This window comes from Nothoprocta perdicaria, unplaced genomic scaffold (genome assembly GCF_003342845.1).
Source record: "Nothoprocta perdicaria isolate Ctin4 unplaced genomic scaffold, notPer1 scaffold_318, whole genome shotgun sequence".
NCBI classification, from domain to species: domain Eukaryota; kingdom Metazoa; phylum Chordata; class Aves; order Tinamiformes; family Tinamidae; genus Nothoprocta; species Nothoprocta perdicaria.
The window spans coordinates 524893-589683 of NW_020455553.1; the positions used below are offsets into that span (position 1 = coordinate 524893).

General features: G+C 50.1%; 3 protein-coding genes and 1 long non-coding RNA gene across 5 annotated transcripts in view; 1 reads left to right on the plus strand and 3 right to left on the minus strand.

Annotated features, from left to right (window-relative positions):
- LOC112950405 overlaps positions 1–2616 on the minus strand; it is a 12026-nt gene extending 9410 nt beyond the window's left edge. Inside the window, exon 1 of the long non-coding RNA XR_003250002.1 lies at positions 2549–2616. This is a non-coding gene — a long non-coding RNA (uncharacterized LOC112950405). The remainder of the gene's footprint in view (positions 1–2548) is intronic.
- Positions 2617–22996: 20380 nt separating this feature from the next.
- On the minus strand, positions 22997–29158 carry GLUL (glutamate-ammonia ligase). Its single transcript, XM_026042923.1, has 7 exons — positions 29120–29158; positions 27821–28011; positions 26605–26766; positions 26033–26179; positions 25440–25567; positions 25096–25295; positions 22997–24456 (listed from the first exon to the last, which is right to left on the minus strand). The coding sequence occupies exons 2-7, from the start codon at positions 27984–27986 to the stop codon at positions 24138–24140; spliced, it is 1122 nt and encodes a 373-aa protein (XP_025898708.1). The 5' UTR covers positions 27987–28011; positions 29120–29158; the 3' UTR covers positions 22997–24137.
- A 7294-nt stretch (positions 29159–36452) lies between these two features.
- Positions 36453–51371, plus strand: RGSL1 (regulator of G protein signaling like 1). The gene is made up of 20 exons (XM_026042936.1): positions 36453–36465; positions 37295–37377; positions 37676–37750; positions 38051–38180; positions 39058–39162; positions 39449–39610; positions 39801–40804; positions 40979–41041; positions 42394–42625; positions 43311–43418; positions 43860–43968; positions 44160–44353; positions 44791–44908; positions 45418–45514; positions 46008–46137; positions 47253–47433; positions 48175–48313; positions 48931–49055; positions 49224–49336; positions 51268–51371. Exons 1-20 carry the CDS (start codon positions 36453–36455, stop codon positions 51369–51371), a joined length of 3285 nt encoding a protein of 1094 aa, XP_025898721.1.
- A 2468-nt stretch (positions 51372–53839) lies between these two features.
- On the minus strand, positions 53840–60690 carry RNASEL (ribonuclease L). 2 transcript variants are annotated; one of them, XM_026042947.1, is made up of 7 exons: positions 60637–60690; positions 58121–59703; positions 57620–57711; positions 57026–57216; positions 56807–56924; positions 55622–55740; positions 53840–54673 (listed from the first exon to the last, which is right to left on the minus strand). In XM_026042947.1, exons 2-7 carry the CDS (start codon positions 59568–59570, stop codon positions 54535–54537), a joined length of 2109 nt encoding a protein of 702 aa, XP_025898732.1. In that variant the 5' UTR covers positions 59571–59703; positions 60637–60690; the 3' UTR covers positions 53840–54534. The 2 variants fall into 2 exon arrangements, with proteins under 2 accessions (XP_025898732.1, XP_025898733.1); XM_026042948.1 differs by lacking the exon at positions 60637–60690 and having other exon boundaries at positions 58121–59835.
- Between the last annotated feature and the right edge of the window lie 4101 nt (positions 60691–64791).

The window sequence follows — 64791 nt, forward strand, 5'->3', positions numbered from 1 at the left end:
ATGAGGAGTGGGCAAAAACAGGCGCCTCGTTCCCTGCACAACCAAAGCAGAAGGCGAGAGCTGCACAAGGATCCCCCGACACCTCCCAGTGTGATACACACTTGTCATTACTGCTGGCAGCGTAATGCACTTCCTCCCTAATCCACATGAACAGGGTGGTACAGAGGGGTAACCAAAGCCTTTGGATTTTAATTTGCATTGCAGCAAATGCATTGCAGCATGTAGAAATGGAGAGAGGGCAAAAGTCAATCTGAGGCCCTCTTGCAAACACCGGGTTAGAGCAGGTGGCAAGGCCCAGCCAGCTTCAGACACGGAGCAGGGATGCACCTATAGGTGCCGAGCTTGGAAGGAGATGGAGGAGGGTCATGGAAAATATTTACTCCATGAGGTCAGTGCACCCTTTGCTTCTCTTTGTAGAGGACTTTGAACACGGGAGGGCAGATGTTTCCTGCATGGATAAAAGGCACAAGTGGAAGAGTTTGTGCAGAAATAAAAGCTGGTGGCTGTGCCTTTGCTGGTAGGGGAAACAGCCTGTTACGGAAAATAGGATGAGTGTCCGAAAAGAAGGTCTAGAAAAAAATAAGTGGAGTAGTCTGGAACAAAGCCATTGCCTGGGAGGTGTAAGCAAAGGACACATTTGGGGGCATACACTGCCCTAAGGTTAGCCTTGCTGACACCTAACAAGCTGCTTCTCCCCTCATCCTGGAGACACTGAAGTGCTKCTTTGCTTCATTGCCAAGAAGCCCGGAACCAGCTCTGACAGCAGTCTGGAAATTTTCCTTTCCAAGGGATAGAAGGAAGGAAAAAAACGGTTAAAAAGAAAACCTTTCAAAATTATAAAAATAATGCTGAACCGTGGCATGATCGCTGCAGCTGTCAAAAGAGTAACGGGCTAATGAGACATCAAAAAGTGCATGGGAAGAAGCGGCAGTCTCTCAGTGATGCAAAGCCTACAAACCTGCCACGCAGCAGCCTGGACAGCCAGAGGCTGCTTCATGTTTCTGATAAAAGCAGCAGTGCTCTACGTCTCCCGTGCTCCTTCTCCTCAGGTCCAGCTGCTCTCATGCAGGGCTCATCACAATCTTTTAGGTTCAAGCCCTAATTTGAACATTATCAAACCTCACTTCTCCTGTGCAGGAATGGTTCTTGGTGAGGTGAGATTTCAGATCAAAGCAGCTGCTCCCTGCACAAGTGTGCGTGTATATGTACCATACAGATAAAGAAGGGAGAACAGAAAAATTTGCAAACAGTGGGCAAAGAAATTTGGAAGGGGCCCCTATATCAAAGAGTCGAAAAAGATTCACAGTTGACAAAAATTACTAGGTCCTGCAGAGCTAGGAGAAAGACAGTCATCACAGACGGGTGGGATGGCAAGGTACCACTGGATGCTTGGACCACCCGAGCCCAGTGACTCCAGTCTTTCAGGCACTCGCTTCAGGGAAAACTGTCTCTTGTAGGGTCACCGGCAAATGCAGAGCAAGGTTTTTCACAAGGAGCACCTCTGGAATGATGCCTCTCAGCATGCCTCGTCCTAATAACCRAACCAAATTGGTTGCCTTGAAGCTAAGGTCAGACCTTCTCTGCTCTTCCTGGAAGCAACTGTTTGTTACAGTTTCCAGCTGAGTCAGCATCTCAGGGGACGGTTTCTCCCTTTATTTCAAGCCTTGCTGTTGCTGGCTTGGACGCGATGCTTTTTTTGCTACAGCCGCAGCACAACAGGCTGTGAGGCCATCACCCCTTCTAAGTCCAAGCGGGTGGACAGGCCCCAGTCCCAGGCAGATTTCCCAGCAATGAGACTGCTTTCAGCAGCACCATCAGTGGTGACTCAAGATGTGCGACTCCTGCCTGCCTGAGTCACTGTCAAACCCCAGCCCTGTCTGGATGTTACAAGACACTTGGCTGCTGGAGATGAGSTCTGTACAGGGTGGTGTTGCGCTGCTGGTGAAACAACCTCCACACATTACACCCAGGAGCTGCTGGTGGTTCAGGAGTGAGTAGTGACTGATGATGGTTACTCTACAGCTGATCAAGCCCTTTGGGACTCAGTCCACTGGCCGGTCAAACTGACTGCCACTGTCCTGGTTCAGCCCAAATTGGGAGCCCGCCCAAACTCCGACATGTCCTTCTCTGGCTACTGGAGAAAGGAATCAGCAGGAGGCCTTTATGAAAGAGCTCAGATGTGAAGACCACGCCAACACTGCAAAGAGTTCAAGAGGAGATGTGCTATGCCATTTTAATCCCCCCACACATTCCTTTTTGCTAGCTTTCCTCCCTTCCTTTCCTTTTGACTCACCACATTGCCAACTCATTGGTCTGTCAAGCCAGCTCTGGCCTCCTCCTCACTGTATTTGAGCTTTCTGCTCTTCCCTGCTTTGTACTTCTCTTGGGTGGGTGACCATAGAGAGCAGCTAGAGAAAAACCCATCACAGCCCCTCAGATCTCATTCTCTCCAGTTTAAAATATGTGAGCACGCTGATGCAGTTGGTCCAACTACAGGTGGGGACCTCTCCTCCTCCCGTTTGCAAGCTTTGCTCTTGTGCCATCTTACCTTATCCAAAGTGCCATAATTCAAATGTTTCCACTGAGGTCATAGGCCTTTCCAGAAGGCCTGCCACTGCCAGGGATGTGATCCAATGCTGCTGCTCATGCAGGAGATATTAAGCAGCACTATTCCTAGCAACCATGCAGCTCTGCAGCGTGAAGCCTTCCAGGGAAGAGAGCAGGCAGCAGTCCTAGGTCTCTCTCCTAGAGGTCTGGATGGTCTAGGCCAGAGCCAGGATCTGCTCTGCCTGCAGAGGCCATTTCAATATCTCTGCTGTGGCTCTGAAATACTCTTTATTTGACCTCTGTGCTATGCAAAGTACCTGAGGGCCCTGAAACCGGAGCCTCACATCCAACAACACTGCAGCCTCAGCCCAGCCATGTCCCTTGCTCTTGGYCCAGGGTTTCCAGGCCCAGATAAGTAGGGCAAATAGCGGAGCTAAAGACGGCTCTGCACTACTGGGCAGCAAAGGCACAACAGGTCTAGGTCACATCCACACCAGTGAAGGAGTAAGGCCAGGGGATGTTCAGGYTGGATATTAGGAAAAACTTCTACATGGAAAGAGTAGTTGAGCATTGGAACAGGCTGCCCAGGGCATGGTGACGAGTCAGTGCTCAAGAAACATGGAGATGGCAGTGCTCAAGAAACATGCAGATGAGGCACTTAGGGAGGTGGTTTAACAGACCTGGTAGTGGTGGGTTTATGGTTGGGCTTGATGATCTTTTCCAGCCATAAGAAGTCTATGATTTGATGCCCTCTGTGCACCTCCGGACTGGATGCCCTTTGGCTGCTTTGCCCAGGAGCTGGGATGCGGCCCTGGCATCTGCCGATGGCTCTGCCCTGCGGATGGTGAGGCTGGTTCACTAGGCCAGCCTTAAAGTTCCATCACCACAGGGCAGCACAGCGCATCCCTGGCTCTTTCACTAAGTGGCTGGTGTCCAAGTGAGGAAACCTGGGGAGTGCGGTGGGAGGAGGTGCAGGAAGGGAATAAAGAGTGGGACAGCTGAGCACCAAGACCCTTGTGACAACAATCCCACCATTTGCCAGGCTCAGCTTGTTGTTGTTGTTGTTCTCGGTGTGAACTCAGTCCCAGCAAACAGGCGGATCATGTTTCCCCGGAGCTTGCAGCTGCTGCCAGGACCAGGCCTGCCCTCCCTCCTCAGAGGCGACACGAGGCCGTGAGGTAATGGACAGGGAGGCCGTGTGTTTGTGCCCAGAGAACAGCCCCTGCCACCCCCTGCGCTGACGTCAGCCCCGCACGGCAGAGGCCATGACACTTGAGCCCCGGCTCAGCTGTTGACTCCAGGCTGTCCTCAGAGAAGCAGGACAGGGAATGCCACACATGGCGGACGAGGAGATGGTCCAGACTCCAGGGTGGAATTTCACGTACTCTGGTGACCTTGTGACTTCAATGTCGTCTAAAAATATAAATAAGAAGCCAAGAAGGAAACCCATCCTGCTCTCTGCAGAGGGCTGTGATGGCCGGCCAGGCCCTACCTCCCCTGACTGTGTCATACTTTACAAAAACAAAAGCAAGCTAAGCTCTAAAACAAAGATTGGATCCTCACATCCCTTCTGAGTATGATTAGGAACCACCTGGAGCTGGAGATCACCAAGTTGCTTCACAAAGCACCAGGACTGGGCTCAAGTTTCCAGAATGGGGCATGCGGCCTGGGGTCGGCCATGCCCTCTCCACCATCACAAGCCAGGGCCTGTGTCTGGCACATGGTGGCCCCTGGGGCGACAGCTTCTCCAGGCCTGCAGGCCTGGGCAGTTCTTCTGCCCAGGGCTGCACAGACCCGCAGTGACAGACCCCCAGCCCAGGGCTGCACAGACCCCCATCCACAGAGCCAGGACACAGCAGAAAGGCCAAGAAATTGCTCTCACACCTCACTATGTTGTTTTAAGCTCTTTCCTAAGCTGGTCAAGCTCTAAGTGTAGTAAAGGAGAGGTGCCGAGAAATCAAATTACCTTGCTCTCCTCAGCTGCTCTTCCCAAAAATCTGTACTGTGTCACCTTCTCTGTCCATTCTTATGCACCCATGTGTTCTACTGGACAGTGCTGTCCTCAGACCAAAGCAGCTCTCCACCCTCTCCGTCGTTCACTCCATCTTCATTTATAGAGACTCTCCACATCCAAGGCTTTGCTAAGYTAGACCCACCAGGCTCTTGGGATCAACTCGGGCAAGACAGGCTCTCTCAGCCCTCCGTCTGCTCCATCATCACCCCTCTCTGCAGGTACTCTCCTCCAAATCCTTCGGCTGCAGACAGGCCCCTRCATTAGGGCTGGCATTGGAGCTGCCTTTATGAAACCTGGAGGGACACTTTTCACACCAACCACAGCTAACATTTGTATTTTTGCTCCAAATCCCCATCCTAGCACCACAAACCCCAGCTTCCCAACACCTTGTGCATTCTCCCGGTCTTTGCATTAGAGCAAGCAGCCGCTTCCCCTGCACAAGAGCAAAGCTTTCCCATGCACAGCCACGGACAAGCCCGCACCCTCCCAGAAAGGCAGAAGAGGAGGTAAAAACCCAAGCATGACATATACTGGGCTGGGAGGTGGCTCCCCGTGAGTCACAGCAAATYGAACTGCTGCAACACCAGCATTTTCCCCACATTTCACAAGCGCTGGTCGGGGAGCTGGTGTTTTCCTGCAGTGCTGGGATGTGGAGGAGTCCCAGGCTGACGTACTCCCGGACAAGCAGCAGCTCCTGCAAGTGGCCCGCTGGGTTACAGGCCAGCAACAGCAGCGCGTTCACCAGCCCCCAGCTTGCAGAGCGGTGGCTCCTGGAAACAGGCACTGCTTTTGCACCCCCCCTCCCACTGCAAACGCGCTCTGTATGTGACAGCAGATCTGCCACGTGACAGCATCCAATGCTGTGCTGAACGGCTGCAGCGAGCAGACACCGCAGTCCCTCCTCCTCCTCCTCCCCCTCAGCTGCATACTTCCTTCTTCTGGGCTCCAGCAAGGGGCTGGCCCCATCTTTTTCTTTTCTTTCTTTCTTTTTTTTTTTTTTTCCCTTAACCCTGTTTAGCTTTTCCTGCCTCTTAATTTAAAGCAGAGGTAGTCCCTGCCTGAGTCACCAGGCATTTCCAGTGCTGTTGTGCAGCCCTGTGATGCAGAAAGTCCTGGAGTCCAGATTCTCTAAGCAAGATATTCACTCCCTCACGCAGGCACACTTTAGGGAAACAGGATGCGAGTCAGCAATCAACCCTTCCCCTAAGAAGTGCTTGCAAAAACCTAGGCCCCCAGGGCAGCAGTCTTAGGACCCTTCTGCATGTCAGAGGATGCTGCAACACGCTCAACAGATCAAGGAGGAGGGAGAGATGGAAGATTTTGGCATCATYATTTTGCCTCTGGGCACCTCCACAGGGTTGCAGGTCCAGGTCTGGAGAAGTCCTAGCAGGTGCAGTTTTCTACCCACCTCCTGCAGATAGCACTTTACWGGGAATCGTATTCTCCCTGACATCCTGCTGCAGGGGTATGGAAAGTCATGGAGAGCACAAATTTTTCACTTCTGGAGGGATAGAGGAGCCTGGGAAAAGCAGTCACTTGAATTTTTCCCAGCTGGCCTTTCCAGCATCCATTTATCATTCCAGCAACACCCCTGAGAAATGATTCTGGGAAAGATCGACCCAGCTGGGAATCACAGTTCATGCCTCTGTTTCAAGATCCATGTCCTCAGGCCAGAGTGCTCACGGGTGTGTGCAGCACCCATCTCCTTGCTAGTCTGCATTCATCTGCCCGTGCCCCATCCCTGCGGCCCCCCATCAGTCTCATCACTAGCAGAGTAGGGAAGAGCAGGATGGTGCCTGTGGAGGTGCCTGTCAGGATGGTGACCAGGCTCTGCCTTTATGTCGGTTTGCTGCAGTAAAGTCCTCAGGACAGGGATCATCCAAGTCATGTCAAGCAATAACCAGCTCCATGGTGTAGCACAACACTGTGTTTGCATTTGCTCTCTCTCCCCTTTTGGAGCAGCATCTCCTTCAGCTAATTTTTAATTGCTCCTCCAGGTGAATTGTGCTAGAAGAAGCCAAACCCACATGTCTTGGGTGTCAAAAGCACCCAGCAGAGTGCTGACACCAGCGCAAAAGGAGAGTCTGGGAGCGCAGCAAGGCTTAGTGGGACCCTCACCAGGTTGCCATTCCCGAATGGCAATGCCTGCCATTTCTCCATCTGCTTCCAAGAGCGGGGCTGACACTGCGCTCCAGAGATAAAGAGAGGCCAGCAGGACACTGTTTATTAACTCTCGGTCACAGAGAGGCCAGGGAAGGGATCTGGGCAGAGCAGAGACCTGGGGCCCGTGCAGCGGGGAGATAGCAGCAGCGTCATGGCCCCAGCGCAGCAGCATTGCCCCGGCCGTGCACCCACGGTAGATTTTGGTCTCTGGAAACCAGAGGGAAAGGGCATAGGGTAGAGAAGAGCATCGTCAGCCCCTTGGGCATGAGGGATACCAATGCCAGGACCTGGGGCTGAGCATCTTCCATATCTCTGAGAACTGTGCGTGCTTAAATTTTTCTCTTTTCATGCAAGATTTCTTTTGTTAGACGTGGGCTGGAGGCTGCCCAGGCTTTGCCACCAGGGCGTGAGTTCCCCTCTCAGCTATATTTACACAGACAGGAAGACGAACTGCAAGATCTAATCACACCAGGGCTCCCACACGTGTTGGGCTGGAGACACCTGGCACAGGTCCTTTTAAGTCAAGAGAAACAATTGCAAGCCGAATGTTAACCTCCACCCAAGGATTGTTTCTGCAATGTGAATTTTCTCCTAGTAAACAAAGAGCCAAGCACACTTTTACCACCTAATGACAAAACCTTCAGAGCAGACAAAAATAAAAGCTTTGAAAATAAGTGGTAGGCTTTGCAAGGCATTACCAGGCCTAACTGGCTGGGCTTTGCCAGCCAAGAGTTGTAGACACATAGAAACAAGTGGAAAAGAGAGGGAAAGGTGCAAGAAGGAGAAGAAAGAGGTCTATGGAGCAATGCCATACACATATTGCAGTGAAAGAACCAGGGAGCCCCCAGTTCCCCTGCAAGCTCCACTCACAGCTGTGTGCTTTTATCCCCTTCCTCCAGCACATCTTCCTCCCCCTCTTCCTTTCATTACAAATATAATGGTAATTATATCCCCGTGAGCAGCCAGCCTCCTGTCAGCACCTCTTATCTCCGTGTACTAACCATGTTCTTAGCAAACAGCCTACAAATAAAGGCAGGGAGACATATAGGTAAAGTCAAGTCAAACTGGGTCCACCTTGGCACCATGTCCATGACAAGGGACACGGGGCCAATGTGGGTACAGAGGGCTGGGACCAGCCTCAGTGCTCAGCTGTATTTGGGAGCAAAAGGCGAGCGTGGGGAGTGGGGCAGGAAATTTCTTCTGCCAATGRGAAGCATGCACGGAGAGATTTCCAAGTGTGGTGGTATTGCTGTGTAGCTTGCATAAGTGCTATTGGAGATAGCTATGTCCCAAGAGGGGGCATTTCTGTGCAAAGAGGTGACATGTGAATTCTTCTGCTGGTGACATTGCCCAATAAAGGCACCTTTCATGGGCCCGTCTAACCCAAAGCTTGGGTCCAATCTCCATATTCATCCCRTGCAGCCACCAGCTCACGCCAGACTTCAAAAGGCCTGGCAATTCCACCTAGAGATTTTTACTATGAAGGGAACAGCCCCAGCATGTCCTTTGGGTAAAGACCAACTAGGGTCCCTATAGTGACAGGGTTTGAGCTGTGAAGGCCCCAACACCACTTTGAAGATCACCACCTTGGAGACTGGACCACTGCCACCAGAGTGACCTGTCCCATGCACATGAAGATCGTCTATCAAAGACTCAACCCTTGGCTGAGCTCCAGGAGCTCAAACCACCTCAAATCCCTCAAACCACCTCTGGTGGGGCACTCTCCAGCACTATGGCCACAGAGCAGCCCTGGGAAGGTTGCAATCAGCCTCATGCTGGATTCAACATGTTAAACACAATGAGGCAGAAGAAGTGCCCAGGGCAAGACCTTGCCATGACACTAAACTGTGCACCAGTTAGGTTTATGTGGATCCTTTCCCTTAAGATCCTGTGCGGAGTGTTGGCTATGTCTGACCAGTAGAGTCACCTGCCGCAGTTTTAATACCCGTCCTATAGAATCCAGCCTTACTGATGTTGCTCAGGGGAAGAAGATGGGGACCCAGGGGTGCTAAGAGAGGAAGCAGTGGGTTTGGGAGGGAAGGTATCCTCACCTTTGCCTGAGGGACGCTCCCTCGCTGCAGCACAGGAAGAGCCCGCTCAGCTATTGCAACACAACCAAATAGCTGGCAGGGCGGCCCAGACTGTGCCAGACCATGCGCGGTGAGATCCAAAGGATTTCCAGGGGAAAATTCCACCTCCTGCTCCCCACGCCGCCAGCCCTCTTCCTGGCTGTCGCCGGGCTGCCTCCAGCTTCCTCCGGGACTCCCGCTGCGGGTGCGAGTTAAAGAGTCACGTTCCCGCCCAGCGAACCCATTCCCCACCATTTAACATCTGGAGGGGAAGTGTCAGGAAGAGGCATGCTGGGCACTTCCCTCCTGCACATCTGGGAATTGAGCTCATTACTTTATTGTGCTAGGGCAGAGGAGAGTTTTGCTGGTATTATTATTCCAAAACGGGCCTGGAGTCTGTGCGAAACAAAAGCTTCTTCCCTGCCAAAGGCAGGGCTGGCTAGAAGCAACCACGGGAGACAAGGGCTGGGCTGTTTTCTGGGCTTTTAAATGCTACAGTTCGGGGTTTAAATTTAGCCCTAGCTTGAAATTTTGCAGACACGAGCTTTTATGGTTAGCTAGAAGCGTGGCCAGCATCAACACTGGCTTTTGCCATGCGGCACACTGAGCTGCACCCTTCCTTCCCTGGGAGCCTGAGCCCTCCAGCCCCAGTAGTGACATGTTTGAAGGTGACATCCAGTCACTCCTCAGTAAAGAAACCACCCCAAAAATGTTCTGGAGGGCACAGTAGGTGGACAAGTCTGTTGGTATGTGACCATCGAGCCCATATAGAGACAAAGGAAGGCACTTGCAAATTTTTATTTTCTCTCCAGGCAGATAACCAACTTGACCACAGAAATCTGTCCAGAAGCAACAGAGATGTCAGAAATTCGAGGCAGTGTCCTGTGTCACCTCCTGCTTTTTTTCTTTTGGGCCACAGAACAGCTTTATGGCTTTTGGTTTCTCAAACCCCAGGCCATAGGCCTTAGGGCAGCATTCCCTGCCTAGAAAGCAAGCCAAGACCCAAGCTTATGGTTTTTCACTGCTCTCCCTTTCCATTTTCCTCCCCTTATTCCACAGCACAGCAACAGGCTTCAAGGAAAGACTCTGCAGCTCTCTGCTCTATATTTAGACCCCTGTATCAGATAGACACTCTTTTTTTCCCCAAATACATAATTTACKGGCTCCAGCCACAAGCTGTTTCCACGGTGCTTGAACATACCACCTGGGAAGCTGGGCCTGATCCGCAGCCTGCCAAAATTCACTCACTCCCCTGCTGCCGAGCTCCGCGACCACCGCTCGAGTTGGTTATTGGAGTTAAAGCAGGCGTGTAAGGAAGCAGGAGGAATGCTGTTTATCCACTGGAGTTCTGCAAACAATTAATATGCCCTTGTCCTTTGGATGAACCTGGGCAGATAAGGATCCTATTCATATTCCAACGATTCCTACGAAATGCAAGTTGCACGCACGTGATCGATCTCATTCTTGTCTGCTTTATGCTTGCCAGGGGAAAAAATGCATGCAAGTTTGTGTCCCTTGGGAAAGAGAGATGCTCCAAAGGTTTTGAGGCCATTTTGCACAAATGAAAGGGTACAGAGAATTATACCCATATATRTTATTATTTGTTATACCAATACACCAATTATATCAATAAATGAGTATAATATATAAATAAAAAGGCAGGGAACAGGGGGGAATCTCCCCCTACAAAACATGACACCAGGTAATTTTATACACCTACAGCTGCTTTCCCTAAAACCTGTTCGAGCACAAATCCAGGATCCTTGTGCTGAGGGCTGCTGTATGTGACCACTATTTGGTTCATAAACACCAGCTCAGGATATGGCTGAAGACAGAACCTTACTTTCCAAAGATATAAAAGCTTAAATACTGAGACAGGTCTCTAAAATGAATGGCCAAGAAGCTGCAGATGGCTTTATACACGCAAACCAGAGTAACTGAGAATGCAAACAGCCCAATATCCAGTGCTGTGTCTTGCTAGCGCCTGGCAGAAGCTCCTCTCTCCACACACAGCTCCATAGGGTGAGCTGTATTTCACATCTCTGTGGATTGAGACTAAAGACCTGAGGAAGAGAGGTTCTAGCTCACTGTATTTAGGTGAACTCAGTTCATTCTAGAACAATCATATTTTCACTAGAAAATTAGCAACTTTTAACTCCTCCTATTTCTTCCTTCCTCCCTGCTATAGTAGCTATAGTGATGTCAGAAATGCCTGTCTCTTCAGATTAAAATACAATTTTAATTGTATTTCCAAGTTTCATCTGGTGTCTTTTCCCCATAAATTCTTCTCAAGCACAGGCTGTGCTTGGAGATGAACTTGATACTTGAATAACAAGAATAACCCCAAAAGGAGAATTAAGCTATAGGCATAGTGAAAACATCTCACCATCTCGGCTGTTAAAGTCCAAGCCACATCTTTGCTTTTGGTCTGCAAGAGGCCCTGTTACTTCTGCAAAGGTTTATTTGCAAAGCTCCTTTAGGTCACGCTCCATAGCTTCACAGTGCTAACCCCTTTGACTTCTACATGCTCCTCTGCATAGTGATATGAGTGTGTGTATATATATATTTTTGGGGGGGAGTTCAAACACTGCATTGATTTCCAGCCAGATCTTTACATGAGCAATCTTTCCTGCATGCCATATGATTTCACAAGTACCAGGACTTTCTGTAATAACTCATAGAGATCATGGACGGGCATCTTGCGTGAACGTTTGAACCAAACAAGAAAACAAGTCAGCTGAAAGACCCGGGCAGCGCACAGGTCTCCGAGCTGCCTCTGGTGGCCTCGGGCTCATCCCTGGGACATGAGGTAGGGGAGCAGGACAGCAGAGGGACATCCCGGGAAGTCACACYGCCTCCAATCGCGCCGCCGGCAGCGCGTTGCTAGGGCTGCCAGGTCCGAACCTTTGGAAATTAGGTAAAAGGTCTGAACACGAAGCTCTTTCCTCCCCCCACGCTGTGGTGCCCCTTGCTTAGCACAATCCCTCTTCCTGCTGAGCCTGGAGGAAAGCAGCCAGGATCAAGGATTAACTCTYGCAGTCCCAGGGGCTTTCCAAATACAGTAGGAGGAAAGAGTGGTCATGACGTGCAACGTGGAGACACGGCATTCCAAGGAATTGGGGACACACACACATACATGCCCATGTCTGAGGAGCACCCAGTGGTGAATGCAAAGTCAACCTCCAGGTACCTTGCTTCCTGCCTGCCCTGCTGCAATGAAACGGGGAAAAGCATGGTCCCAAACATGAGTAAACCTTCCCCAACCCTGAAAGAGCAGTTGGATTTTACATGGATTTCCTGCTGTTGGAAGAATGTGCTTGGAGAGTCTAGAAGCTGGGACTACCACGTCACATGGAATTTGGTGTTTCTATGTCCAGGAGCATCCTAGACCTAGAAGGACTCATCACATCTTCTTCCAGAGCACACCACACCATCCTGACACCCTCTCACCGTGCCCCGAGCATGAGGTTTGCCTTCAGGCAGCCGAGGAGGTGGCCCCATGCCGGGGGCGCGGGGCTGGCACGGGCTGGACCAAGGGCAGCCGCGGCGGAGCTCAGCGTGCTGGTGATGAGCACGGAGCTGGCTCGCGCGCTGCCCGCCCACGCGCTGACGCTCGCGCTGTTCCCGGGGCCGGCGTGCCCGCTTGCGCTGCGCCGCGTGCTCGCGGCCGCAGCCAGCCGGGCAGCGCCTCGCGGCTCAGCCCAGAGCTTTCCTGCAGCTCCGGGACCAAAGCGGCCCTTTTCCAAGCCCTGTGGCAGAGGCATCACCGGGGGAAAGAGCAGCTACCACCAAATTCAGATCGGGGAATTGCTTAGCCTAGGTGGCTAGGTGCCTAGGTGGCRAGTCAGGCTTCCCACTGGCATGGCTTCAGGAAACGGAGCAGAAAAGGGCAACCAAAGGATCTTTGTTGCTCCTCCTGCTGCTGTTTTATCCCAGCCCTGCCGTAGCATCTCCCAGGTGGAGTCACGTTTTCACGGCAGGGCTCCTGCAGATCCCACATGCTCCATCACCGCCACGGGGCCGAGGTTACCCTGGAGGGTGCTGAGCGCCAGGAAACACCAGCCCCTGCCAGGGCACCACCCCGGGAACAGCCACAGAGCCAGGAGAGCCCGAGGCAGGACCCGGCATCCATGTGCTCAACAGGGAGCCCGGTGCTATCGGCTCAGCCAGATGTTTTCATTACTCGTTCCTGGCACAGATGTCTGCCCTCATCTCTGCCTGTCTCCCCAGGGGCCAGGGTTGCCTCCCACCTCATATGCCCCTTTCCCAGAGCGGGGGAATTTAAAGCTGTGAAAACTCCCTAGACACTTTCTCTTCTCTCCTTTTGTTTACATGGGAAAGTTAAGGCGAGTAAGCTGTAAGKGCCAAGTACTTGAAGTTTGAAAGGAGAGGATTTATCTCCTAGTGAGATAGCTAGGAAAAGTCTCCAAGAGCTTCTAAAACAACTATTTCTTCAGATCTGAAACAAAACACCCAATCTTCAAGGTAAGCACAGAGGAGGAAGAGCAGTTAGTCGCAGTACCTAGTCTGAAGTTGGCTGTGTCTCTGYTTATGTGCTGTTTGTTCCTTTTGTGCCAGTGGGTCCTCTGTTTTTCTTACAGCTATCTGGGGTCTTTAAATTATATTACCTCTGTGGACAGTCTTACACCAGCACAGCAGGCACAGCAACGCTACTGCTGCCCCCAAAGCATAGTGTGACTGCCTGCAGAAGATCTCACTGAGAAATAAATCCGTATTTCAAACAGCAACTACATTTAGCTGCATCAAAATAAAGCCACTTTTATATTATCATTGCACTCTTTGTTTTCTCCTTTAACACCCTGCCTAGAAAAGAAATCCTGCCTGGAATAAATGCCCCTGGTCACTAAGCACCTGCAACTCCCTGTAGACATCAGCTAGAGGCATTAAAAAAGGAAAGTAACTGCCCATCGGTGGAGTACTTGGCTGTTCAGGTTTCATTTGGCTGCTGTCAGTGCTGCCTCAGAGCTTGGAAAGCACGAGCTGGGCTGGATGAAGAGCCTCCTCGACCAGAACCAGCTCCTGAGACCACCCTGCTCCCAGTTCTCTCCAAACAGTCCCTGGAAGGACCCAGTGGGATCACACAGCTTGTGGGTAGGTAGCAATAACCATCATTTCCAAGCTCAAATTCCAGATGCACCACCCTGCCTGRAGTGCCGTGCAGTGACAGCCAAGCACAGCTCCTGATGGCAGCAGCTGTGCTACGTGGTGGTGGGCTATTAAACAGCATCCCATTTGCCCCTCGGGTGAGCAAAACAATATTCCTCCTTGTCTTCGCAAGAGGAAAGAGATGGGAAGGATGCAAGGCGGTGTAAAAATTAATGAGGTGTCTCCCCCTCCTTGGATTCTCTCTTGCCACAGAGGGTTTAATGGCTGGAAAGCAATCTGAGAGCAGCAGATGTCAACAGCGCAGGAAAAGCGCACCCATGCAAATGAACTGCAAACCCAGCGTACCCAAGCAAACCTGGAGATGTGTAATGAAATAAACCTCACATAATTTCTAGTAAAGACAAACCAAGTCATGCAGAAAAGCCATCCAGGGGCATGATTTGTTCAGTGCATTTGTCTCATTTTCAGCTCATGGAAGGCAAGCTCGTGAAAGCACACAAGCTGCTCTTCCCCTTCACAGGCTGCGAAGGGGCAGTTGGTCCTGCCACCTACACCCTGGCTGCTACACAAGTCACTCTTTCCCCTTGCCATGCTGCTCAGTGCTGCATCAAGGGCACCTTGGACTTGTTCCCAAGGAACAGTCCCAGTGCACAAAGAAGAAAAACTAAAAAAAAGGGAAAAAAAAGAAAAAAAAAAACCACGGGGCTTTCTTATAGAGGAAAGAAGCATTATTTCCTCATTACCAGAATATAAGAAGTGACCTACATTAAAAAAAGAAAAAAAAAAGAAAGAAAGAAAAGCACTGTCATCTGAGCATGTTCCTTCTCTCCTGGCTCCTGATGCCCTCCAGCCTTCTCCAGTCCCCCATGGCCTCCTCATTGCTTTTCTTGGTTCCGTTTTCCACACTGAGCTGCCCTTTAGCAAACAGARAGAGCAAAGGTGAACATCAAGGAACATATCCGAGTCCAGGGCATAGAGCAACGTTGCTGCACGAGGTGCACAGCTGCTGGTCCATGGGCACGTTCTGGCTGCAGGGCATATTCTCAGGTGAGCCTCACCAGCTTGTGGTGGCTCCACGTTGCTTTCTGCCGAAGCAGTGCTTGCCATGGGCAGGACAACAGAGCTGAGACAAAAGGCAGACAGAGCTCCCTACCACCAAGAAGTGCTGGTGCCTCCAGGCTAAGCCAAGTGCTGCCGAAGGAGGCGACCCATGGCCTGCAGAACAGGAATAGCGACTGCCCGTGCTGGGGTGACGGGTGAGCAGTGACACGGGCACATCTGCTCCAGCTTTATCTGCTCCCGACATTCAAAACAAGCCGTTCCCAAACCCGGGGGAACGGCTGGCGCCTGCCTTGAGGTACCTGGCAAAGGCAGCACAGCTTCCCCCGGGACAAGTACATGGTGCTGCTAACACTTCCCAGAAGGGCTGGCYGTTTTGGCATCCTGGTCTTTCTGCATGCATAGGCAGCCTCCAACCGTCCTCTCCGCACAGCAGTCTCACGGCAGTTTTGTTTTGCGTGCTGCAGAAAGGGGCTACCCGACAGCAAGTGCTCAGAGACCTCTCCACGCAGAGACCTCTCCATGCTACGCTCTGCTCGTAGCTTGCACTGCTGTCTCACCTGCACCAAGAGCATTTCCTMCACAAACATTCCCCAGATCCTTGCCCTTGCCAAACCAGGAACCCGATTCAAAGCCRATACAAAGCAGCTTAGTACTGAGCTCAAACAGAATTACACCAATTTCTACCAGCCGCAGATCTGGCTAAGAACACTTGATCCCCTCCCAAAGCACAGCCAGCTGGGTGAAATACAGCTGCTGCTTAAATAGCATGCAGAAAAAAAATTAAAAGCCTGCCATTCTTTATGACAAAGAGAAAAGACAAGTACTGCTGTGTTTGCTTTAGATTTCATTTGAACAGTTTCCACCAACTGGATAGGAGGATGAGCAGGGAAAGTCTCTGGGCATCCAAGAGCTCTTTGTCTGAGGCTATTTCCAGCTCCCACCCAAGATGTCCCATGATCCCAGGGCATACACTGTTTGCATGGGTGCTTTGGAAGCAACCAAGCTCAGCCCCAGCTCTTGGGGAACCTGGTAACCTGCAAGGCTGTGCAGAGGCTACCTGGGATCACGACTTTTGGTGCATTGGACCTTTCTCTTGCCCCATCTGTTTGCCTCAAGATTTTGTTCTATTGAGCTCAGCTCATCAAGTACCAGCACTCAAGCTAGGTGATCTTCCACAGCATGAGCTCCCACTGTAAGGCCAGGCTATCCGTTTAAAGGATGCAACACAGACACCAGCTGCTGGCTTTTTTCTAGGAAGAAGCCATATAGACTCGTGGCTACCCATGTGCAGGCTCAAAGTCTCCAGCCAAACCCATCTCAAGTACTTTGGGGCCGTTGTGATAGCTTCCAGAAGTGACTCAGAGCACTTTAGCTCCTACAGCGCCAGGACCAGGATACCTGCATGCAGAGATCTGCACAGCAGCACAGGTTGCAGTCAACCTCTGCTGCTCTCCATCACACGTAGAAACCTTCTGCAGGACCCTGGCTATGGCCCTTCATCCCACAGCTTTTCTGAGCTACACTGTCCCTACGTGGGGAGGCCAGTATGAGTCAGGTTTATGAGGTAGAAGCTTTGAGAATTAGATACCATAGTTCCCATCTCTCTTCTTGCTCCACATTGGAGCACAGACCTGATGACCGAGATAAAACACTTCAGTTTGACCAGGACATTTCCATGTCAGCATCCCACAAACCTTTAGGATGTTATATGGGCACAAATCACTGTGCATGGACTATCCCAGGCTCCTGCCCTGGCGCATGGGATATAACCCCAGCTCTGAGAAAGTTTATTCATCTTAGAGAGACAAGACAAAACAAAAGTAGGGRAAAAAAAAGGTTCCATGCCAAAATAATCTCTTAATAAAATGCTTCCCCATATGTTTCCTCATATGTCTGCAGCAACAGTTACGGTGTCATTTGCTGATTTCTGGCACCACTATTTGCCAGAAGGCCAAGCCATGCTAYAGTGAGAGCGTTTTAAAGAATGGGTGAAGAACTCCGAGCACAAGGAGAGATGGAAAAATGGAGCTGTTTAATCACCCTGCATGTGTTATCTGCCTGCATGGAAAATTGTCTGAAAATATCTTGCGTTTGGGAGCAAGCACATAGCTTGCAGTGATCCAGCCAGCTGAAGCCTCGCAGCTTCAGGGACAAGCCAAGCCCAGCTGTCCCAAGGCAGCCTTCCTAAAGACGGATGGCATCCTCACAACATCATGCTGGGCACAGTTCTCCCCATGTCAAACTGGGCTTGCTCGGGGTCCCCTGTACAAGGAGAGGGTTGGACAGTCACRTTTTTGTGGGTGAAGCAAGTGTTGACCAGAACTCCTAGCATTTTAGGTTACTAGATATCTGCATGCCAACTTGCTCCCCAGAATCCTACAGGTTCTGCTGCTCAGGCAGGGAGGAGCATCCGATCCTCTCCCTTTCCCACTATTTTAGGYATTTTGGCCAAAGCCAAGCTCAGGACAGAAGCAGCTGGACAATTTGGACAGCTGCTCAACATCTCTGCAAGCCACCAGCATCAAACAGCTTTGCGATGAGAAGCAAGCAACATAACACTGGATTTAATTAATAATTCTCATTTTAACAGCATGCATGGCACTAGGGAAAGCTGCCAGGAATGATTCCAGAGTTTTGTGCCTCATTCATCCACAGGACCTAGAAACACAAATCAAGGAGTTAGTGCAGGCAATGTCATTAAAACCCGAATGGGGAGGGGCGAGAGGACCTCTGCTTGTGAACCTGTGCAGCCTATGAATCATAACAGGTCCAGAAGCTCCTTGGCCCTGAGTGCAAGGAGCTCAGGCTGCCAGGGACCAACCTTCTGCCAAGCAGACACTGCTGTCCCATGCCCCCTACACCGGCTGGTCCTTCAAAGGATGCCCCAGGCTGCTCCAGGTCCTCCAGYTCTTGGGTTCTGGTGTGACAAGGGGTGGTAGAGGTGGCACTTGGGCACCCTGGGAGGGCCCAAACCGCAGGACACGGAGAGGTCACCAAAGAGGGAAGGAGAGGAAGGTCCCCGAGGCATGGTGTGCATGCCCGGGCCAGCTCCCCGGGCACCCAGAGCTCGCAGAGAGGGCACAGCCTGTTGACTCTGCACAGACGAGCTGGTTCCACCTGGGGCAAGAGATTAAAATCCTCGGCGCAGCGCTCCAGTTCCTCCCAGCAAACCAGGCAGGGATTAAACCCAGCAAGAGAGGAATGCGGCTCCTTCCCGCCACGGATTCCGAGTTGGCACCGCGTCCCCACTCAAGACACAGGTTACATAATGCAGCTTATGAAAGCACCACAGCCTGGCGGTGCCAGCCTGTCAGCAGGCCAGGWTGGAGCCAGGGGGAAAAACATCCCCGACACAGACTGGATTTCTGATGGGGTTCTGCTCTGCAGGGTGAAGCTTGAGCAACCCCCTGCACCCCGTGCACTCTGGTACCATCCTGCAGGAGAAAGAAAGACCATGGGAAAAGCAAGAAGTGAAGAGGGCTTAGGAGAGGGAAAAAGCCTGGTTGTCCTACAAGATGGCAAAAAGCCCTGATGTTCATTGCCTCCATTGCAAAACACGGCTTTTCTCCAATTTCCACCTCTTCTCCTGGGTTCTTCTACACTTGGGCAGGTTCCTACTGATATTTGCTGATGGCAACTCTTTGGATTTCTCTCCAAAGCCAGAAACTGCAGAAATTCAACAGAGCTGGGGAAAGCAAAGAAGAACGAATGCTCCTGTCCCCAAAACGCCTCCTGACCCATGTCACCTGCCCCAGCCCATGGGCCGGTCCCCACACGCAGCTCTGGGTCAGCACTCAGGTTTCTGCTGGCTCCACCATGTACAGGCCAGCCTGTAACTGCTTTGATCACCTTCTCAGAGAGAACGGTTTATGCTGGCAAAGAGCCAAGGCTTATCTCTGCTGCCCAGCAAGAGCGCCTGAAGAGCATCTCCCACATGGGCGTCTCCATCGGGAAAAGGGCCCCTGGCCCCAGGAAAGCAAAGGACTGGCCATGAAAGAGCAGTGCCTCATCCCAGTGCCAGAAACCACATGGAAAAGAAAGTAGTRCTCAGGAGCGAGGGACTTTAAGTGATTTGCAGGCTCTGCTTCTTCAGAAGAGGGGATTGTCTGGGGGCATCATTTCAGTGCCTTGGCCAAGGGTGTGGGAGCATAAAGCCTCAAGGTCTGGGGGGCTACGTACAAGAAGCACCCAGCTCCAGGTCCAAACACAGGTCCAGASACCTCCAGAAGCAACCAGGAAAGTTCCCAGCCTGTGTTTTCATCCAGTAGGGAAGAAAACCCTAGAAACAATGGAGAGTGATGAGCCTGGGGCTGCCCAGACCCTTTTTCTGCAAGTTCTCCTGCATGTTCATTGCACAAGAGATAAGCACAGTCCCTGTACGTCTCCCCACTAGGTCAGAGCAAAGTCACAAGGAGATTAGATCACCATCATTTGTCTGTGAACTGGACAATTAAGAAGTGATGCATTTAAGCATCCAAATGGGCCAAACGAGTGACATCACTTGGTGACTAATAGCCACCCCCCCACTCTGCACATGACCTTGAGAAAGCTAATTGTCTCTCTGAAACTTAACCTAAGTGGATTTGCCTCTTTATGGGGTCCCAAGTGGTCCAAACAGGTCCATGCCAATGATACACACTCGTGATTCCCGCTCCTCGGGCAGAGGGGACCCGGCATAACCCAAGGCTGATTCCACTGCTTTGCCATGAGTGCTGGCCCAGCTACCCCTCAGAATAACTCTGGTCTGAGTCACTGAATGCAGGAACACTCTCAGGACTTGATTTAGAAGCCACAAGCGCCAGTGCTAGGTCCCTGCACGTACATGGCTGATGACTTCTTAAGAGGTCGGAGGAAGACAGAGGAATCCCTGATGTGCAGAGGTGACTTCTTGATGGTCTTGGTCACCGCGGGTCTGGGCTCTGCAACCAGGTGGCTGGAGTAGCCAGACAAGGTGGCTAGCACACCAGTGCACACTTGCCATACAGTCCTAAGAAAATCTCTTCCCCTGCCCTTCCAAGAGCTCCCACCAAGCACACTTGTCTCCCAAGTGGGTGTCTCCAGTGCAGCTTACTGAACAGGTAGGATGAAATCCTGGCTCAACTGAAGTGGAATTATTGACATCCTTAAAGGCCAAGCTGCCACACTCGATCTGCGTCCCCTCGCCAGGCACCATGTGCTTTTCCTTCCTTCAAGAAGGGCAAGATCACTGGCCCCTCTCCTCCTGCTCCACACCGGTCTGCAACAGCACAGATCGGTAAGAGTTAATCCCAGCTGGGGCTGGGAAACCAGCTCCACATGGTCACACAAGTCACACAAGTTCAGAGGTGTCCAGAGAGTTTTATGGGTTTGAGCAGGTCTGTTTATTTGGCTGAGCACTTCCAGGCTGGAAGCACAGCAGCTAATCTAGGTGTTTATAATTCCATCTAGGGAAGGTTTTGTGCGTTCACGGGGAGAAGGAGCAGTCAGATGAGCTGCAGGACCCCCAGGATGCATTTGAACATAACGAGGCAGGTTTGCTCTGATAACATCAGGCTCAGTCTTGCAGCCATGCATTCACAACCGAGCAGTGTTATTACAAGTTTTTATGGGCTCTCAAAGCTCCAAGTGGCTTGTTTTTAAACTGGACATCAGGAGCTGATGCCACCATGATGTTACAGGCTGTGGTCAAGGCCAGGACCACACAGATGCTCTCCAAAGACCCCTGACTCACAGCACTCAGCCAAGGTCCCCCAAAGAAATGCCCTCATGGTCCATCTGGAAAAATAAAAACTGTTTTGTCTACTGACAGCRAGGAGTGCCTCTCCTTCCCCAAGAAACATCATCCAGAAGACAGCTCAGCAAAATTTTATCCACCTGAGGTCAGCTTGCATCTCCTCAAAAAAGTCTGTTCAGGTCACAGCTAGGAGCTGAGACTGTACAGAGAAATGAAGGCTAATTTGCCCCAAATGATAGATATAGAGACATCCAATAGCTGTATAGAAACACATACACAGAAAACGGGAGATGAGCATGTAGATACCAAGCAATTGTAGGGACTGTGAAATTGTAAAAGGTCAGGAGAAACCCAGCCGGGCTTCCCTGCTTCACAAGGCTTTTCAGGAAGAGAGCCTCGCATGCCCAAGGTAATTGGGCTGGCACAGCCAAGTGCTAAAAGACGCTGCAGGCTCCATGTGAAGTGAGCTGGGGCCAATCTTGTTTTCATTGCCTTAAAATTCAGCTCTGGGGGAGGGGAGGAATCCTGGCCTGTTAACRAATCTTTTAAGCATTTTGGAGCAGCCTGGTCTCATAAGAAGGTATTTGATTAAAAGGGAATGCAACCACAAGCACTTCAAAAAAACGGTGCTATTTTGACTGCTTCATTCAGGGCAGTCAGCGGTTCCCCGGCACACTGACGTGCCTAGCAAGCCCTTGGGGCTKATACTTGCATTTTCTTCTGTACAATGACTATTTCTGTATCATTGTTTATTCCCATGTCCTCAAAATACATAGGAAAAAAAGGACTTTCTTCCTCTGCTTCCTCCTAGGAGGCTTAGATTAAAAGTCAAAACTTTCTATATAATTACATTAGCAGTAGATTCAGCTTCTGAGTCTCAGTATCTCCAGGGTGCAAGAGCTCACTTTTCCACCCTGTGTGATTAGGAGAAAATGTTTAGGTATCTGCAAAGTAGGTTTTGGCCATGAAGTTTAGGCAAGAGGGAGAAAGACAGTTCTAAAGGAAAGGAGTTTTTCTTTTTTTTAGATTTTTTTTCCAATTCAGCATTCCCATTTTTAGATTTGTTAATATTCGCTTGAAGCGCCATTTTACAGCACAATATTCATTGTTTCAGGCTGCATTTTAATTGGCTAATTGTGAAGTGAATGCATAAATGTCTTTTTTCAAGCCGAGAACAAGAGATACCATTTATCTTCCAGCACCTATCGTAAATTTATATTCAAAGCAAGCGAAGAAACAGGGGATGTCAGCCTGCTCCCATCCTCACATCGATAGCCAGCCTGGAGGAGAGCACCCTCCAGGCAGCTCACTGGGAGGACACACACACACGACTCCACTTGTCTCTGTGGGCATGGGAAGGACTTGGTGTCTGCTTTGCTTCTGCCCCTTCCTAACCAAAGCCACAGCAGGCTATTAATTAAACACACTCCCCGACTTGCTGACAGCATCCGGGGAGGAGCCAGATGCTAATAACTGTGCTTAAGGATGCTCAGCAGGAACTGGGCTCAGCACTTGTGTTTCTGGCTCCAGCCTGCTGGTGGGACCACAAGCCTAGGGAGCCCTTCAAGAACAGAGGTTCAGAAGAGCCCTTCTCTATCCAGCTCTAGTTTTCATGAAAGCTGATGATGTTTTGTTCTCTGGGGGTCTGGTGCTCCCTGGGACGCTAGTGCTGAAGAGCACATGAAGGTACACAAACATCTGGCCTGAACGTGCAAGTCGTGGGCTGCAGCTCTGCAAGCCAGACCTCTTTCCCCAACCAAAAGAATCCCAGTCCAGGCACAGCTCAACCATGGCATGCAAAAAGCCAAATGAACACCTACCCACCCAYGCACACACCCACACACCAAAAAAGCCACATAAAAATAAAAAAGAAAAAAAAGAAGAAAAAAAAGAAAAAAGAAAAGAAGAAAACCTTCTACCTAGAAAGCTCCCATTTTTTGCTGGAAAGCATACATGGCATTCTTCAGGAAAAATAAATGGAAAGCCAAAGCGCACAGAGTATCAAGGTCAAACTCTCTTCAGCTAGTCAAGAAAACACATAAAGAAATTGCCAAAATGAATCACAGAGGAGGAAGGCAGAATTAAGGTTTTGTTCTCTCTTTTTTATTATATATATATAAAAAACTATTCTGAAGAAGTCCAAATGCAACGGAATAACTGGCACCATCTAAGATACCCAAGTATAAAATCCCAAAACATTTAAAGCCCCTGGCATTAGCTSGGAAGTGCCAGGGGCTGGCTGGGAAGGCTGATAGCTTGTCCATTCTCACGAGCACGGTTGTGGCTGGATGGCAGGCAGTCTGAGAGCCAGCACACCACTGTAACATTGATGGTCTCTGTAAAACCATTCAGTTTGAGAAACTAAGAACGTAACAAATAAAAGAAAAAAAAAATCTAAAACTTGTTTCTTTACCAAAAGCCCTGCTTCAGTGACATGCTAACCCCRCTGGAAAGGTAAAACCACAGCTCCGTTCAGAACATGGTTAAGTTGACCAGCCAACTCACAGTTCAGAACACCGTCCTTGTTTCGATATACACAGTTGAGCAGTTCACGGCCGCTCAACTTTCACTGATAAACGTTAGTGCTGGATTCCCAAGTCTGGGAACCGGCTTCTTGCAAACTGCATGCCATGCCAAAAATCCTCATCCAGCTCTCCTGCACTGAGCCCTCCAAGCTCACCCTCAGTCCTACCTGGAGGCCCTCCAACAGCAACCTCAGGAACCCTGCCTGCTCTAGCTGGCCAAGTCATTGGAACATCATCATTCTTTTTTTTCTGTTTTTAAAGAAAACACTTTCATATATATTTTTTTTTTGTTTTTATATTTAAATAGAAAAATACTACTTCACTCTGTGTTACGAGCAGGAGATCAGTTGACTTCCAGAGACAGAACAAGGAGTTCTTCCAAATGCTCCTAGGCTGAGCTCAACGCTAGAAGATTTCTGGAAACCTTAAGGTGGCCAGACATGAAAAATTCCTCCATCACACCATGCAGGTGGGAGAACGGGGCTCCATCACAGCTCTTCCCCTCAGGAGGGCCCTAATCTTGAAGGGCCAGCAATGAGGCTAACATCCAAACATGACTTTTAGGGAAGCCAGTGACAACTGCAGCTTTTTCACTTGTCTGCCCACTTTTTGCTTGTGTGTGGTCTGTCCCTGGAAGCCAGTGGATCCCCGTCAGATGTACAGATGAATTAGAYGAAAAAAAAACAAAAAACAGTGGTTAAAAGTTTTCTAACACCCTCTCCTCCTCTTGTCTTTTGAAGRGTCAATGACAAACAGACATTGATAAAACTAAACTCTCCCTCCTCCCCCACCCCAAGACAACAAGAGTTATTGGGACACGAAACGTGGCATCTTGTGCCCTCAGAATTACATCTAGAAGGGACGTTTAGGGGCGCGGGAAGTGTGGGGGGAAGGCGGTGTCTGTAGGCACAGTCCGCTTAGTTCTTGTACTCAAAAGGCTCATCTCCGGTTTCGTTGAGGAGACACGTGCGGACAAGGGCCTCCGTCACAGCGTACGGATCACAGTTGGCAGAAGGCCGGCGGTCCTCGAAGTAGCCCTTCTTCTCATGGCCCACGTTCCTGGGGATGCGGATGCTGGCGCCGCGATTGGCCACACCAGCAGAGAACTCGTGGATGCTGGAGGTCTCATGGAAGCCTGTCAGGCGCCTGGCGTTATCCAGTCCCCCTTTGGGGTCATAGGCACGGATGTGGTACTGGTGACGCTTGCCCAGCTTCTCAATGGCCTCTTCAATGTGCCTACAAAGGAGACAAGGAAGAGAGAAAAAAACATGGTAAGCATTTGAAAGTAATACCTGGGTCACACTGGATTGAGTGTCCAAGCAAAAGTTCATCCTTCTCCCACAAGTCACTTCATGATGAARCCTTATGTGCTACAAGCTACTCAACACATTAATCCCAACAAAACCTAACAACTTGGGTTCAAGTTTCCAGAATCTTCATGTTTAAGGAATGCAGCATTTGCATCCAACCTGACCAAGAGCATTTGTTACCATAAATGCTCTTTCATCATGATTTAAGCTTGGCATAGATCTTTCTTTAAGATTAAAGTTCCCTARCCCATGACCAGCAGTGGTAGGTCCAGAGCTAGACAACCTGCGAAGTATAGCTGCAGCTTGTCCATCCATACTTCCACCAGCACGCACAGAGCTGTACTGCTGGCTGAATTTCCCATCCAGCACCAATATGAAGGAAAGGGGGCAGGAGAAGGGGATGGACAACCACACAGCGTGCAATCCAGAGCTCCTCAGGAATGAAAAAGCTCATGAATAATGCAAAGTGACATTTCCCTTGGTCAAAGCTCTTCAAAAGGCTTGCTCCTACCCAGCTTGCTCCCAGTGAATTGATCAGCTCAAAAAAAAAAAAAAAAATGCTTACTTGAGACCTCCCTCTTCCCTCATGCTCTTGGTGCTGAAGTTGGTGTGGCAGCCAGCACCATTCCAGTTCCCAGGGATGGGCTTGGGATCGAAGGACACAATGACTCCAAAGTCTTCACACACTCGATGGAGGATGAAGCGCGCAATCCAGAGGTGATCGCCCATCTCAATCCCTTCACATGGACCCACCTGGAACTCCCACTGCAAGAAGGAACAAGCAGGGGCTCAGCAGTGAGGACATAGGCAGCAAGGTGCGTGTTGTCACACACCCCAAAGCAGGCAGCAAATCTCCTGCTGCACGTATTCTGTACTATCTGGTTCCACAAAACATCTAGAATAGTTTACCTGAGCTGGCATCACTTCTGCGTTGGTTCCGCCGATTTTCACCCCAGCATAAAGGCATGCTCGGTAGTGGGCCTCCACAATGTCCCTGCCATAGGCTTTGTCAGCCCCTACACCACAGTAGTATGGACCTGCAACRGCACAGACGGAAAGCATAGGGAACATGAGTTTCCAATAGGAAGAAAGTATCAAATTCAGTGAAGACTGCACATAAAACTCTCCAAAGTTTCAGGGTAAATGGAAAAGCCCCAGAAGTCATTTTTCACGGAAACAGAAGAATAGCACAGTGATGGAGGGAAAGCCCTTCTAGTAGCCCGAACTTACGCTCTGTAACTTTGTGCAAGAGTTTGTCATCTGCAAACCCACAAACTGAACAGAACATTTGAATGCAGCCTTTCATCATCCTAGGCTGTGCATGACAATCTTAATCTCGTGGGTTAGTTTTAGCCAACATCCTGCTTGCTACTGGAGACCTACAGTTCTAGAAACACCTTGGATCTCTCAGCAGCTTTAAAACRTTTCAGCTATTTCACAAGGATTACAAAACAGCATTCAGTATTTCTGACTGGTCTTGCTACCAACTCCTGGAAAGTTACCTTGGGGTCCAGGGAAGCCATTGGAAGGCCAGCCAAAGGGATGCCCATCTGTCCCCAGAAGAGTGTACTCTTGCTCCATCCCAAACCAGGGGTGCTGGTTGGACACCATATCCATAATCCGCCTGCAGGTGTGTCGGAGATTTGTCTCTAGAAAGGAAAAGGGGCACAAGGCTCATTAGTGTCTTCTTCATAGCCCAGAGCAGAGGGATCCACTCCCTAAGTACCTGCTTTACCCAACTGGGGCTCAGGCCCTAGGTGATCTGCCCAGGAGCCATCTCTACTCTCTGCCTTCATTTATCGCCCCTATTTACAATCTGGGTCCCAGTAGTGTTAGTGGAGAAAAACATCCTAAGCCCAAGCCTTTCTCCACCACTAGCACTCGCATTTTATTTTCAAGGCAGCATTTAATATCTTGCCTTGACATCTTGCCATGGTGCATGATGGCACATCTTGCCATGACACCAAGGGCACAAGCAGCATTTGGACAGGTCTCTTGTTTTCCCTTCTTCTGCCAACAGCTTCCCCCTCCTCAGAAACACCACCACCACCTGGAGAAGGGAGAGTCCACTCACCTGCTGACTGGCGGTTGTATTTGAAGACCTCACAGAGAACTAGCTTGTTTGGGTCCTTGCGGAAAGGGTCCCGGAACATGGCAGCAGGTCGCAGGTACATGTCGCTGTTGGAGCCTTCGGCCTGGAAAGTGCTGGAGCCATCGAAATTCCACTCGGGGAGGTCTGGAGAGGGGAAAGAGATGCTGTAAACCAAGGTCCTGGACCAAAAGGGTGACGGGCTCCTACCACCACTCAACACTACAGACAGGCAAGTGCACCTCAAGAACAGGCCACCACAGGTTTAATCCCAGCAAAATCGCATGTGAGGCCACGCAAGCTGAGGCTCATTTAGAGGGGCCATGCAGCCCAGTAGAGTCTGCAAGGAGGCGGCACCGGATTCACGGCCTCCTTGCCCACTCCTCCCCGCTGGCCACCAAGTCGAAGCGTAGCCAGAGTGGTGGTGAACTCTACCCAAGCAACCTTATCTCCTCCATACCCTCAGAGGAGAGCAGGAGGAAGGGAATCAAAGATTGCAAAAGGAGCTGTGCCAACCACTCCCTTAGAGGGAAAAGGGAAAGAATAAAAAAGAAAGAAAAAAAAAAAAAGAGAGATAATTCTGCTCAGTCGTGCACAGTATTTTCATTTCATAACTGTCTCCAGCCAGCACCATGGCAACCTGGGGAAAATCCTAATGCTATTATTGTGTAAGCTGGGACTGTTTGTTCTGAGGGACACAAGCTCTTAATTACACCGGATAGCTCCATTCTTTCCCTTGCACTTTCTTCTGCCAAACTACTTCCGGCCAAAACGAGCACTTGAGAGTCAATGGGCTGCGGATTCCCTGCCAACAGCCCCTCCAGAGCGGGCACAGCCAGTGCAACACCCGGGCTGGGCTCCCAACACCCAGCAGCTCATTTAACCACCGCATCTGGGAACTTGGGAATGTCCCCCCTGCTCCCTGTCCCGAAGAGCCAAGACAAGTGACAGCTGAAGGAAGGGGGTGAGAAGGGGTATCTTCACCTCTTCTCCAACCCACATCTACTCTCTTTCATCTACCCACACTGCCCTCTTCCTCCTCAGAAACCATCCCCCTGGTGCCCCTGAAGGTGTACATCAGGCAGCATCCCCTGTTGCGCATCCCCTGTGAAGGTGGCATCCCTTGGTGGCATCCCAGGTGGCCTCTGCAGGCCTACAGCTCYTGGGCAAGGAGCTACAAATCCTGCACCTGTCCCCTCACCTTCAAGGCTCTTGGGCTCGTGGTCCAGTGTGCGGGTTTTGCAGCGAAGGTGCTCCCCGGTGCCGTCGATCCAGATGTACATGGCCTGCACCTTCTCGCCTTGTGGCAGCTTCATGTACATGTGCTTGATGGCTTTGCTCAAGTGCGAGCTCGCTGAGGTGGCCATGGTTGCAGAGTGGACAGGAGGATACCTGCAGAGAGGACACAAGACCCCAGCCATGAGCTACAAGATTTTCGCCCCATTCACTCAGGAGGACAAGATTGCTCCACCACAGACCTGGACGCGTCCTTCACCGACCCRTTCTGCAGGGATCCCATCTACACACACAAAACACAACAGGTCACCCTAAGACACCGACTGTACCGCAGGGACAGCTAGGAAAACCTTGCTCCTACAGCAATCCCTAGAGCCTCCCGTTAACAGCCAGCCTCCTGCTCGTGAACTGCTTTGGCAAGGRTACAAATTGGGTCTTATCCACCGAGCAGCAGACTTCAAAACAGCTTCTCAGCCTCTGCTGAACTTTTCACCTCCTGCACACCCCTGTGCTCACCGTCCCTCCAGAGCAGGGCGAGCATCCAGGACAGATTAGCTGGGGCTTTTTCTCAATACTTGGGCTTCAGCAGGGGGGCTCACCACCCCAAACTGCCTTTGCAGATCAGGTGGTGGGAGGTTATGCAAGACAGAAAGGCAGACACGGAGCAGAGGGGAGTGCAAGCAGAGGTGAAGGGAAGCGAGAGCGATCCTAGTGGGAACTGTCCTGGCTTAGGGAGGATGAAGGAGCTCCATCCCAGGTGGGGAGACCCACAACAGCCCAGACTTTCCAAGGGGGGGCTGGACTGTGCCAGCTGTGGGTCACTGGCATCTGCAAGGAGCTCACAAATGCGAGCACCTGGGAATTACGGAATGATGTGGAAATCAAGTGCCGCGACATCCTCTCACTGTCCCCTTGGACAGGCTGGTCATGCCACCCCACGTGCCCTCCTGGCAGGGGGGTGCTCCCCATCGTGCCTGGCACCACTGCCCCTCGGACAGCTGCACGTTCTGTCTCCCCTACAAAAGGGGAACCTCCAACCCAACCGCCAGCGAGCCTTAYATTTAAGAACAAGAAAGCAAAACAAAAACACCCGCACAGCAGAGGAGCAAAACAGAGCTGCGCTCCCCGGCGCAGCGAGGCCGGAGGTTTCCCCCAGAAGGTCCCTCCGCGAGCTGGGAAACACCCGAAACGACCCGGGCAGCGGTGGAGCGCCCCCGGCACCCCCACCCATGCACAGACMCCCCCCCCGGGGCCGCCCCGCTACCTGCTCCGTGGGGGGCTCCGCTCGGCGCAGGGCTCCCAGCCCGGCTCCCCTCCGCCGCGCCCGCCCGCGCCTTTAACGGGGCGGCAGCGCCGGCCCCGCCGCCCCCATTGGGCCGGCCCGGCCCGGCCCCGCGCCCCGGGGCTGCAGCGGGGCCGCCCGCGGGAGGGGGGCTCGGGGGGCCGCGCGGAAAAACAAGCGGCGCCGCCTCCGCCCCGGCCGCCCGGGCGAGAAAACAAGCAGCGAGCGGGGATTAACTCCTCGCGCCGCGCCGCGCTGCCCGCGGCCCTGACCCCCCTGCGGGGGCAGCCCCCCGCCCTGGCGGGCTGCGTGCCCACTGCGCCCGGTGGCCACCCACCCACCCAGTTTGGGGGCCCACTGCACGAGGTACCCGCTTGCCTCCGCACCCACGAGCCTGGGTTCCCGCCGAGTGCTCCCCAAGCACCCTCTGGCCAAGGGCTCTTCCTGGGGGTGGCCGGGCAGGGGGCGGCTGGGGGGCTGCGTTGCCTCCGGCTTTGCCCCAGCAGCACAGCTAGGAAGCAGCTTTTTCTGCCGTGAACTGGGCAACAGAGCTTGCCAAGGGCTTGGGAGGGAAGAGGGTCTCACATCCCTCCTCGGGACAGCCTGTGGTGAGGCAGGCACACGCCAGCAGCAGGCAGGGAGAAAAGAGGGGATTTTTCCCCTCTTTTTTACCCCCCCCCCAAATCCCTCCTCTCATTAGTTCTCGGAACTGTTCCGAGATGGGATCCAATCCAGGGCTTTCCGCAGCGTTTACATTAGCAGCTGCCTTTGCATAACTCCCAGGCATGAAAATAAGTCGCCCTGGATAAACAGGGCAGCGGAAGAGAGAGAGAAAGCGGAGTCCCCCTCGGTGTTTACGCCTGGGTTTTGGGGAGGGGGAACAGGCAGAGCCTGCAAGGAGCCTGTTTTTATCTTGAAGCAGGGAAGAGGCTCCAGCACCTGGACTTGCAGCTGAGCCCCTTGCTCTAAGAGACAGTGCATAGGAGGGGAAATTTCCCAGCTCTGCAGCGGGTCYCAAAGCACCCGCCCGGGAGGCACACAGAGAGCAAGGAGCACCCAGGAAAATATAGGGACTGCCCAGTACTTTTCCACCCCCGGAGCTCTCTCTGCCATCCCCTGTCCTGTTCAGCCTGTTTCACTTCCCACCTTGCACCTAAGGGGCAGGATACAGATGCCAGAGGCAGCAGAAGGAGCTGCCGTGTCTGTGCATGTGCCTACATGCACCTATATCCACCCCCCGCAAGCATGTGCCACCCCACACGAGTGTCCTGCAAAAGATCCCGTCCCCACATCAGTCTTGGGGGGTGACACCAAAATTTCTGGCCCTCCTCGAAACCAGAGCTTGGGCACCCAATCCTCCTCAGTGCACGCAGCCCAGGGAAGAAGCATCCAGGGAGAGATGGACACACGGGCAGGAGGAGGTGGTGTAACTGCTGACTAAGGACTTGTCATGATTTACTGCCCATCCCTCCCTGTGGGCAGAACCAGGCTCGTTCTTCRCCAGCACCTTACAGCAGCCCAGGATGGAGGTGATTTCCAATTGCTCTTCACCTCTACGATTACTTAGGCAAGGCAGAGCCCCAAGTGACATCCCAGTTCCTGCACTCTATGATAAAGCCACGTTTTCAGTTACAGAAACACCCCRGAGGAGCACACAGGGACTTACAGCCTTTGGGGCTGCCAAGCAGGTGCAGAAACAGCCAGCACCCCAAAAATTGCYCTGGGAGGGGAGTAAAGTGCCCCCACTATGGACACCTGGGGTGGCAAGCRTGAGGTGACTGAATCCTTCTTGTATGGGATCCCTCCTTCCTTGAGGGAGGCTGTTTTGTCCCTCATGCCTGCCCACRCCTTGGTCCCTCATGTAGCCTCCTGAATTAACGCCTCCTGTGTTTTACCCATGGAAATTGGCCTGGGACACTAAGCAGAAATAGAAGCCCAGGTACAGAGCAAGTTAAGCTGTGGTCACCTGGATCTAGCTGCTTAGCAGAAGAAGATAAGAAGGATCTGCTGCTGAGTCCTCGTCAGTTATAAGCTGTCCAGGGAGACCCAGCAGCAAAATAACTCCTGTAAAGGGGGACTGTCAAGCTCTGAGCTGTGTAAAGCTCTGTCCAGCTTTGCTGAGAGGGTTTAATCGGGACACTGACAGCTCTGATATCTCTGGTTTCTTGGAAATGTGGTACCTACAACTTTCTAAGAAACTTTGGCCACCAGAACTGGCTACAAACAAGCCGAGGGCGTTTACAGGGGCAAGTCGCTTTGGTGCAGGGTGTCCCTCGTGCTATTCTTGTCGTGGGGTCAGGGACCTTTTCTTTTGCCCATGGGGCTCTGGAGGGCCCTGAGGGCAAAGACAGCGCACAACCCTCTGTCCATGTCCCTGCTCTGCCTGTCACACACACACCGGCTGGGAAAAAAAAACCCTAGGAGACCCCTAGCCGCTGGGAAAGGTTTCGGGGCTGAGGCTCCTAGTCCAGCTTGTCCGGCACAACATGTTTACGAGACAGCGGAGAAGAGCCTGGCCCTGCTGCTCGGGGGCCAGCGCCCTCTCCCGGGAAGCTGCTCGGGAAGAAGAGTCCTCTCCTTGCAGGGCTCTTGTTTACTGTCCTGCTTTCCCCTCCTCCTCCTCCTGCAGGCTGCAGGACTTTTTTTTTTTTGGGAACCGGGATCAGCCTGTCCCTTCCCTCAGCTGCATGTTCCCGTGACCYGCATTGTCGTCAGCCTGCGGCGAGACAAAAACTTCATCAGGGAACTGGATAAGGCACAATGCCAGCAGGTGACACCTCCCAGGAGCGCATTTAAAGTGGCCTTCAAAGCCCTCGCTCCACGCGTGCATCCAGCCAGCAGAAGACAATGTGTCGGCACTCCAGGGGCGAGTCCCAACTGGCCCTTGCTTTCCTTTCCTCCTGCTATTCATTTGTGGGAACACCTCTGTTCACCCATCCGGACACTTCCCTCCAGCTCCGCTTATATCCTGCAGGAATTGCGAGGGCTGAAAAGCATCTGGTGAGCCGAGTGGGTCAGCGAGCCCTGGGTGCATGACCTGGAGACGCAGCCCGCCATAGCCCCAGCCAGCAAGATTTAGGAAATTAGCCTAATGCCCCAGCAAGAAGAGCAAAGCTCTCAATTAATAAGTTGCCCCGTCAACAGCCCAGCGCTAGAGCTCCCGAACGAGGCCGGCCGGGGAGCTCGCTGCATGGCAAACGGAACATCAGTGCGGCGCGGACTGACCTTGGGCAAGTGGCAGTGGCCGCCTGGTCTCCCCACGAGCGCCGCAGGAGGCTGACGAAACCCCCCAAGGCAGAGGGGCGATGCCAGCTCGCCCGATAAGCGAGCAAACATTGCAGGCTCCGCAGAGGGCCCATCGCGCGCTCCCTTTGAAGGCGCTGCCAGGGCCAAGGGTAGCTGAGCGCAGGTCACCGGAGGGCTTGCAAAGGCAGAGCGGGCTGGTGGTTACCTGCACTGGGGAGAGGGACAGTTTGGGAAAGCTAATTAAATACAAATGTTCAGATATGCATGCTAAAGGAAGGGTCCTCCGCAGCCACTCGGTTGCAATATGGGGAAATGCTGCCTTTAGGGGATTTAAAAGTGCAAGACCCAAGCCTCCAGGAAGGCCTTGAGAGGCCAGAAACCCTCCCTTTCCAGGCCTTTCTCTCCCCATCGGTGGCCTCATACCCATTGTGTGTTTGATGGCAAGTTGGTGGGGATCACTGTGCCCAGACGCCCATGTGTGCCTATAACAGAAAGGGACAGCCCTGCACACCTCGCTGTCCGCCCGTGCCACCCCATGGCCTTCCCATGAATGGGATGGCCCCTTTGCAGAGAGGACATGGGAGTAACCAGCTCAGAGCCCATCCCCAAGCAGCCCTGCAGCCCCAACCTACCTCTTGCAGGCTCTGCTGGGCATGCAGGAAGAGCTTTTGCAGAAGCAGCGAGTCCTCAGCAAGGAGAGCACGTGCTGTCCTTCAGAAGCGTCTGGGGAAGCTGGAAGATGAGAACAGCAGCCGAGATCGGGGATTTGAGACTGAGAAATTGGTTGGCCCTGATTGCTCTGAACAAGGGTGGAGAATATCCTAGGGACTGCTAAGCACATGCCTTTCCCTCACAGTTGGCAATTGGTCACGCTCTGCATTGGCAATTTTTTCCCCCTTTCTTATTAGTATTATTCATGCTGCTAAATATGATCCCAGCTAGGTCAGGGCCTTATTAACTGTGGCTGGCAGATTAACTTCAGCCTAAATACTCCTCGCAGCTTAGTATGGMAGGGTGCAGAAATAACGCCCTAACAAGTGGGCCCAGTGGTAGAATCAGAGTCTGGCAATTAACACAGGTAATTGCTACGTAATGCGAAGGGTCAGATGCTCATGGTAGCTGCCAGGCAAGGAAGATGCAGGAACTTTGAACAGGGTTACAGATACTTCTAGGGAAGTGTCCTTGCTGAGCCAAGCGAGTTTTACATGCCCAGTAAACCAAGCATTAAAATGACTCGAAGAAATCCTGTCATATTTAAGAAAGATATTGATAGGAAAAGCTAAAGTACAAACCTAAGGCCTTGTACAAGCACAGTTTAAGCTGCTGTCATCCCAGAAAGGCTCCTGCCCCTTTCCAGCACTACTCGTGTCATCACATACTCGTCACAGTCCTAGAGGTGTCTTGCACGAGAGCACCCTGGGGTGCATGAACCTCATGCCCAACCAACATCAGGTTTTACGGCCTGGCCGTTGCAGAGGAGTGCAACAGGCTAGTCCTGGCATAGGATGTACGGGAGGATGGCCAGTGGGACGTGAGGGCAGGCGCGAGCGTGGAGGACGTGCGGCTCCGTCATCGGGCGCTGCAGCCAGGCCCCTCTGACCTCACGTCTGGGCAGCCTTGGACTTCRCCTCCGCGGGGAGCAGCGCCAGGTTGTGTTGGGCAAGACTAAGAAGACCAGTTGTGTCCACCCCACAACCCCGCCAGCGTGAGGAGGGTCAGCAGCGAGGAAGCGCCTGTTGGCCAATGGAGTTGGCCCATGATGGTGGTGGCTCCATGGCCAATGCGGGTGGGCAGGGCCGCAAGCGGCAGGGCTGGTGGCTTGGGCTGTGTCAGAAGGGGAATGAAGCACGTGTGATGTGAGTGGTGTTGCAATGGTGTCCTTATCTGTGTGTACAAAGAGTCTGGCTGCTCCGAGCCCCTCTCCAAGCCACCTACTAAATCTGGTCTTTGCTCACATGCCCGTTTCCTTTTTTTTCAAATAGCCATCAACCTCTCAGAAGCTACAGCCATCTCTGGTGCCTCTGCTGAAAGCTGTCCCGGAGATAAGCCATGGCTAATAGAAAAAGCTAAAAATGCAGAAAGAACAGAAACAGGGAGCCAGGAAAGGAGAGGAGACAAAAGCCCTGGATGGCTTTTCCCAAGAGAGCCTGTCCTTGGGCCAGAGCTGGTCAAGGGCTAGCCTACAGCTCTATGAGAAGACAGTGCAAGCGCTGGGATGGCTGTGAAGGTGGCGGGCCCCAGGTCATGCTGGGCGGCCTCAGCTCCAGGAGAGGCTGTATGGAAATGGCCCTGCACATTTCCATGGCAACCACGTCCACCTTTCCTGGAGCACAACCTGCATCCACTCCCRGTGGAACCCCGCGCAGCTCCAGAGCCACATTGGACCTACACGGGTCTCTGAGGATCTCGTTCAGATTTATTCTGAATAATTCTTTAGCAGGTGTCCCTTTAGCAGGTGCCCCTGTATTCTGGGCTCCTCCAGAGGAGGACATCCCCGAGGAGAAGCTAGAGAGCCTGGCTGTCCTCATGGGCACAGGATGGACATATGCAGGCATATAAGGGCTCCTGACATCATCTCTGTGATTCATCCGCAAGACGTGCTGATGTCTACCAAGGGACAACTATAAAACCAGAGGCTGCACCTCATTTCTCACTCAGGAGGATGAGGCAGGATTATCCACCCTGGAAAGAAGCTGTCCCGGTATTAATTGTGCCTGTCGAGTCACTAACCCATCTGCTGCAACACCCAAAGCGAGACCAAGCGGGTTGCTGTGCAGACCCGTTTCTGGGGACAGCTTTGCATTCCTGATTTGACAGCGCCACCTCGTGAGGTGTCGCCGGCCCCTCGGCGCCGTGACAAGGTGCAGGGAGCATTTTCAGCGTGAGAGTCAGGACAGGGCCACGCAGGAGATACCCGTGATCTTAGAAGATCCTAAGGAACCACCGCACACAGCAGTTGAAATAGCCAGGGCGAGCTCACTGCAGGGATGGTGATTATAGTGACAGTAGTAGCTCSTGACGGTCACAAAACGAGGGTGCATTTTGTTAATGGCCAGACCTCCCCTCAAGGTGCCCCGAGGGCACCAGTGGTCCTGGAGTCAGGTGGCCACTCCAAGGCAAATGTCAGGGGCATCAGCCTTGCTGCACACAGCCTGGGTTGGGGCACCAACATCCGAGCACAGATAGAGCCCGACCTGCTCTGGTTTTATGCACAATCAAGGCAAGACGAGGACTGTTGGGGTCTCATCCTTTGCCTGCTTTTTCCAATGCTCTGGTTACAGGCTGGAGTCTGGTATCTCACCAGGCTCCTCCTGATTTGACTCTTTCTCCCCCCAACCCGGCCAAGTGCCACTTCTTCTCCACATAGACTTGAGTCCAGCTACTGCATCTAGAATTCACACGTTAGTCTGCAACACAGCGCTGGGGACAGCTCCTTGCTCACATGCCCTGCGTCTCTCCAGCTTGCTGCAGCATCACCGCCAGATCTGACACCACAGCATGACAAATCAGGAGAATCAAATATCCCCATGGGGAGCAGATTCCTTACTCAAGCGAGGAAAGAGGTCATCACTGATTGAAAGGGAAAGATGCTGTTCTTTTCCCCTCTTCCTGCTGGACTCCCTAAGGTTAGGGCTCTTGGTCCCAGACAAGCTGAATCAGGACAACCCAAGAGGGAACTAGGGTTTCTCTTGTCCAGGGCACACTGGACAAAAGTGTCTCCTGGGAAACTTTGGTCTTCACCTAAGCAAACACACTGACGCTAACTACACACCATCACAAGGTGTCACCAAGAACCTGATTTGAAGACACAGAAGGTTGCCCAAATCATTATGTGTTGAAGAAAAGCCATCATTTGGGACTGCCTAAGCATGCTAAGGTCTGGTAGTTAAAGAGATGAGACATTTAATTGAGRACCCACCGGAAGGACAGCCAAGCGTGCGCTGCGGAGAGGAAGGGACCAGGATGCTGTGCCTCCACGGAGCGTGGCAGCAGTGGGACAAGCATGTCACAAAGCAGAACTGCGCTCTAGAACATGCTCTCTGAAGGCCGGTCCCTTGGGCACAGCAACATGACAGCCACCGGTGAGTTACCTTTTCTGGACATTTTGACTTCTCCTAGCCCATCCCAGCAGGGAAAAGTCAAGTCCTAGGTTTGGAAAGCTACGTCCTGTCAATGACACAGCTGTGCTCTGTGCCTTCACCAAAATAGATATCTTCAAGGTTCAAGTCATCCTTCCACCAGTAGTCTGCAGCCTTGGCATGCCCATCAGCTCCCTTTCACCCCATCACTCAGTAATGAACCAAACTTCACAGGATAATGGGAAGTCTTGGGTACTACTAATATGGAAAGTCTTGGGTACTACTAATGCTGACTTTGGGATCCTGAGTAGACAGGTTGTCTTCAGCGAGTCACTGTCACTGTAACCAGAACCACAGCCTGCCTCCAGCCTAGTAATGTGTGGTGGTTTGTAGGAGCTTAGTGCCACTTGAAGAGGAGCTTTCAGGATATCAGCACACCAAGAGAGAGGGGCTAGAGTAGCTGCATCAAAGCACAGCAACCATTTCCTCCTCACGCTTGCTCCTGGGCTCTGGAGCACAGCTCCATCTCCTCCCAGCCACAGTGCCTTATTTATGCTGTCCCACTGATGTTTCTCCGAGAGAATGGCTTTACATTTTCTAAATAATCCTCTTGGGCACCCTCTGGCTTACAGTGGAGCAAAGCCTGGAGCTGAGGCAGTCTGAGCAAAAGCATTTCAGGGGCTGCCTCAGATCCAATTCCCTTGCATGCAGAGCACAAACCCACACCACGTGTCTTCTAAAGCTATTCCAGCCTCTCAAAACTGTTCTTCTCGTTCACATGTTTTGTCATGCCTGGCAACAGACCCCAGGTAATTTTCTCTTCCTCCCCTAGCAACCATAGCCTCTACGAACATGGGGGCTCTGCTGCAAGATGATGTGTTCGTCGACTTCTTCAACACATTTCTGAACCTCCCTGTAAGTTTCCTACTCACAATAAAGCCCAGGACCTTTCTGAACTTTTCTCAGGTAGATTTTCAGGCTTCCATGAAGAGGAAAGTTACAGGCCCCAGGAAATAAGGGAATACACCACTTTGAGGCTGGTAAACCAGAAGAATCAGAGACACTCAGCTTGCAAGAGGTAGCAGGGGTCTAAAAAGTCAAAAAGGGGAAGACGATGCCCTTTTCCTCACAGGGGACTAGCTAGAGCAGCTGGAATCTAGGCTCCCCTGGCAACCTTCATCTCTTTCAGTTCTTCTCTTTTCTTTTGGCACAGATTTTTGGCCAGACACCCATTTACATCAGCGGCACTGGCCAGTGGGACCTCTGGCCAGAGCTACCGAGCTACCTGGTGAGAAGATACCCGTTTTGCGGGGCAGGGATCCTGCGGGGAGAGAGGAGGGATGAGGAAGGAGGCAGGAGAGGGGAGAGGCAGCAATCCAGCCTCAYGGGCATGTGGCAGAAGCAACAGCTCTAACATGCCCATCTTTCTCCAGTGCAGGGGACGTCTTGCACTACTGTTTAGCAACAGGGCACCTTGCCTACCTGCTTCCCGCCGTGGCACGAGCCCATTACTCACCCCCCTAATCCTTGGGCAAGAGATGGCTCCTTTCTCACAGCCTCCTCTTCCTCCCCTCGGGGTGCCACGCAGGATCCCAGCCTTCCGGGCTTGCTGGCTTGGTTGGAGAAGCACCGGCTGCCTCACTTCTGCAGATCCAGCTTGTGCCTCCACTTCGTCCTCTGCCAGAAGCTCCTCGGTTTCGTTCGGTCGGAGGAGGCAGGTGAGTCATAGCGGCGCTGAGGAAATGGGAGCCACGGGGCGGCCGTGCTGCTCGGCGGGGCTGGAAGACTGTGGCCCTGCACATTTGCTGCAGTCCCCTCCAATCTCTTCATGAGTAGAACAGGATTTCAGCTCAAATTCAGCTCATCTTTTCAGTACTTGAAGTCCATACATGGTACTATCAGATGGTATTTACCGGTGGGAAGCTGGGTTTATGGCTTTTTCAGTTTGCTGGCAGGCAAGGTACCCACAGCTCCAGCGCTTCCCTGGATTGTGTCCCTCTTGTTAAGGTATGCCCAATGCTGGCAAAACACCCTGCTGACCTACCCTATGGGCTGTCCCACAAACAGAAACCCTGACTCATACTCAGAGACTTAGCCCTGAAAGTCCTTGCTGAAACTCAAGCATGGTTACATGCTTTGTATTGAGCTACAGTATTATGCAAAGGCTTAGACTCAGCAAGTCATTTCAGGAAAAGAAGAAATTTATCAAGGCCCAAAGGCTTGCTCCATTGCTTTTTCTGGATACATTGCTGCTGCTTCTTCAGCTGGATTTACCATGAGGATGAAGGTGTCTCAGAGGGAGTCCCAAGTGCAGACAAAACAGATGGAAATTTGCAAGGGGAAGAGGCAGGATGGAGTAGCTGGGCAAGTTATCACGGGCATGAGCAGGTCCCACTGTACCTTATAACCACAACCCTGTCCAAAACTGCCATTTCCACTTGTCTCCCTGGGCTCCTGGCTTATAGCACTGCTCCCTCCAGCAGTGGAGGCTGTGCTGGGGGCACCARAGAATGCTGGTGAGGCTGGAGGACTTGCCCAGGGGCTGTCCCCGTGTGCACCCGTGTGACACCGTGCTTTGCACTCTCTCTTCCACAGCAAAGCTGCTGAACTGGCAGAGCGCTGACCAGTGGCTGCTCGAAAAGTGCATCAGCGGGAGCCGGGGCATGTGGCGCTTCCGAGCCTTTGTCCAAGGACTGGCAGGTGGGCACGGGGCAGCTGCTGGTGGCCGCCCCAGCGGGACACAAGCACAGAGCTGGTGGGCTGGGTAAGCACTGGTGAGACGTGAGAAAATGCTACCTTGAACACTGCTCTGGAAGACAAACCAACAGCAGAGCTGCCACTCACGTACAGCAAGRCTGCCCTGGTTCTTCTCTGCATTGCTCCCTCAGCTTCCTTCCCTGTGCTTTAAAACACAGGATACTTTCCTAATCAGCAAGGCTTCCAGGCACTCCCTCTCACCACCTCACTCTGTCTTTCTGATCCACAGGGGAAGAGCTAACTAAATTCTGGCTCATGACTGAAAGGATCCTGGGGCTCGATAAGTCAAATGCRACACAGAGGAAGCTCTACCTGTCCTTGCTGCACGCGCTGAAGGCCACGCACCTGCGGGAAGGCTCCAAAGTTCTCACCCTCTGCAGGACACCCATCGGTAAGAAGCATCAGAGCCAGTGGTGAGCTGTGCCTTTCCAGTGGTTCTGACCTTATTCTGGCTGCTCCTAAGTTTCCTACAGCTCCCTTGCAGAAGTGAGGTGTCATCACCCATACAGCTTGGTTGGGGAGCTCCAGTGGCACGAACAGGTCTGGATGGGTCCATGCATGTTCCTCTGTGTCCATTTCAGTGCAGGAAAGMGCAGACTGGCGCACGCAGCCCACCAGCACCGGGAGGGAGACCCTGAGCAAGATGCAGACACTGGCCCTGCTTAAGATTCAGAATTACTGGCTCCCTAACTTCTTCATTCACTGCAAGCTGAGCATGGAGAAGGAGGAATCATGCTGGCCTCTTCTGCAGGAGTATCGGGAGCGATTACAGGCTGACTCACAGGAGCCCACTGGCTCTTTTAATGAACTGTTTATAATGCATATTAAAAAGAGCCAGGCTTCATCAGGACCCTACTGCAGCAAGAAGGCCAAAGAGGAGATCTGGACTCTCACCAAAGAAGAAAGAGGCACCCAGGAGGTGTTTTTGAGTCAAGAAATGAGTTTTGAGGAGCGATTACAAAGAAAGCCAGGGCCAGGCAGGAGTATGTTTGGATCAGACATGGAGAAATCATACCTGGATGAAGATACTCCAGAACTGATTTCTCAGCAGTCTGATCATGCTTCAAACACGACCTTTGGAGTCCACAGAGGAGAAATCTCTCCCAAAAGGTTTTGCCCCACTACAGAGTACTTCCTTCAACTGGAAGAGCTCGGTGAAGAGCAATTGCTCTCCAACATGTGTTTCTCTACCCCAGTTGTCCGGCTGCCATCCCTACTGGCCCTGAAAAGGCCGGTCAAGGCCTCTTCCTCCTTAAGCTTCCTTGCATGGACACTGAGTGCTGAAGCTTGTGCAGGACAGCCCTTCAGGGAGTTCCTGAAGCGCAGGAAACGGTCCGTGGAGGTCTGTCTCCTGGACCTGTGGCATGACCTCGAGGACTTCCTGTGTGTGGTGCTGGGTTGTAGTGGTGARGGTAGTTTCCTGCTGCGCCATTTGATAGGGGTGAGAATACGCAAGACTTACCTGGACAAAGGCTCCGTTCAGCCTCTTCCGCTGGAGATGAGGACCCTCAGGAACTTGCAGGACCGCCTGCCTTCTGGAGAGGTCACTCCCTGGATATTCAAAGCTCAGGAGGAGATTTGCAAGGTACAGAGTGGCAGTGCTCAGGTGGAGGTGTATCCCTGTTTTTCACCTCCCTGGGCGGGTGGGCAGCTCTGAAGAGCCCCGTTCYGCAGGAGGGAAATGGGGCTGCAGGAGCCCCATCTCAGCCTCATGCTGCACTCCTGATCACCCACCTTGCCTCCTCCTCCTCCTCCTCAGGTGCTCAAGTTCTTCTACGACGAATTTCTGGCTGAGGATGATGAGACATTCCTTCGGTTTATGGTAAAGGGGACATGGTGGGGGGCAGAGGGATTCCCAGGAACCACTGGAATCTCAAAAGGAGACGAGAGCCATGCAAGGGTAAACCTTTCCCAGCTCCCTGGAGCAACGTTCCTCCAACACAACTTCCGATAGCTCAGCAACCGCAGTCCCGTGTCACAGGATCATAACAGTCTTAGAAGCAGAACACTTCTGGGAAGAAACTCGGCCCCTTTTTCCCTTGGCTACAGTAAATACTGCTGTAAGTCTGACTCATGGACAGACGCACATGCGTACTGCCCRGTCCGAGAAGCAGTGCTGGAGGAACGAGGGCACACAGCGTTTTGGCCTGTGATTCCATCTCACTCAACTTTTCCACATGTTTTTTCCACATTGTAAAGGAGAGGTTTAAGGAAACAGTCACGCAAGTACTCATCTTCCAAACTACCTCCCTTCCCAGCACTAGAAATCCAGTTTCATGCTTCTTAACAACCCAGATGCTACCCTTGCACCACAAAACCTCCTCACATGCAGAAACCCCAGGGCATCCCACCCACTCAGGGCCCCTGAAGAACCTCCTAGGGCAGCTCTGCTCACTGCAGATACTATCTGCACACCAAACAAACAGCAGCRTTAGGCAGGGTCAGTGCCCAAAGACCTGGCTTAGGGAGAGATCTAGGCATCTCAATYAGTGAGAAATAAGCGCTTTCAGAAATGCCACTTTGCATCTGTCAGCTCCTGACCCCGCTTTGCTAAATTCCCCTGGCTGTAAGCTAATTAGCTGCCCAGGGTTTTAAGCATCCCTTAGCACGGAAATTGCTGCTCAGAGCACAGATCGGGTCTGGGAGTGCAATTAGCACTTCAGCAGGTGCTGAGGCCATGCTGCCTGCAGGGCACCTTGCCCTAGGCCAAGCTCATGGTGGGTTTCGCTGCTCTGATGGCAGTGGAACTGCTCAGGGGCTTAGCAGGGCTATTTTTGGTGCTTGCTCTCAGCAGCATGTAACTCGGTCAGAAAACGGTGGCTCTTACCTCGCTGCTTGGTGAGTCGTGCCAAGTGCTCACCAGTGGTGAAGGGCCAAAACCTGCAGGAGGGTCTCAGCAGCAGAGCCTGCCTGGAGCAAGGAAGGAGAGGGATCCCCCCAGGGCCAGAGCCCATTGCAGGGAAAGCAGCCAATTCAAAGGGCATAAGAGGCTACCACCTCAACTCTGCCTGCCTCTCTTAGCACTAGAGATCCCTGAAAAYGCTCAGGCTTGAGTTTTTTTTCTGTGATATAAAGGGCACCCAAAATACAGGTAGGCTATCAAGTGCAGTGCCAGAGTGGTTCCTCAGATGGGGTGCATCTCTGCGTAATCAGCCTCTGCTCTTCTTGCCATAGTCTCCACAGAACAGTTTCCTGATGCGCAAGACACAAGAACACACTGCTGGAAAAGATGGACATATCCTCCTAGTCAAGCGGATAAATGAATCCTTGAAGCTGAGCCAAGCACTGTATGGCATGAGGGACTTGGAAAATCTCTCCTCTGAGCACTGGCAACTAGTTGCCACTCAGGACCTCCGGAAAGGGGGCTCGATTCAGGTGGAACTGGAACCTCCAGTGTGCAGAATTGGTAAGAAGAGCATCTGAGCTCCCCCCATGTCTGCTGGGGCTGTGACTGACTCAGGCAGACAACGCATAAGTTCATGAAACAATATTAGCCAGTGTCACTAACATAGAAGTTTTGGTGCATGGCTGTTTTATTGGCAGTWAATGGGAAACATGGAGCAGTCTGGGACAGAGTATCTGGCAGCCATGAGCTGTAATCCAAGCTTTGGTAATGACCTGGGGACCGAGWTCTCCAGCATCAGAAGCAGTATATGGTGTCTCTGCACCAGTCCTGGTTAGTAGGTCAAATAAACTACAGCAAAGCGAATGAAASTCAAAGCCAGAAACATCCGTTGTCACCATTCGTCCACATCCTGACCTGCTCCAGGGACTCCTAGGGCTGACCACATTGCTGTAAAACTTCAGTTTTGTTTTCCCCATTATCTTCCTGACATCAAATTTCTGGATGTCTGCTAGTGCAGAGAGAGTGACTGCTGCCACCTGTAGCAACTTTTGGGTAATTTGTAGGGTCAGTTCTGGTCATATCTGAGAAATGCAGTGTTTTTAATAAATAATGGGAATAGGAAAGAGAAGGGGAAAAGAAAGGGTGAGCAGTAATTACAATATAGCACTCCGAGTAAGTGCTGATGGGCTTAGGCAGGAGGAATAAACATTGGCCCATCCCTTCTACTCTCCTTTATCTTATACAGATTTCCAGAAGATGACACTCGATGAGCTGGCTGTTAAGAATCCCTTGCTGGCTATGGATCTGCTAAGTGAGAATTACAAGCTTTTCTGCCTAAAATTTCCATCACTCGGTGAGTTGAGTCTTGGAAAGCTACAACCAGGATGGGCTCCTAATTGGAGCCTTTGGATGGGCTCAACTTGAAGGTATTCCAGCACACCCTCAGGAGAGAGGGACAAGSAGGGAAATTCCCCACTTGCATCCCATCTGTTGGTAGAATGTCTCCAGAAGGAGAGAGGTCCAGCCACTCTTGAAAGGCATGTCCTTCAAGATGTAAATCCAGCCAGAGAGGGTGGGAAGGGTAGGACTTTTCTGAAGCAGGCACTGAGGAAATCGAAAGAGAGGCAGAGAATTCCCACAGCATCCAGCATCTCCTGAGCTGGCTTCACCGTGCAGACATCAGCATGGTGGCTCTGAAGACAGCCTGGACTTTGGGGAGCCTCTTCCATGAGAACAGTTTTGTGCAATCTCTGGCGGTGATCTGAGGAGGTGGTCATYTGTTCTGTGCCAACAGCTTTTCACCTCAAACATGGAAAGAAGAGGATTTTTCCTGTGAGCAGAACCAAAGTAAATGCACCGAAGACCACTGTTGTCGTATTAGAGAAGCCAACTGTAAGACCCAGGTGTGGTATTTTGTAACACAGGTCTTTACTATTTTCTGTGAGTGCCTTTGCTAGTACCAGACAAGAACACACATGTCTGTCATGTTCAGGAGTATTTCACTGGAAAAACAGGCCTACAGGTCAGTCCTGGCTATTTCCCAGGGCACTGGCAGCACGGAGAGCATTTTCTCCCAGTGTATTCTCCCCTTTAGGCACTTCATGGAGGTACTGCGCAACCCTGCCCATTTGGAGTTCTTCAGGAGTTTCCTCAAGGAGAACAACACAGATGGACCACTGCGCTTCTGGCTGGCTGTGGAAAAGTTGGTCGCAGAGACCAACCCCCAGAAGCAGCGCATCCTCATTAAAAACACTGTCAAACTCTACTTCCATGCCAAAACCCCAGCTGGTATGCACCCTACCTCCTGTGCTTTACTCTGCTCATGCTGGGGTCCATTTTTCCCTGAACGGGATTCAGGTACCTGCCAATCCTCCCTTCCCTGTCCCATGGAGTACACGTTTGCCGAGACCTCCCACTGCCGCTTATATTTCTAGGAAGCCTGTCTAATTCTTCCAACAGTGTCTTTCAAGCAGTGCAAGCTGAAATTTCTGCAGTGGTAGRAATAGCTGCCTTGTCTCCTGTAAATGCTCTTTTAGATGCTTCACTCCTCCTGAAGTGTGCAATTAGCGTGGTGTAGAAAGGAGAAGGATGACACAGCCAAGTTCAGCAAAGAGCAGATAGAGCAGGCAGAGCCAGGGCAGGGTACTACTTGCAGACGTAAAAATAGGAAGACTTTTTTTTCTCGTGGCAGCATCAGGGAGGCTGTGACTACTCATCTCTTTCAGAGGAGCTGCTGGACTGCTATGCTTCTATCATCGGAGAAGTAAGGGAGGCCAAAGTAGTCAGCGCAGCCATGCTGATCACAGCACAGACCTTTGTCCAGAAAGCAATGGAAGAACGATGGTGAGCACCTGGCTTGGCCTGCCCAAGACAGGTTCCTAGATTGCCCTGGGACCAACAAACACATTCTTCCTATAGGACCCCCTAAGTGACAGGCAGTGAATGTTGCCTAGAACCATGTTAAGTGTCAGCCAGATCAGAGCCAGGTTCTCACACTACTGTACCTGCCATTGAAGCTGATGATGGATTTACCTGTTCAAGGGCAGCAGGTTTTGTCCCTTAAGGACCAACCTGGCCATTGTGTGTCAGGGTCCTGGGCTGGAGGAGGGGACATGCTACAGATAAGCAGGATGAATATTTCCAAACATGCTGCCTGCAATAGCAGCGGTTAAAGGAAGGAACCCAATCCCAAGCCTCCTCCATGAGCAGAAATCCTGGGGCACCTCAAACCACATAAGTCTGGAGATTCGGCCGTTCCCTGCCATAGCTGCCCTTTCACCAACTTCCAAAGTCGCTGTCCCGCTGGTGTTTCTGGCTGCTGTTCACGTTTTCTCTGATCCCCTATCTGGCAGGTTTATGGACTACCAGGACCTCTTCCCCCCAGACAATACCCACGAGTCTCATGTTCCTTTGCGGCATGGGATGAGGAACTTCAAGAGACACGAGCTGGTAAGGAAAGACTCTCTCCCGGAAGGCTGGGGCTATTGTCCAGGCAGGAAAGATGATGTTGTCAATCAAGTGTCAGTCACTTAAATGGAGGGTGTGTGGAGAATCTCTTAGACACCTGGAGGGTTGCAAAAAGACAGATAATGTTTAGTCCTGTGAGCTCTGGTGTAGGACTGGAGTGCTGCTAAGCACAAAAGTGACTAGATTCCTTCAAGACTTGCCAATTGATTCACAATATCTGCTGTGAAACTCAAGAATCCGGAAGCCCTGAGGGAAACCCAGCAATACCAAAACACAAAGCTGGTGGCTGGGTTACAAATCCCCCTCACAGGACTGACCTCTGGTGTTGGAGTTCATGGGAGCAAGTCTGAGAAGGAAGGGCTTTACCATAGTCCCCCTCTCCCTGGGAGCAGGCTGCATCTCCACCGATCGTGCCCCAGCTCTGCAGGGCCTGGGCTCTGGTTTGGGCTCATGCAGGCTGTGTGCATCTCCACAGAGGAAGGCCTGGGAAGCCATTCGCAGCTGCGTCAAGAGCATCTGCAAGTTCCGGAGGGATATAAAAAATGACAGAATCCGTGAGGAATTTGAGGACTTTCTCCGGAAGGAAGTACGAAATCGGAAGGAAAGTATGTCTAGACTCCTGCCACCCCACTCTGCTCCTTCCCCAAGGCAGCCCTGAGCTTAGGAAAGGTAAACAGAGGAAGCCCATCACTCATCTCTCCTCCCCATGTCCTCTGCTGGTGGCATATAGAGAAACAGAAAAGCAGGTGTCTCGGAGAGACTGATATTGTTGTGCAGGAATCTGCTCCAAGTGAGCAGAGAATGCAAAAGAGGGTGCAGAAGAGGTACAAAATGGGGTTTTCTCTCATAGGTGAGTAGTTCTGCAGGTGGGTGTTTAGGCTGACCCTGTGCTAGCATCCAACGCTAGCTTAGAAAAGAAGTGGCCAACCTCTTCTAGGCACTCCAGGGACACCAATGCTTTGGCACAGGAGTCGGGAGATGTCACCCAGAATTTCTCACATCACACGTATACACATTCATGCACTGCAGCTGCTTTCTGGTGCTAGAGCCAGTCCTCCTGCCCCTCATTTCCCTAAGTCCGTGCAATCCTCGCACATCGCACATCCCTTGCACATCACACTGTACTACATGTGCAGCAATTTGCATCCCTTCCCCAAGAACTAGGACTCTCTAAGTGAAGCTACAGTGAGACAGGCTTCAAATAAATGAAAGGAGATAGCTGGCCTATGAGTAATTTGCAAAAGAATATAGATCCCAAAATGTTATGCAGGTTTAAGAGAAGACTGGAAAAGCTGGTATAAGAGAAATCTATTAAAGCTGCTAGATAAACAGAAACCCCAACTATCTCAAGAATATAGGTATAAAACTTTTGGGAATCAGAGGGTATTGTATATGGAAGAAGTAACAGATATCTTCCCTTTCCATTTCCCAAGTTATCTGCTTGTGGCCTCTGTTGGAGGCAGGATATAGTCTATCCAATACCCTAGGCAGACTTTGTGTATCTATTGTGGTCATCCTCCTTGAAAACAGGGAACATAGAGCACCTCAGCGGGTGTGAAGTCCTCCTAGGTAGAGATAGCCTCAAGAAATTATTTGCAAGTAGAAAAAGCAAGCACAAATGGGATGAGAAAATAAATCAGTATTCCTCAGAATCAAATGCCCAGTTGACTTCAAACCCTGTGCTGGACGAAGCAGGACAGCAGCTCTTCTCCCCTCTCAGACTTGCCCATCAATGGGACGCAGAACAGCAGCACCACGGGCAATTGCTGCTTGCACCCGACCTCTGCCAACATCCCAGAGGACAAGGACATGATACTAGTRAAACGTCGTCTCTTTAAGAACCGTCTCATTACTGTCAACTTCCTCGTCAATGACCTCCACTTCTATCTGGAGATTGACAAGTAAGTCCTTCTTAACAAGAAGATAAACCTTCTGCTGGTTTATCAGGCGCTACCAAGTCTCCCTTGGCTCAGGAACCCAAACCTGTCCTTCAGGTAGTGCCTGTCCCATGGCAGGAGATAAAGCCCAGATCAGTGATTCATTAGCACACACTAAGGTCTGCACTGCCACACCTATACCCCTATTAGCACCTCTGTGCAAGGCTTGTATCTGAATATCACCCTGCAGCATAAGAAATGATCAAAATCTCAYCCTCCTAGGTATCTATATCTAACTTGCTTGAGTTCACCTGCCCTATAGCCCTGAAGAGACCTCTAGTTCAACCAGAAAGACTTTCTGTTTGTGTATCTTAACAGCATCTCTAATTTAACAGGCCCAAGCAATCTAATGTCTTACTTAAGCCTTTCTTGACGTGYGGATTTTGGCATTTCTCCTTTGACCACTTCTGGTCCTGTGGCAAGCTTTTACAAGCAAGCTGTGGCCAATGCACAAGAGTTTAGCAGTTTTTGCACTCAGCTATGAGCATGAGATTGGATTTGAATTCTCTTCCCTTCCTGAAGATGAGCAAACATTACATCCCATAGGCAAATGCTATGCCTGGGAGGGTGATAGAAGAGGGAAGTGGTTTTCATCCCCCCTGTTGAACTGTCCCACATTTCATGAATTGCTTTTTTCTGAACCAGTAAACACTGAACTAAGCAAGCTCACCACTCTAACCTAGCAGTAAGAGCATTTTTTCACAGGTTTTTCAAGCTGGCTGATGCAGCTAAAGCTATAGCAGACTGCAGCAAGCACCAAAATCAGGCAGTTGCCTTTCTCAAAAATAAAGTCACCATCATCAGCAATGTTTTCCTGGACTCCGACATTCCGCCTAAACTGCGGGTAAGAAGCTGGGACCCACCCAGGAAATCTGGAGGCTGCTCTCTGTTCATTGCTCAAAAACATTGCAGAGCAGCTGCCAGCAGACGTGGGGAAAGAGGAACTGGGCAGAGGTTTGAATCTGCCCTAGTCACACATACTCTGAAGATTCAGGACGTGCTCTAAGGACTAGAGATTTCTGCCTGGACTCTATGGGAAGGGAACTCATCCACCTCAAGACCCGCTCTGACACTTAATGCAGACTAAGTCAGAGCAAATGTATGGGTGCAGAAAGAGCAAGTTCACCTCCTTGCAAGAGAGCAGCCAGAGCTAAGCCAGAGCAGGGCAAGTCCTGCACTACAATTCATTCCTTTTGATCCACAGATGAACCATGATCCTCTTCCCCTTCCCCACTGCAGCCACCACTTACCACAGTGCATGCCATGGTATAGCCATGGCTCTGCCAAGTTTCCTTTGGAAAGGGCAGCACAGGATGAGCCCTTTTATTCGGGAAAATCAGCATATCAGGTCTCCTCTTAGACACTCCTGAAATGCAATGCAGTCAGGAAGAACAACCTACATCTGGGGTCCCGGGGGTGCCATAAACTGCTTTGGTTAAGTGAGGTCTGTTCCATGCCCAGGTGAACATTTCCGAAGCACAGAAAGAGTTAATCTGGAGTTTATCTTCCAAGGAGATACTGGACCGCAACCTGTACTATGGAGCTGCAGTTGTCATCTTCCCCATCCTGATGCACTTCTGGAAAAGGTACCTCTCCCACCTTATAGAAGTGGCAGGGGTTGTGGGAGTGCCAGCCTCTCCGTCTGGCGGCATATTCGGACACAATGTAGGTGCAGATCAGATGCTYGTGAGGAGCTCAGCTGTAGGTGTCTGCTTAGAGTTTTGCTGGCGTTGACTTTAGTATTTCTTACGCAGGTTCTGCATCAGGAAGGCAATGAAAGGCTTTCGGGTCTCCCAGAAAAAAAGAACACCAAGCTCTTCGCCCATTAAAAAAACCTTCCCCAAATCATCTGTCATCCAGAGTACAGGTAACCTGAGTGCCCATTCCCCCTACACCGCATTTGTGTTCTCAGTCTTGGCCTTCCAAAGCAGAGCTTTCCAGGCCTAAGTTTCTGGAGTCCCACAAAAGTTATTGGAATCCAAACTCCACAAAAACTCYAGCTGTGGATCCCCTTATAAGAGCTAAACTCTTTCCAGTGCTGGAAGCAGCTTTATTTCTTCGTTTGTGCTTGGTGTTTCTTTCATGCAGCAGAAACTGCTTGTAGGAGATAGTCTTGATGAGCCAGCTGTTGTTCTAGTACTCCTGTCTAGGGACTGTTTCCACAAAGAAAGGAAATGGGGGGAAGCAGTTCACAGAGAAGAGCCACATAAGCCATTGAGTTGGAATATACCTGAGCTTACCTTCCCCAGTTTGGTCTGTTAGGAATTTTCACTGAAATCCTCTAAACACACCCCCTAACAYGACTTTGGCCAACTGTCTGACCAAGCAACATGACATGTGCTCTGCAGCCTCACACAGCTTTGAGATTATATGTGGTACAGGTCTGGTGGAGAACGGAGCATCTTTGGAAACATTCCATCCTGCCAAAGGCAGGCAAAAATTGCCCAATAGGTTCAGATATTTCCTTGGAGATTGGGGAAGTGAGTGCGCAGAATTCATGAGCAAAGAACAATTGCATAACCCTTGTTTACTTTAAAAATCAAGTTAAAAATACTCATGCTCTAAACCAGAAATGTAGCCAAGCAATATTTCGGATTGTGAATTAGATGGATCAGAAAAAGAAGAGGCTAGTCAGAATGGGGAATGTCAGGCTTAGCAGCATTACTTCAGGGATGCTTCGAGCAGCTAGAAGGAGAAGAGGTTTCTTTAGATTTGAAGTGACTTTAGATTTGAAGTGACTTTAGATTTGAAGTGACTGCTCACTAGAGAGTAAATTGGCAGATCCTACATGTACTGGTTAGAAGAGACGCTAATATCTGAAGAAAAAGAATTTTCCTCTCCTTATCCGGTTGTTTACTTTCAACATACTAAGGAATGTTAAGTTGGAGAAAAAAAAAGTACGAAGAAAGTGGTATTAAGTGCTATCATTCTACCTAATATCTTGTATTCTTAATTAGTTTCTTCTGGACTAMTACGCAGAAAGGCGTGTGTAATCTCTCAGATCTCTTATTTCTGCTGCGGGAGTTGCACGCCTACCCCAATTCAGCATCTCTATTTCCACCAGAAGCAAACCCAATCGACAAGCAATCCAAAAAATAACTGTTGCTTCTGACTGCACTGATGCATGCACCACTATTCGCTTGGAAAATTTTCCTGGACAAAAAAGCTTTATCTAAGAATCTTACTTTTCATCTAGGCAAAATTGGTTATGTTACTATRCTGTCTTTGTAAGGCATTAAAAATGCTGGAGAAAATATCTATCAGCTCCAGAAAAGACATCTTATTGCCCATATCTTGCTTTTGTCTTATGCTGGAGGCTGGTTCTTTGTACAGAGCTGGCCATGGCCCTGCTCTTCTTGCCTGGGAGAGCGGTCCCCACAGAGTTAACTGGATGCCACACTGGACTTCATCTTCCAGCTGGTCGCCAGGTGTCACTGTGGCACCATTTGTGGCCTTATGATGCTAAGCGGAGTGACTGCTCACTGCTGAGATTGGATGCATCACCCAAATCCCGCATTTAACRCATATGGGCCCAGTGCTGCTCATGGGAGAAGCCATCCCAAAGGGCACAAAACTGTGCAGGGCTGGAAACACATCCATGCATGTGAGGCAGCTGGGTACACACGTGTCCTCATCTCTCCAAATACCATTTAATTCCATAGGGAGAACTCACCCCATGCCCTCTGCCTCGTCCAAGGGAGTTGAAGGCGTCGTTGCTTTGGAGAGCAGAGCATGGGAGCGGGTACTCTGGGACCATCTCCTTACTGACCTTACTGTTCCGCTGCTTCTCCTCACCAGACAACTGCCCCATCATCCAGTTCACGCTGCTGCACGGGATCCAGGTCCTGCTGCCAAAGGCTCAGAAGAAAAAGAAGCTGCCCAAGAAGCAGAAGGGTGGGTAGCTGCAGAAACCAGAATCTCCTGCTCTAGTCCTGCTCTAGGGAAGGGAGCTGGGCTTTCACAGTTCCCTTCCTTCACTCTGTGTTGGGAAGTTTGCACCTTTTGTTCTTCTCAGCTTCAAATTAAAGTCTCCAGAAATGCCTGGCATGTCTGCATCTCCTCTCCTGCAACACAGACAGATAACTGCAAGCGCAGCTCACATGGCCACAAGCACTGGGAGGCAGAGGAACAGTGATTCTCCTCTAAAAATATAACACAATTGGATGGGTCTGTGCAGGATGCTGGCCAGCCCCCACAATGTACAACCAAGGATATAACTAAAGACATCTCTGCCCTRCTGCCCTCTTGAGCTTGTACCATGGGTGACACCAAATCCAGTCAGTGAAGTGGTTGATAGGAGGAAACAAGGGGAGAAAAAAAAATAATCCGACATTGCATCCTGACTTCTAAAAACTGGTGCCAATAACCCASCACTTCTGTTCACAGGAGATGAGAGGATGGTGATGTACATGATTAGTCAAAGGACTAGGGCCCTCAATACCAACACACATCTAGGGAAGCTTCAGTAGTTCATATTGCATCTGCTTAGCTCTGAGCAGCCCAGAGGAAGGTGTTTGCTAAAAAAGAATGTCTCTCAGGCATGGAAAAGCTCAAAGGGTCTAGAGAAACATATGGAAACCAGCTATGGACTGAAGTCAGTCAGGATRCACTGAAGCTCATCCTTGCACCTGAGAAATGGCCATGTCCGCAGCAACACTGCCATTGCATGAGTATTTTCCTCAGTAACACACCTGAGAAATCCTCTGCTACCACAACCCTCTGTGCCTCAAAACCATATTCCAGGAGCATGTCTCTGTGCTGCTTGTCCCTGGGCCAGACCTTTGTACCCTCGCTGCTCCTTTAGATAAAGTCTGTGCACAGCATAGCTTGGCAATGGCAAGGGTTAAGTGTGCTAGAGCAGCTCCAGCGCCGCCAGAGACCCCAGTGCAGATGAGAYGAAAGGAGCTCACACCAGTCTCAGCTCATCACCCGCCACAGACTTGCTACAGAAGCCAAGTATCTGCTGCAGGTGGGAAGGCTGGGAGGGTCCCCTTGCACCTATTTACTGCTGAGGTGTCCTGAGGGAAGCCAAACCATGGCAGTCTTGTCACAGCCTCCAAGAGACCAGTCAAAATGCCTGATTTGAGGGCTCTGGCATGTTTTAAAATCTGTATTCACTAACCACATCATACCACACATCATCGTTTTCCTGTGTGCAATGGAGGCAGACTGGCTTTGCCAAGCCACCAGGAAGCTGCAGAAACCCAAAGTGCCCTTGGGACCTCATCTGAAAGGGAGGGCTCTGCCCTTCCTTGTAACTATCTCTAATCACTCCTTCACTTGGAAACTTTCCCGTTTGTAACTTAAGCTGTTTACCTGCTTCCAAATCCTAGAAGACGTCCTACAAGGACATCGGGTGCCTTTGAATCAGAAAAAGAAAAAAGATTTAATGTTCCTTATTTGCATACTAATAATATYTTTCTTCTGGAGGATCAAAAATCCCAACTTTTTTTTTAKAGTATTTTTTTTTCCTCTGTGAACAAAGAGACTGCATCATGAAAACCTCCCCAGAAATTATTTCTAGCACCCTGGTTGTCCCAGAGAGACAAATAGCCTCCATGAATTTAATCATTCCCCAATTTAGGGTTTCTCTAACATCCTAAAACCTTACTCTATGGGCTTTCTCTGCCTTCAGGAAGCACTTTCTGCAACCTTTCCAGGCTGCCGTGTCACAAGCCTTTAGTTAAGCAGCAGAGATACAAGATGATGCAAAGGTCGAAGCAAACAGGAACATGACATTTGACCAAAGGGTGAATAAGCCCAGCCTAAAGCCTCACCTCTCCTCAAGGGAGGGCAGAAGCAGCACTGCTCACATCTGCTACTGCAGCACTCGCCCTGAAAGAAACAGGGCAGCAGGGAAAGGGAAAATATAAATAGCAATAAGCAAGAGGAGGAAAGAGTCAGATGGTGAAGCTGGGATATTTTACAGCCTGTTTTCCCCTGCAGTGTTATCATTCTGCTGGATGTGCTTTCTCTGACAACACCTCACCTACAATCTAAACAAGTTTTTGTTGCATTTTGCATATTGATGTGCAAACTGGCTTCCCCTTCCCCAAATCCTTCTGAACACCTTTCTCCACCCCTTCAAACCTCCTATCAGCCAGAAGCAACTCAGCAGTAACAAGACTATCCACTACCTTGCTTAAACAACCAAGAGGCACCTCCACAGCAAGGCCAGAAATCCCAGGCTCTTGGGTATTTCACACTGCTGCAAGACACTGACTTTTTCTATACAGAGGGAATGGGAAACCTCTTCAGTGTATTGAGTCAATTTTCCAGAAAAGTTTATTCCAAATTCAGTTCTATAATGGAGTAAGTTTACAATTCCATTAAAAAAAAATCCAGTCAAGTCTTGAAAAAAAATTCCATAAATGACATACAATCACTGTGCAACTCGGAGTGAAAAAAAGGTAGCTGTAAGCTGAGAAACAAACCCAAGGATAAATGGGTCCATGCATTGAATGTCAAAAGATTCTAGCTACATATCAAAAATAGGTCTGTATCATCCAGTTTCCAATATTAAAACACTAAGCTGAGTAACTATGAATGTTGTACAGGCACCAGCTCTGCCAGTGACTGAGGACAGTGATMCCCCTACACCCATGTTTTGGGGATAGCTAATTTTCATGTATAGCCCTGCCTTGTAGACCCTACCATGTGAAGACCCTGTGCTGAGCTTATCCTGTACAGAAGGAAGGAGCCCTTTCTGGGATCTTCTCCTGCCTCCAATTTATATATGGATGAGGGCTCTGTCCCTCATGTGCCTCCTCTCCATAAGAACCAGGGCCTTTATCTCCACCTCAGAGGCAGATAAACCTCAAGTGATAGAGACAAGGAGGATCTGGGCTGAGTTCCTCGGCTCAGTTCCTTTCCAAAGTCTATAGTTATTACACTAAATATTTTTTAAAAAGAGATGCTTCAGTAGCATAAGCTCCCATCCTCCGTCCGTCCTTACACTCCTTCCATGCCCATACCTGCTTCAACTCTTCCACAGCTGAAGAAACAAGGAGTAAAAGGAGACAGAGATGATTGGATCGGCTAAGGTACATGAGGCAACAACACATATTACAGTAGAGAATGGTCCTGAATATTTGCAAGGTGACGGAATTCAGAATGCTTGCGTAAGTAGTTGTAGACATCAATGGTCAGTGCTGGAAAAAGCTTCGAGAAATAGTCAACATGATCCCCTATTATTTCGCTGATCCTGAAATGGAACAGAAACAAAATGGATTTTTAAAGCTTATCCAAAAGGGAAAGTTCAAGAATGTCCTAGTTCCTTTCAGAAGAGGAAAGCTGCTCCAGGGCCTTTCTGCAACATGGRAATGTTTTCAGAAACCCATGAGTTGCATCTTTGCTATGCCTTCCTGAGCTCTGCTCTTCCCACAGCTCCATCTGCATCTTCACTGAACAGTCATGGTGGTTGCCAGCCTTGGTGGAAGTCACCTCCAATTGGCAATACTGTGCCACTTTTGCCACTCCTATGTGGTTAGAGATAGTCTAYCTTGCATGAAAGCCCCCACGACTATAAGGTTGCAAGCAAAGGAGAATCAGGCAGCAATTTGGAAGTCTAGTCCTACCCAAATGGTGAGAATAAGAATTTTGATCTCTTAACAGGACCGGTGCTTCCTGATCTGTATCTCGAAGCACCCCAGTACACAGAAGCTCTTTGAAAATAACAGCAAGGTATACAAGGAGGCCTCAACATAAGCAATAGCACAAATATCCAAAAGTGATCTAGAAGCCTTCCTGGAGCTGTGGCAGAAAACACCAGCCTGCAACAAGAACTGTAGCCCAGGAGGGAAATATTCGCAGCACTGCTGTAGAGTTAAAACCTGGCATTAGCTGTCAGACAGCTCTCCACACCACAGGGAGATTCCTCTGGAAAGGCAAGAGCACAGAAATGAAGCCCTCACCAACTCCCTGGACATTAATGTTCTGCTTAAAGGCTGTGTAACTATAAGTGATAATCTGGGAACCAGGTTTTGCTTCAAGAAGTCTAATCTTGTGGGGTTTGAGGACTTTTTTTATGCTCTCTTCTAGAAAAGGAAAAACCACCTTTTGAACAAGGTTTTACTGTCAAATTTGGTGACACTCACATATACAGATGTCCCCAGAACATAGCTATGGCAGGGACAGGAAAGTGAATGTTCACCTTTCTTTTGGGTGCTCATCCAGGTTTCTGATGAACCTCAGCAGATTTTTGATTCCATTATAATAAATGAATGTTCTATCTTCAGGATGTTGCATGATTTCCAGGACCTCTGCATCAATCTGTAACAAAAATTGCAGATTATTCTCTACCTTTCAAATATCATGAAAATAGCTCATCATCTTTCACTCACCGCAGCTGCTCTCTATGAAGAGACCAGCTTTCATAGAGCTTGTGACTTTCAAACGTTTACCAACATGAACAGAAGAGTGCTTTGCAGGACATTTGCCATAAAGACTACTAGTTCCAAGAAATTCTTTTTCCCTTGGTTTGCCATTCATAGTAGATGATAGAAGATTTGACATTCATATTAAGACTGTCCTCATAGTACAGTAAATTAACACGTCTGGAAGGCAAACAGGATACAGGAGACTTGGTCCAACTGCTTTAGTGTTTAGAAAGGGCCATGAAAGCTGTGATACTGCCCCAAGATCAAGACATCAGCATGAAGGCTTATTATTCCAGGATGATCTCACCGTTTGAAGGTTTCCAGTTCATCCACCTCCTGGCAAGGTGGATGCAGTTGTACTTGCATAAGAGTGCACATGCATAAGCACTGTCACTTATTTTGATAGGAGGAATCACATAGCTAATGCAGACTTTGCACTTTTATATTCATTGGTGGCATCCGCGTCTCTACCTTGTAGACCATGTCAGCCAAGAGTACTGCTAATATGACCAAGGCCCTCTGGCACTTGTCCTTCAAGGCAATGTGGTCATAGGTGCTACCTATGTGCTCTCTTCATCCTCTCCYTTGTGCTGCTGCTCAGTGCTGTTTTGCGGACAGTTGTGAGGGTGACAAGACCATCTCTCCTGCGCTCCATGCTCTCCTCCCAACACGAACAGCAAGGACCTTTGGTGCCTTGGCCACGCGGGAGGGCTGCTGCACTTCAGAATTATGTCTACCAAGCATTTTAGGAAATTGCTTCACTGCTGTCAATGGAAGTCCCCTTGACACCACTCTGAAGAGATTGATGCTGTTTTGCTTACATGACTTAGACTTGTTTTCCCCAATTATCTGTATACACACAGAGCTCCTCTATCCAGATATGTTTTTTAGAAAGAGCTTGTGAAATACTTTGTACCCTATGCCATAATCCCCATAAAAACACAAAGACAAAAGATTACCTTCCTAGTCCACCGCCAGTAATCAGMGCATTTAGGAGTTTTCAAGTCCTTAAAAATATTCTCATAGTAGGGGGAATCTTTGATTTTTTTCCATAAATCCTTCAGGAAATTGAACCTGCTGTAGAACCAGAAGCTTCATTAGCTGCAACAGAACATCATTTCCACAGTTACAGGCAAATTTTCCTTTCCAAACTTTTCCTTTGCACTCCCAGGACTTACATCTGTTTGCTCCAGAAAAAGGGATGTTTAATAAAATTTTCCAAGCCTCGTTCATCATGCAATGCCAAGCTTTTCACAAGGTCCAAGGCTTCCTCATAATCAGGGGAATTTGCAGCCAAATCCTTGGTACTGATTTTCTTAAATGGTTTCTTACCTTTTCTTATAACATAGACCACGAGCTTGCTAAGGGCCTGCAAAGAAATAGATCGCTACTTAGGTGGGATATATGAAGCTTCTTGAAAAATGAAAGAAATTAATATTCCGAAATAAAATGTGTGCCTATGTAAATACACACAGGACTACTGGCATGCACAAGCACAAAAATATACATGAACACAGACATCTGTAAATCTGTGTRGACAAAGACAGGCATAGCAGGCCCCATAACTGTACTCACAGGGCTTGCTGTTAGACATCCTCACTACTGTCGTTCTTCTGTCTGTTGCGTTAAAGGCCTTCCCAAAAACCAAGGGTTTTTTTTTTTAGCTGAGGATGCAAAAAGCTTTCCCTTGGCATTTGCAAAGGGAAAAAAAAAAAAAAACCCTCAGGAATGGCCAGAAACTTGAAGCATACATTGATTCAGGGGGAAGTTACCTCTAGGTCTGTGTTTACAAGTTTCTTTTCGCCTTCAATCAACTTCAATCTTCGATTATCAAAATCCTCCAAGTAAATGTTGCCATTTAAATCTGAGGAAATAAGACACTGTTAACAAACAATATAGAACCCGAATAGAGCCTGTCACCGATTTCTGGATGGTTCCTTCTTTAAAAGGAGGTTGCAAATCTCTGCAGGGATCTATGGTAGGTTGGTCTACCTGTAAAGCCCTGGAACGGAAGGCAGACCTAGCGAGACAGGTAATGTTGTTCTATCCACTGCTCCATGTCTCTCTGGGAACACATCTACACTTAAACATGAGAGCTAATGCCAAACACTTATTCCACATAAAGATGTCTGCACATCTTCATATATATCTCCGTATCTATTTTACAGACAGCTATGAGATGCCTTCTCCTCTAAGGTGTAGGCAAAAACAAGAGCTGCRGAAAACAAGCTGTAGGACAAAAAGAGGAGAACACTGAGGAATTAAAAGATAACCTATCAAAAATTTGCTGGGACACAGATCCTGGTGAGCAAATCCTAGCAAGTGCAATTCGCTCACTGCCTGGAAGATCATCTTCAGAATGTCTTTGCAATCCATTCCCCCTTCTGATGCTTGCAAGTACTCTTCAAGGTTTTGCTCCCAGAGAGGGAAGCACAAATAGACCAAGCCTTTTGCCTTCTCGTGCTGAAAGACCTTCACTAGATGCTTGCTGTTGCCACACTGTTCAAAGAATCTTTTCTGTTTGTCAAACTCTGCATCACTGTAGTGGCCTATTGCTACAGCCACCTCTGTGTCACCATAGAGCCCTAGGTAGATGCTGCCTTGGGAAGTTTTCTGAATCTTATAGTAAATGTATTGAAATATCTTTAGTTTGCCAATCATGGGGCGATATATTTCATAAAGCTTTTTCAGGTGGTCCCTCCAGCGCTTGCTCTTGGGCTCCCAGTCTGTAGGTGGTTTCGGAACAAACTTGGCCTTGTGCTTCAGAAGCAGCTTTGTCAGATTCGAAGCACGTTTCCTATTTGCAATATCAATAAGGTTCCCAACATCAGTCCTTGCTCCTTTTTCACACAGCAGTTCTGCTATGCTGTAATTATTGTTAGTTACAGCTACCACCAGTGCTGTGTTGCCTTCATTATCTGCATCRTCAATATCTATTTCACCCTTCTCCAATAAAGCCTTCACCAAATCTAAGCTCTCCACTTCAGCAGCCAGGATGAGGGCAGTTTTCCCGTTTTCATCTCTGCTCTTCACATCAATGCCACAGGCAAGCAGGAACAGTGCTATAGAGACAGATGTCTCTGGTTTCTTTTGACTGTTCTTCCYGAGGGCATGTATTAAGGCATTTCTATCTTGGTTGTCACAGATGTTCAGATCAGCTTTCATGTCTTGGACCAGAGCTTTTACAACTGACATGTGGCCCTCCCTGCAAGCATCCATCAAGGCTGTTGCGCCTCCTTTATTGAGTTTCCTTCTTTCCTCACATACAACTCTCCCCATATTCACATCTGCCCCTTTGCTATGCAGGAATCTCAAGGCCCTCTCTTTCCCATACCACGCAGCCTCCATGAAAGCTGTGAATCCATTGTCATCGTGCTCATTAATGTCCGACCCATGAGCAAGAAACAGCTCCAGCAGCCTCACGCTTCCCTCCATTGCTGCCTCAATAAAGGCAGTGCCACCGTTGTCTTTTCTGGCATGCAGATCAGCACCCTTCTCCAGCAGAAAGAGGGCCAAGTCCTCATCCATATGCACRGCGCTCTGCAGTGGTGTCCAGCCTGCTTCTGCTCTGGAATTCACATTCGCCCCTTTCTCCAATAGTTCCTTTACATTTTCCATGTCATTGTTTTTCACAGCAGTGTGTAGTTTGGCATCAAGGTCATCTGGTGTCTTGGTGCTTGAAGAAGGTAATGCCCTCGATTGACTCCGAGTTGTGTGCTCCATAATTTTTAGAGGGAGGGCCTTGTAGGATCTCACTGAAGGATGAGGGAGGCAGAGCGCTCAGTGCCTTCTTTGGGTAGGGATGCTCTGTAGTTCGCTGATTGAATGCACTAGGTAAAGGCTCCCTGGTCTTCACCTAATTAAAGAGAATTATTGAACCATTAAATCTCCCCAGTTTCAGTTGATGTTAGGAAGATCTGTGTGAGGTGATATCAAAAATTGCAATGCCTGTATCAGTCAAGAGCACTACAGCCTGGAAAATCTTTGTCACTTACCCAAATATAGACCTTTATTACCTCTTATGATTTACTTTCAACACTACAAACATGCCTTCCCTGAGAACTGTGTGGGCCTGGGTATTTGGGCAATTCCACAAGAATGTCACAAAAGGACAGTAGAGAATCCAGGAAGTTCTTGCTGTAAAAGCTATGCCGACTATGAGTCACCCCAGCAGGTCAGCAGGGTTTTCAATTCCTTGGTGAAAAAAAATCAGTAGACATTCAGAGGCTGGCATCTCCTTCCGCTTTGGATGGAAAGCACAAAAAGGGACCTGTAAAGGCCCTGGTCTCATATCTGGAATAGCCACTGAATCCACCCTAAACCTTTCCCACCTCCAAATGTAATTAGGAGACCTGATCTGAGCAGAAACATTTCTGAATGTCTTTAACAGTAAGAGATAAGTCTGGTAGGACTTCAAGCATCTGGAAAAGTCAGAGCTCTGAAATCCTTTTGCTGACTGTGAAGGGTGACTGAAGTTCTTTAGTGCCCATAAGCAGCACTTCCTGGAGTCACAGTGTGACAGGATCAACAAGGAAATCATTTACCTGAACAAGTCAGATTATGTACAGAGAAATCTTAAATTAGAAAGCCAATGCACTTGAATTTGGAAAGTCACAGAAGCCCTATTTTAGATTTTGGGTCATTCCCATCCCTCCCGCCCCTTAAAAGTGGGAGATAAATATGACATTGCATTGATTCGAGCCTCGCTGAATCAAGGGGACCAAGGGGACCAAGGGACCAAATGCAGGGTACAAAGGATGAACCGAGTRGCGCTCACATCCTCACTCACCTGTGCGGAAGTCAGTGGCAGYGCTGGCAGCAAGACTGCGATGCTGGCCCAAAGCCAGTGAAAGCCCTCGTGTTGGAGACTCTCCTGTGTGTCACCACACAAGTGCCACCGGCTGCGGGCCTGCAAGCACYGGCGTGGGGCTGGGATTCCGCATGAGCAGAGACGTGGGTCTGTCCTCTCCACTGCCTCCTCCTCCAGGCAGCRGGGCTGGAGGCTGCGAGTCCGCTGCCCTCGGAAGTGTTTTGCATCCCCCGCCCCTGGCTTTGATCCAGCATTTTCACACTTCCGTCACCGGCTTCTAGGCAAAGCGCTTAGACACGTAACCCAGCCCACAAGCTGGGTGGGTGATCCTCTCCAGGATCTGCCCTGGGGAGGCAGGGAAGCTGCCCTCCACCCATCCAGGAACCCCATGTGTGTCTACATTGCTTTTGAGAGCTCCGTAAGTGCAGCGCAAGCGGCTTCCACTCCCGCGTGGGCAGGTCTGTGGAGCCCATTCCTCCAACCCTCCCCTCCTGCAGGCAAATCACCCACTGAGATGCATCAACAGACTCAGCAACTGAGGCACAAGGAGGCTGCCAGCCCACTTCACCCACCCAGTAAGGAGGGGTGAGTCAACCAGCCTGTGGATCTGATGCACCCTATGGCAAGTAGGGGCTCCACAGGTACATGCACATACTGAGCTGTGCCAGGTGCAATCTCAGACCACACTTAAAATGGGGTTGAAACCACGTCGCACCTGGCTTTCCACCACTGATGCATGCACAAACTCACAAGTTGCACATTGACTATGTACACAAAGGCACAGCCAGATACAAGCACAGAGAAACTCGAGGACATGAATGCAGAAGAACATGCTCGCAAGGGTGATATGGATGCTTCGACACAGCTCTGCAGGTGGATTATACATGCATACCCAAACTTTCCTGCACACGGGCACAGTTTGCACATACCTTTATGCCAACACATGCACAAATACTCGGAAAAGCTCCACCTTTGCAGGAGTCACATCTTTTATGGTAACCATCTTATTATGTGTTCACCCTTTCACAGCACATGGAGCATCTCTGAAGCTTGGCAAGTCCCACAGTCAGAAGTAGCCCACCCCACAGAAATCATGTTGCCACAGGGGACCTTTAYACAGCTTCACAGACAAAGACCTTGAAAACTGGGGACAATCATAAATCATGCCAGAGTGACAAAATCCCATTTTTACTCACAGAAGTTTGCTGAACTCAACAGCATCTGAGTTTGTTAGATAACTACAAACTAGATTCTGTCATGGCCCTTGTTGTTTCTGTGCTAGTGACTCTTGGCCAGCAGAATGTGCAATGTGGCCTTTCTATTAGAAGAAAAAGCTGTCATGGATTTTGGGTCTGTCTGTAGAACCAGGACTCCATCCTCTATTGCCAGAGCAGAAACCTGGGCAACACCTCTTGCCTGATGGCTTTGATGGCATTGTGTTCCCAATATGACACTGAGTTTTATTGCTGAAGGTTATCTGCTTGGATGTCCTTCATATTGCAGCATTGTGAAGCCCCYGAGCCTTTTCAGAAGAATCACAAGAGTTGCATTTGGTTCAGAGGACACTGTTGAAGTCCTTCATCTGAACACCGTGGAGAGATCCTTGCATTCTGTCAGTAAAGAAAGACAGAGTTACAACACGGAGTACAGAATCACTGAATCACAGAATCGCGGAATGGTTGAGATTGGAAGGGACCTACAGAGATCATCTAGTCCAGTCTCCCTGCTCCAGCAGGGACATCCAGAGCACAGGGTCACATCCAGGTGGGTTTGGAAGACCTCTGGAGAAGGAGACTCCACAGCCTCCCTAGGCAGCCTGTTCCAAGGCTCTGTCACCCTCACAGTAAAGAAGAACCTCCTCACATGGAGATGGAACTTCTTGTGTTTCAACTTATACTCATTGCCCCTTGCCCTATCATTGGCCACCACTGAGAAGAATTTGGCCCCTTCCTCCCTACATTCACCCTTCAGGTACTTATACATATTGATCAGATCTCCTCTCAGTCTTCTCTTCTCCAGAGAAAACAGGCCCAACTCAGTCTCTCCTCATATGAGAGATGTTCCATTCCCTTAGTCATCTTTATTGCTCTCTGCTGGACCYCCTCTAGGAGCTCCACGTYCCTCTTATACTGGGGAGCCCAGAACTGCCACAATACTCCAGGTACAACCTCACCAGAGCTGAGTAGAGGGGCAGGATCCCCTCCCTCGACCTGCTGGCAGCATCCTCCTGATGCAGGCCAGGACGTACCATGCCATACACACCATGCCACACAGCCAACCAAATAGAAAAGACCTCTTTAACTTGCTGGTTTAATGAAGGCAGTTAATTATCCTACATTGAAAAGATGTWAGGAATCCCATTCTGAAAGAGTCTCACCGTGAGAATTTGTTACCCACAAAATAAAACATGTATAAATAAGAGCACTGCAGGAGCAAAAACTGAGCAAGTGTAAGCTGCTCAAATGAACAGACTGCAATGCAAACGTGCTGTGTGTTTTATAGAGTGGAGKTGTGGTAGTAGTAGGACAAAGGGAAAAACTCACCAAGGCAAGGAAGCCTGTTTGGTCCCTCACAAGGGRCAACAGTGACCAGCCAAGAGATGGGAAAAGTGCTGGTGGTTACTAAACATAGAGGAGCTGACTGCACTGGTGAAGCACAATCCAACACCACAGATAGGATTTCCTAAATCTAGGCCAATATCAGACACAGGTAGGAGAAACCATACCTTTGCAACCACAGGGCTGTGACAGACACATACTGCTCTTCAYACCAGCAGGGGAGGCCTCTCTGTAACAGTCTTGCTCCGTGGTCTGCACATAGGACCAAAATGTTCTCCAGAGGCACACACAGCTCTAAGCTCAAACTCTTGATCTGTGTGCTCGGTAGTTTCTGAGGAGTAGAAAAGCTTAAAGTGTTATCTAAAGTATAAGAACCACAGCGGCCCCCACTACAACCACCCCTGCAGCCTCTGGGCTGTTGTAGTTCCTGCTGTATTTGCACTTCTGCAGGAAGTCTTTATCCACCTCCATGCACCTAAAGGCTCAGAGCTGAGTTGCAGAGAGGCAATGATCAGGAAAACCAAGTACATTGTGCTGCAAAACCCTTTTTTCCTCTTCACTGATGGACCTGCGCCCATTTTGCACCCTTTCCCTTGGGATGCCACCGCCTAATGTTCAAGTACTGGCCACCAGCCACAAACATATATGAGGCTTCTGGGCTAAAAATATAACAATAAAAACTGCCTGCCAAAATCCAAACAATTTTTAAAGAGTCCCTGAATAGTAAGATCATATTTTTCCTTCATGTTCCTAGCACTGTCCTCCTTWTTATATTAGGAAGCAGGAATTCCCAAGGCTTAGATGCTCAGTCACATTGATGCAACTTGCAGTGCTAGAATAAACCTCTGGAAAAGGATCAGCACAAGAATAGGCACTCAGCACTTATAGGTACAGTTGCAAATACAGGAACCACCTGTCAGGTTGCACTTTGCATCATTACAGTTTTATCTGTACTTTTTTAGCTTTCTGGGCTACTGTTCAGATCCAAGGAGGAAAAAAAGACAGCAAAAGCAAGCCCCAGCTCTTTGAAAAGCACCCACATCCAACCAAGATAGGGCAAACAAGCAAGATTGTCGTGGTCTTGGATGTAAATACATCTCCAGAGCAAAGGAGTTGGTGCTGGACCACATCTCCCCAAGCTGTTCCTTACCCGCTCTTTTCCCAGCAGGCTGGTCCCCAGCTACAGCTGCACCACGTCGTGCCGGCCGGGCACGATTTTCCTGGGCTTCCTCGTCCAGTTTTCCCCTTGGGAAGCTGGTCAGGCTTGGGAGAGGGAGCTGTGCTGCAAACGTGATGCTACCGCATTAGCTGTAAYGAGCAGAGTGCTAAAACATAGCCGGGGCATCCGTTCCGAGGTGTGTTGCCTCCAGGAGAATTGCAGCCCCATGCTTCCTTCTAAGGACATCTCAAATCCTCCACCTCTCAAAAAGATTTTAATTCCTAACTAAATCTTTTTTTTTTTTTGGTTGTTTGCTCCACTTACATCACTTACATTTCTTTTATGGACAAGCAGGTTTAAATTAACTTCAAGCTCTGCCAGAATAAAGAACCTTTTGCTTTTCTTTTTAGTTAGAAG

What these genes read in the sequence shown, in the direction of transcription:
- GLUL (XM_026042923.1), bottom strand. Translation starts at nt 27,986, where the DNA reads ATGGCCACCTCAGCGAGCTCGCACTTGAGCAAAGCCATCAAGCACATG. An exon ending in ATACAACCGCCAGTCAGCAG is followed by an intron (nt 26,180 to 26,604) that starts GTGAGTGGACTC and finishes TTTCCTTTCTAG; the next exon opens with AGACAAATCTCCGACACACC. An exon ending in CAGAAGTGATGCCAGCTCAG is followed by an intron (nt 25,296 to 25,439) that starts GTAAACTATTCT and finishes TCCTTCTTGCAG; the next exon opens with TGGGAGTTCCAGGTGGGTCC.